This window comes from Nelumbo nucifera, chromosome 1, assembly GCF_055504915.1.
Source record: "Nelumbo nucifera cultivar China Antique chromosome 1, China Antique-T2T, whole genome shotgun sequence".
Lineage (NCBI taxonomy): Eukaryota > Viridiplantae > Streptophyta > Magnoliopsida > Proteales > Nelumbonaceae > Nelumbo > Nelumbo nucifera.
This window is the reverse complement of record NC_142649.1, coordinates 73,545,389-73,617,115: the sequence shown is the minus strand read 5'-3', so window position 1 is coordinate 73,617,115 and position 71,727 is coordinate 73,545,389. Positions and strand designations below refer to the sequence as shown.

At 40.4% G+C, this 71,727-nt stretch overlaps 4 protein-coding genes and 1 long non-coding RNA gene across 11 annotated transcripts; 2 read left to right on the top strand and 3 right to left on the bottom strand.

Annotated features, from left to right (window-relative positions):
• Positions 1-12,579: 12,579 nt before the first annotated feature.
• Positions 12,580-13,026, bottom strand: LOC104604991 (2S sulfur-rich seed storage protein 2-like). The gene has a single exon (XM_010269584.1). The coding sequence runs from the start codon at positions 13,024-13,026 to the stop codon at positions 12,580-12,582; it is 447 nt and encodes a 148-aa protein (XP_010267886.1).
• A 4,596-nt stretch (positions 13,027-17,622) lies between these two features.
• LOC104604899 (peroxidase 27-like) lies at positions 17,623-19,431 on the top strand. The gene is made up of 4 exons (XM_010269468.2): positions 17,623-17,898; positions 18,040-18,228; positions 18,428-18,593; positions 18,718-19,431. Exons 1-4 carry the CDS (start codon positions 17,671-17,673, stop codon positions 19,125-19,127), a joined length of 993 nt encoding a protein of 330 aa, XP_010267770.1. The 5' UTR covers positions 17,623-17,670; the 3' UTR covers positions 19,128-19,431.
• Positions 19,432-27,130: 7,699 nt separating this feature from the next.
• On the bottom strand, positions 27,131-27,868 carry LOC148803430 (uncharacterized). 2 transcript variants are annotated; one of them, XR_016085594.1, is made up of 3 exons: positions 27,729-27,868; positions 27,484-27,578; positions 27,131-27,412 (listed from the first exon to the last, which is right to left on the bottom strand). It is a non-coding gene; the product is annotated as an uncharacterized LOC148803430 (long non-coding RNA). The 2 variants fall into 2 exon arrangements; XR_016085593.1 differs by having other exon boundaries at positions 27,490-27,578.
• A 23,379-nt stretch (positions 27,869-51,247) lies between these two features.
• LOC104604898 (uncharacterized) lies at positions 51,248-54,358 on the top strand. 2 transcript variants are annotated; one of them, XM_088903840.1, is made up of 6 exons: positions 51,248-51,628; positions 51,819-51,974; positions 52,195-52,386; positions 52,864-52,996; positions 53,293-53,542; positions 53,823-54,358. In XM_088903840.1, the coding sequence occupies exons 2-6, from the start codon at positions 51,954-51,956 to the stop codon at positions 53,908-53,910; spliced, it is 684 nt and encodes a 227-aa protein (XP_088759966.1). In that variant the 5' UTR covers positions 51,248-51,628; positions 51,819-51,953; the 3' UTR covers positions 53,911-54,358. The 2 variants fall into 2 exon arrangements, with proteins under 2 accessions (XP_088759966.1, XP_010267768.1); XM_010269466.3 differs by having other exon boundaries at positions 52,858-52,996.
• Positions 54,359-55,036: 678 nt separating this feature from the next.
• Positions 55,037-62,396, bottom strand: RP1 (PPDK regulatory protein). Of its 5 annotated transcripts, none has more exons than XM_010269461.3 (4): positions 61,721-62,396; positions 56,672-57,311; positions 55,490-55,598; positions 55,037-55,392 (listed from the first exon to the last, which is right to left on the bottom strand). In XM_010269461.3, exons 1-3 carry the CDS (start codon positions 62,246-62,248, stop codon positions 55,495-55,497), a joined length of 1,272 nt encoding a protein of 423 aa, XP_010267763.1. In that variant the 5' UTR covers positions 62,249-62,396; the 3' UTR covers positions 55,037-55,392; positions 55,490-55,494. The 5 variants fall into 5 exon arrangements, with proteins under 5 accessions (XP_010267763.1, XP_010267765.1, XP_010267766.1 ...); XM_010269463.3 differs by having other exon boundaries at positions 55,037-55,384; XM_010269464.3 differs by having other exon boundaries at positions 55,494-55,598.
• Between the last annotated feature and the right edge of the window lie 9,331 nt (positions 62,397-71,727).

Below are 71,727 nucleotides of genomic sequence, written 5' to 3'. Positions count from 1 at the left end.
ACGCCTCTACTGTGATAGCAAAGAGGCTCTCTACAATGCAGCAAACCCAGTCTTCAACAAACACACAAAACACAGAGAAATTGATTGCCACTTTGTTCATGATCTAATCCAATAGCTGTCGCATGCCTATATATATATATACCGCATGTATTGTAAAGTTAATATATTCAAGATTCAAGAATTCTTTCTTCTCTGTGAGCTTTTCCATTGGAACGTGGTTTTGTTAGCTTTTCCATCACATCACAGTGTGCATTGCAAACAAAGGAAAAGAAGGTATAGCCTCGTCAACCTTCGGTGACAGGGGAAAGAGGAGAGATAGTGGAAGTTCTGTAGGGGCTGCCGACACCGGGGGACGATGTTGCAGCATCAGAGTCCGCTCATAGCGGAAGGAAGGAAGGATGTTGCGATGTAGTCTTTGACAAGCGTGACAATGGAGATGGTTTCAATGGAGGACCAGCTATTGGAGAAACCAGAGGTGTTGTTCTTCGCAGCCTAGCATTCAGCGGGCGTTTTAAAATTTAAGAGATTCCTGCTCTTCGCAGGAGGGCGGGTGGGAGCGAATGTTTTTTCGAGTTGGGGCGTGGGTAGATTTATATGGGTCAACCCAATTACATCCATTAACCCTATGATGGGCTGGACTTGTCTGCTTCAATGGTAAAGCCCATGACGCCTTACTCCCCGTACACAGTCGTCAACCCGGAGGAGGTCTTGGTGGGGGAGGCTGGGATGGACTCGCAAGAAAAAGAAGATTGTGTGGAGCGGGAAGCTTCTGGGGGTATCCTTTTCTGCGGAGCAAGAGCCTCAGTTGAGAGATTGACTCAGCTCATCAGAGGAGCTTGGACTGTTAAATTCATTCAGTGTCTGTTTGTTTGCTTGGGTTGTTAAATTGAGGGTCTGTTTGCTTTTTCTTCTTTTGGAGGTCTCTTTGACTTTGGATTTTAGGAGTTCAGTTTCAGATTCCTCCCTGGTGTATGTTTGGTTGTTTTGTGGCCCTTGAGCTCTGGACTCGAGTTGTATAGTAAGTGGTTCGTTTTCGTCTTCGGGGTTTCGATTTTTGTATACCTCTTGTCGGGTTGTTTCTGAGAAAACATCCAATTTTGCTGCCACATAAGCTGTTTTGCATTGATCATATTATTCAATATGCGATGATGCCATATTATTCAATATCGAATTTTGCTGCCACATAAGCTGTATTGATCATATTATTCAATATCCGGTGATGCCACATTGATGCTATTGGTAGACGGATTTGATGAAGGAAGATTTGGCCCGATATTGTAACCATTCAACACGTGGCAAAGGCAACAGCTCGGCACAACAGCACGCCCAAGGCGTGAGCTCCGAAAGGAGGAACCAGTAGTCCGAACTCCCTACAAGGAGCCCAAACTCCCCGTAAGGAGCCCGAGCTCTCCCTTAGGCCCCGAGCCTTACGAACACAAAGGGCAACAACCCGAACTGGCCTGCCCCATGGCGGCTTGGGCCACACCTCTATCCGAACTCAAGACTTCACCTCGCACACCACTCTAGCACTTCGCCTTTAGGACGCCGAACTGAACAACTGTACCTGACACCGAAGGAGTCCGTATCCAGGGGTGGCGCATCTGACTGACTTGGGATCTGACGCTTGACAGCCGCACTTCAATGGCCACCTACCACCACCACCTGCCACCGTCATCTCCGGTTACAGAGACGGCAACGACAAAGAGAGCAGTGGCAGTTCTGCCCCAGCAGAGGTGATGACACCCGAACTGGCAGGAGCGCAGGGGTAATCATACCCGACCTGACAAAAGCTTACGAGTGAGTGCGCAAAGTGGTTATAAAAGGCTCTCTACCCCCCAAGAACAAGGTATGTGAACTTTGCGCCATCTGGATTTATCTTGCCTTTGAGAGAATACTAACTTGAGCTTTGGAGCAATCTCACCGGGTTCCTCCCTGGAGATTCCTCACCTTCTCCGTTTCAGGCACCTGTTGCTCCTGTTAGAGGCAAGGTCGTTGACAGCTAGGACCGGCCGGATTGCGCACCATCAATTGGCGCCGTCTGTGGGAATACTTCTAAAAGCCTCCCTTTAAAACTCTCATAACCTCTTTTTTCTTCCAAAAAACCCCAACACTCATGGCTTCTTCCAGCAATGTCGGACGTGGCACGGATATGAACACCACCGGGGAACAACTTCAAGTCCCCGTGGTGTGCATTGGATAGTTCACCATCCCCCTTCCGGTGGATGGGATCCCCAGCCTGAACGCGCCACGAACAGTGGCGCCCATAAACCTTCCCGCCATGAACGTCCCCTTTCCACTCCCTATCGAAACAACCTTTACTGAACCAATTGCTATCCCCCTGGCGACCAGCCAGAACCAGTTTGACGACCTGATGCAATGCATGCGGGCAATGCAAGCCCAAATGCAACAATTCCAACAGCATCAGCTCCCGCAGCACCAAGTACTGCACCACATCTCTCAGTATCACTATCAGCAACAGTTCCCCCAACTGCCTCTAAACCAACCACTGCTTCCACTTTGGCACCCTACTCCAAAGCCGGTTAAGCCCTCCCCTCAGGGTGGACGCCATCACCGAAGAGAAGCCTTCCAGCTACAGAACCCCCACAAGAGCCAGGCCTCATCCCCGGGCCGAGGGGAAAGAAAAATCACCCCTGCCTCACAGCTCGCCAGTGGGTCGGGAACCTCGCCCGCCAGGTCAGTATCTCGACACTCCAAGTTTGAGCTCCCGCTGACAGAGAATCAATTCAGCGTCCTAGCGGCAGACTACCAACAGTTCGGGCCCATCGAGCTCGGCAACACAGAGGCCAATAGCGCCAGCACCAGGCCCACTTAGCAACGAAGACGCCGGCGAATTCGCCGAACTGCCACCCGTGTCCTGCCCGAGCTCAGAGGTAAGAGACAAGCTCGGACGAGGTAAAAGCTGTCCATATTCTCTCAGTTCCTTCCCCCCTCTCATCAGAACTCCTCGCCGTCCCCATGCTTAGAGACTTCAAGCTCCCCCCTTTAGACAAGTATGATGGGTCCTTTGACCCTAACGATCACGTTGATGCCTTCCAGTCCCAAATGCACCTAGCTAGAGCTAGTGAATCGTGCATGTGCATAGCCTTCACCACCACCTTCAGGGGGGTGGCCCGCATTTGGTACAGGAACTTGGCCCCCGATTCAATAAGAAGCTGGACCCAGTTCGTGCAGGTCTTCACCGCACACTTCGTTACCAGCAAGCGGTGCCCCAGAACCGAGGAAAGCGTCTTCCGAGTAGTCTAGAGGGAAGGAGAGTCCATTCGGGGCTACATCAAGCGGTTCAATGACGCGTGCTTGCAGATATCGTGACTGGACCCCGCGGTGCAGCTCGCGGCGGCCAAGAGAGGAGTAACACACAAGGAGTTCAAATGGCACATGGTAGCTAACCAGCCCGTGACCGTAGCCAAATTCCTTAAGCTCGCGGATAAGTTCATGAGAACAGAGGAAGAGATCAACCAAAGGACCGAAAGCGGGATCGAGAAAAGGAAGAGGGAAGGCGAGTCCTCCAACCTAGTTGACAGAAGAAGAAACCCGGCCCGGGAGGCGAAGCCGAGCCAGCCGTTCCGAGCTCCCTTAGCAGCTCGGACGGACTACACACCCTTAAACACGAGGCGGACTGAGATCTTGATGACGATCAAAGACGCCCCATACGTAAAATGGCCACCTCGCCTAAAAGGGAACCAAAACGAGAGAAATAAAAACTTATAATGTAGTTTCCATAGAGATCACAGTCATAGTACCGAACAGTGTAATAATCTCCGGGACGAGATAGAGGGACTCATCTGTCACGGGTACTTGAGAAATTTTGTACAGCATGATAATAATAATAAGAAGACAGGTTGGCAAGGGGAGCACGGAAGAGATGCCCCCGAATCCAGCAGTAGGCTAGCCGAACCGTCGCAAAGATAGCCTCTGGAAGAGAGGCCAGTTCGGGGGACCATCCACGTGATAGTGGGGGGTTCGGTGGTAGCAGGTTGTACTTCGGCAGCGGCCCGGATGTCAATTCGCGAAGCGGCCTGAGAAGAATAGAACCCTCCAAAGAGGTCAAAGACGGAAGAACCAATCTTCTTCACGGAAGACGATGTGCGAGGTGTCCACTACCCCCATGATGACACGCTTGTCATAAAACTAAGGACCAGGGACTTCGAAGTCAGGCGCGTACTTGTGGATTCAGGTAGCTCGGCAGACATCCTCTTCAAGTCGGCATTTGACCAGCTTCAGTTGCAGAGAAGCAAGTTGAAGCCCGCGAACACTCCTCTGGTGGGCTTCAGCGGAGAGAAAATCAGGCCCCTCGGGAAAATAACAGTACCTGTGGAAGTCGGCACATGGCCTTGTGCGGTCAGACTCAACCACGATTTCCTGGTGGTCGCGACCCCCTCCCCATATAATGCCATAATAGGGCGGCCAATTATGCATGTCCTACGAGCAGTGGTCTCCACCTACTATTTGGCAATGAAGTTCCCTATAGACTTCGGTGTGGGGGTAGCGCGGGGCGACCAGCTTGAGTCCCGCAAGTGTTATGTTGCCGCCTTGAAGGGAAAAACCAATGCGGCCGACAACCTTGAACTGGAGCGACCTACGGAGCAGGGCGAGGAACGAGCTTCGCCCACAGAGGAAACAGTCGCAATCCCAACTTCGGCTATGGACCCGGCTCGAACGCTACAGATCGATGCTTCCATCAAGGAACCTCTACAAACCAAACTAGTAAGTTTCTTACTTCAAAATTTAGATATTTTTGCATGGTCCGCGACTGATATGCCCGGTATTGACCCTAGCCTTATAACTCACAAACTTAATACTGACCCTGTAGTCAGACCCATTAGACAGAAGAAATGCAACCTAGCTCCGGAGCGTTGGAGGGCGGTCGACGAGGAGGTCGAAAAGCTCCTCGCAGCAGACTTCATAAGGGAAGTTCACTATTCGAGCTGGGTAGCCAACCCAGTGCTGGTGAAAAAGGCAAACGGCAAGTGGCGCATGTGCGTCGACTACACCGACCTAAATCGAGTTTGCCCGAAAGACTGCTTCCCCTCCCCAGAATTGACCGCCTAGTGGACGCGACCTCGGGACACGAGTTGCTAAGCTTCTTGGACGCCTACTCAGGCTACAACCAAATCAGGATGGACCAGTCCGATGAGGAAAAAACCAGCTTCATAACCGAGTTCGACCTGTACTGCTACAAGGTCATGCCCTTCGGACTGAAGAATGCTAGGGCAACCTTCCAAAGACTTGTGAACAAGCTGTTTCGGCCTTTAATTGGCACGAAAATAGAATGCTATGTAGATGACATAGTCGTCAAGACAGTTTTCACAGGAATTAATACCAGACTTAGATTCTGTCTTCCAAATTCTGCGTCAATTTAGCATGAAACTGAACCCAAACAAGTGTGTCTTCGGTGTCACCTCGGGTATGTTCCTAGGGTACATTGTCAACCAGCGCGACATTGAGGCCAACCCGGACAAGATAAAGGCCATCATAGATATAAGACCACTCCGAAAAGTAAAAGAGGTTCAGAGGCTAAACGGCCGCATAGCCGCTCTAAGCCGCTTCATGTCCAAATCGGCAGATCGTTGTCTGCCTTTCTTTAAAGCAATCAAAGGCAAAGGGTTCGAATGGACCTGAGACTGCTAGCTCGCGTTCGATGAGCTAAAAAGCTACCTCGCTAGTGTACCAATCTTAACCAGGCCCGAGGAGGGCGAGGTCTTAGAACTGTACCTCTCGGCAAGCGACGAGGTGGTCAGTTCGGTACTAATAAAAGAAGTAGATCGGGTCCAACGAACCATCTATTATGTTAGTAAAATGATGCAGGGAGCAGAGACGAGATACCCGCAGATAGAAAAGCTAGCATACACATTGGTAATTGCAGCTCGGAAACTCCGCCCATATTTCTAGTGTCACACTGTTATCGTCTTTACTGACAAACCTCTGAGGCAAGTCTTACTCAAGCTCGAGGTTTTCGGTCGGCTAATGAAGTGGGCCATCGAGCTCAGCGAGTACGACCTCCAGTATAAGCCATGAACTGCTATTAAGGCCCAAGCCTTAGCAGATTTCATCGTCGAGTGCATGTTTAACCTCGAAGTTCCTAGGCCGGTTGAGCCCGAGATCCCCAGTTCGGGTGAGCCCGGAGCTCCCAAGCCAATAGAGTCTCAACTCCGTGAAGTAGCAGCCAGTGTGACATCTCTCCGGGTTAGGCCAAACGTGAACTGGGATGAAGAGCCCTGGATCCTTCACGTAGATGCCTCCTCGAACCAATAGGGCAGCGGGGCTAGAATAGTGTTGCACGGCCCGGGTGGCACAAAATTGGAATACGCACTACGCTTTGAGTTCGCGGCATCCAACAATGAGGCGGAGTATGAGGCATTGATAGCCGGGCTGAACCTAGCGCAAAAGGTAAGAGCAAAACATATATTTATCTACAGCGATTCCTAGCTTGTGGTCAACCAGGTTACGGACGAATACGAAGCACGCAAGCTCACTATGATCGCCTACTTGGCAAAAGTAAAGGAAGCTCTGCTCAACTTCTAGTCACACTTCATCAAGCAAACCCCGAGGTCAGAGAACACTGAGGCCGACGCCTTGTCCCGGTTAGCCAGCACAAGTCACAACACCATGAGAACCGTGTACATAGAGGACTCACCTCGGCCTAGCATTCTCGATGGGGTAGAGGAGGTCGCTCCCGTCCTTGAAGTAGAGCCGGATTGACCCACTCGCGAGCTTCTTGCTAGATGGAACCCTCCCTGCGGACCGCAATGCAGCCAGGAGAGTGGAGCGCCAGGCAGCCAAATACGTCATAATAGATGAACGACAGTACCGACGGTCCTACACGCTCCCCTACCTGCGTTGCTTGCGACCTGCCGAAGTCGAGCTCGTACTCTGCGACACTCTTGAAAGTTTGTGCGGCGGACACTTGGGGGCAGAGCCCTCGCCCAAAAAGCACTTCGACAAGGGTACTACTAGCCAACGATGAAGGCAGAGGCCGTCGAGCTCGTCAGAAAATGCGACAAGTGTTAGAAGCATGCCAATATCCACCATCAGCTTGCCGCCGACCTCAAGTACCTCACTAGTCCATGGCTCTTTGGGTAATGGGGCATCGACCTCCTGGGGCCATTCCCGACAGCAACAGGTGGGAGGAAGTTCCTAGTGGTGGCAGTAGATTACTTCACAAAGTGGATAGAAGCTGAACCTCTGGCAACAATTATAGCCCGAAACGTACAAAACTTCTTTTGGAAGAACATAGTATGTTGCTTCAGGTTACCTCGGGTACTGATCTCCGACAATGGCAAGTAGTTCGAGGATATCAAGTTTCAGGAATGGTGCCAAGATATGGGAATCTGACAGAACTTCACATCGGTCGCACACCTGCAGGCAAACGGTCAGACAGAAGTAATGAACAGAGCTATCCTCCGCGGACTGAAAGCGCGACTGGACCGAGCTAAAGGGTTGTGGGCGAACGAGCTACCAAGTGTTCTATGGGCTCACCGAACCATGGAAAAAACCGCCATAGGAGAAACCCCCTTTAACCTCACCTACGACACTGAAGCGATAATCCCGGCGGAGATCGAAATACCTACACTACGAATTGAAGCATATGACAATCAGACAAACAGAGACGAGTTACGTACCAACCTTGACCTACTGGACGAGGTAAGAGACCTCGCGCACATCCGGACCGCAGCCTACCAGCAAAGAGTAGCTCGGTACTACAATGCTAGAGTAAAGAAGCGGAACTTCCGCGTCGGTGACCTAGTCCTTCGTAAGGTCATGGCACCTGAACCTGGCGTGGGCAAACTTGGACCGAATTGGGAAGGGCCCTACCGAGTAAAGAGAGCGCTCGGAGGGGCATATGAGCTCGAAACTTTAGAGGGCAAACTAGTACCCCGAGCTTGGAATGTCGTTAACTTGAGATGATACTACCTATAGATCACCAAGCGAAGTGGACTAAGTTACTACCAGGGCCAAAGGGCTAGGATGCCGAACTAACAAGGACCTCAGCATGGGCAAGCAAAGGCAAAAAATGCAAACTAAAAGCTCAGGCAAAGTGCCAACAATGAACTAATAGGGGCATCGACATATGGTCAGTTCGGCAATACAGTCAATTCGGAGGAAAGAGCGACCAACACTTAATTAAAAGAAAATCATTCCATTGCAAAATACTTTGTGTACATTTCAAAAAAAAAAAAAAAACACAAGCGAACTCATAGGCCCGGAGGTACTTCTTCACCATTAGAAGGCACTTCAACGATACCCAAAGGTCCTGCCTCGTCCTCAGAATCCGGCTCACCATCAGCAGCGTCGGCCATCTCTTGAGTAATGCGCAAAGTGGTTATGGCACTAATATCGAGCTCGGGGTACGTATTCCAGATCATCCACCGGCTTAGTTTAAAGCCCCTTCTGTACGAGCCCACCATCAGGTCATCAAAGCGTGACGAGGCGATGTATTCATCGATGGCCTTCTTCTTGGCATCCTCAATGCCTTGAGAAAAGATTTGCGTCCTCTCCCTAATATCCTCTTGAAGGTATTCAACCTGATGCTGCAAATCCAGCCTCAGGTCCGCCATGTGCTTCACCACAACCCCCATGGCCTCGGCATCTCTCTGAGACCTCACCTGCCTGGCCTGTGCAGCGCGAGAAGTCGCCTCGGTAGCGCGAGAAGCCGCCTCAGCAGCTCGAGAAGCCACCTCGGCAGCATGGAAGGCCTCTTCAGCAGCTCGCGCCTGCCTCGAGCTCCTTTCCACTTGGGCTGCCAAAGCATGGATAGAAGAATTCACCTACCAAAAGGAAAGAACGATAACAAGAAAGATAAAAGCAAAGAGCCCGACAAGAAATCGGTGACTTACCACCATGGCATGAGTGGCAGCACGACAAGCTACCTGGTTCAAAGGAAGCTCGGTCCATGCCGTGACCTCCTCAGGATAAATGGCCTCCCTACTCTTCTAAAGAGCGTGGTTTGATGACAACACGCTCCTGAACTCGCCTTGGGCTCCCGAGCCTGAGGGCCCAGCTCGCATATAAGCAGACTCGGAGTAAGTGGGAGCCTCCGTGTAGATAGCCTCGGCATAAGGGGCCCCTGCCGCTTCATGTACTGGAGGGGCCATCTCGGGTTCCCTGGGCGGATCCACTGACGGGTAGTCTGGTACCTTGGGCTCCGCATCTCGGGGCAGCTCGGCACGAGTTCATTTGGCGATTCGCTTCCTCCTCTTCATGACGTGGAACAGGTTCCCACCACGAGTCTTCTCTGAGTCCATCACACCTGCAAGAAGAGCTCGGCATCAGGAAAACGAAAGAACAGAGCAAAACAAAAGACAAACCTCTGAGTAAGGAACCTACCCGAACTCAGACCGGCCTCAATGAGCTTGGCCTCCGTCAGATAATGGTGGCATTTTAGCCCAAGCCGTGCCCATTGCCGGAGGCCCTTCGTTGTCTCCTTATCAAGCGCAACACCGGCGTCAGGGGCAGCCATCCCCCACCCGATTTGGAACGGCCACCCCAATGCACTTCGCACCCCGAAGTAGTCTCGTTTCCACGCCGGGACCTTGTTGGGAAGTTCGTGTAATAGCTTAAAACTTGGGCAAGGAGACAGGTAATACGCCCACCTACGCCCGGGAAGGGGACCTGCTTGCTTCTTAAGCATTAAAATGGAAGAGAAAATCTTCAGGTCTAAAGGCAAGACCTGTTTGCAAAATAAGGAGATTGTCCCCACCAAGTTACGAATAGAGTTCGGGTGAAGCTGGCCGACGGTAACGCCGAAGTGGTTCATAACCTCGACGATGAGGGGATGGAAAGGCAGGCGCAACCCCGCAGCGATCTGCTCCTGGAATATCACGATCTCATCAGGACCGTGTTCCCAAGGGAAACTGCCCGAGGGTATGAAGTAGGTGTACTCCCTAGGCAAGTTGAACTGGGTAATAAGGGAGTGAAGCCCCTCAGGCATCATGGTCGAGGGCCCAAACTTGTCTAACGTTCGACCCCGACGAGAGGAGGACGCCAAACTACTCGAGGCGACTTGGCCTACGGGTTCGAACTCTTCCTCGAGTTCTACCTCAGGTTCACTAGGACTGCCGGGGGATGCAACTCGGTTCGTAGAACCTGCATCTGACCCCCTTGAAGAACTGTTTGAGCTATCCAAGCTAGACATCAGAAGGAGAAGGATTCTAGGAAAGTACTCACCCGGAAAAAAGCAAGCGGACTACGAGAACGTGAACGCGAGCTAAAGGCTTGAACGCGAGCTCAAGAAGCAAAACGTAGGATAATGACAGCGACTAAGGTCCCCCACTATTTATGCCCACAATAACCGAGAATCAACGGTTCTAATCAAAGCAAATCCAACGGCCCGAAGTCGCGCTGATCGCATGTCTCCTGAGACCGAGACGTGATTGGCCGCACATCTCTTGAAACTGAAAAGAGCGCCAGCGCACGTCTCCTAGCATTAAAGGTGGCAGCGGCGCATTTTTTAAATTTGAAAACACGCCCGCTGTCACATCTCCCAACGGCGCGCTTTTTGAATTTTGAAATAAGCACGTGCTGTCACATCTGTCAGCATTTATAGACAGATTGGCGCGTTTCCCGTCTTTTTGGTGCTCGAGAAACCCGGAAAGATCCTGACGAACGCGCACTTCGCGCTATCAGTCAAAACCAGTTCGAAAGTACGAGACAAATCCACCCGCCACCTCGCGAACTCCCCGCACCAGGGAAAGTCCCTTAGCGTGAGGAGTGGGGGGCAATTGATGAAGGAAGATTTGGTCTGACCTCGTAACCACTCAACACGTGGCAAAGGCAACAGCTCGGCACAACAACACGCCCAAGGCGCGAGCTCCGAAAGGAAGAACCAGCGGTCCGAACTCCCTACAAGGAGCCCGAACTCCTCATAAGGAGCCCGAGCTCTCCCTTAGGCCCCGAGCCTTACGAACACAAAGGGCAACAACCCAAACTGGCCTGCCCCATGATGGCTCGGGCCACACCTCTATTCGAACTCAAGACTTCACCTCGCACACCACTCCAGCACTTCGCCTCTAGGACGTCGAACTGAACAACCGTACCTGACACCGAAGGAATCCGTATCTAGGGGCGGCGCATCTGACTGACTTGGGATCTGACGCTTGATAGTCGCACTTCAACGGCCACCTACCACCGCCATCTCCGATTACAGAGACGACTCCGACAAAGAGAGCAGTGGCGGTTCTGCCCCAACAGAGGTGATGACACCGGAACTGGCAAGAGCACAGAGGTAATCATTCCCGACCTGATAGAAGCTTAGGAGTAAGTGCGCGGAGTGGTTATAAAAGGCTCTTTACCCACCAAGAACAAGGTATGTGAACTTTAATACTAACTTAAGCAAGGTATGTGAACTTTGCACCATCTGGTTTTATCTTGACTTTGAGAGAATACTAAGTTGAGCTTCGGAACAATCTCACCAGATTCCTCCTCGGACAGCGCACCATCAGGATTGTTTTCTAAGAAAACATCGAATTTGATGTTACTGCAATCAAACATCGAATTTGTTTTCTAACTTAAGCAAGGTATGAATAAAAAAAATGCAAATTCTGGCTTGATTTTGTTTTGGGTAATTCTAATTCTGGCTTAATATTGTTTGGCTTAATTTTGTTTTAGGCTTTACTTGATCTCTTATTTTAGGCGTTTGTACTGCAATCAAACAAAACAACAAACAAAAATAAATCAAAATTTGTTTAAATGCAGAAGACTAGTTATCCTTTTAGATAAAATACCAACTAATAAACAGCTCCATGGATCCAAATACTGTGAACAGTAAGAGAAAAACATAGTGCACATACAATCAACTGGGTTTATCACTGCCACTCCTCCTAACGCTTGTAAAATTTCAGTGCGGCAGAGGTGACGCCGACCCCTCATGGATTCCGACTTCAGTGCCAAGTTGAAGAGAAAATCTAAAACTGAGATGTACACCACAACTGTGGAAATGGATCCAGGGAGCTACAATCCTTCCACCTAGACTAATTATATACACTTTGTGGCCAAAACATTCCACCAAACTGTAGATGTAAATATACGTCCTAATTGTTCACTTAGTGTGGATCATATTTTGCTTGAAAGTAGGCACCCGGCTTCTCTAATCTCTATCGGGGGATTTAGAAGATATGATGGGAAAAATCCAGTCACTAAGGAAACTGTAGATATTCAATGTAGATCATATTTTTAAGACGGTGGTTGATAAATTAAACACAACTCCCAGGCCGGGGATTGTTACCGTATGTTATGAGTAACCACCACACATTTAGATATTGTTTCTCCGAAGATCAAAAAATTTGAAACCGTTGGTTGTTTGCAAGAAATCAAACAGAGAGAGAGAGAGATGAAATCATAAAAACTGCACCCACGTTTTATTATAAAAACCCCAGAGGCCAGAGCAAAACACACGCTACCTCTATTTTCTCGCCTACTACTAAACAAAACAAGCAAATTAACCAAATCCACACACGATTGTGTGTGTAAGAGCCTTTCCGTCGAAGGGAGAGAGCAGCTAGTAGGGTACGTGCATTTTATTGTTATTCCCTCGTAGTCGTAGAGGCCACTGCCCCTTCTTCTCTAGTCGCTTCTCTCGCTGAAGTGACAGGTCTGTGACAAGTCACACATGGAAGGAAGCTGCTCCGCCTTCTTCATTAATCTCTCCATCTCCTCTCCCTGTAATTGACTTTGCTGCTGCTGCTGCTGAACCGTCCACTGGATCGCCTCACAGGTGCAATCGTCCTTCACATTCTGCAGCTCTTCACAGCATCCCTGTGTATCATCCTTCTGACCGCCCCTCATGAGGAGCCCCATCTGCCATGACCTCATCAATTGCCGACACTCGTTCAACTGGTGCTTCTGTATCTCTTTCCGGCACTCATCAGACTGGCTTTGCCTTTGGCTTTGGCTTTGGCTTTTGTCACCATCTTGTATGACAGTAGTGGTGATGGTGGTCCGGTAGATGGTGGCCTCAGCCATGGCCACCAACCCCACTAGGAAGATTGCCATGATAACGAGTCTCGCCATTCCCGTTTCTGATCGATGCTGTTTCGAAGGAATGGGTATTGAGACTTGGAATGAGAAGTAGCTGATAGTGGAGAGGTGGATCTCATTGCGAGTATTTGTAAGAGGGTATGGTAGCTTGCATGTTTGAAATGTGGAAGAAGGGTCATCGACACGTTGATTGGTTGAGGTTCAATGGACGTACCTGTAATGCAACGGTGTCGAGTTTTTCAATTTTCTACTTCTCCATGCCCCGCCCCAGAATTGTGTTAAGGAATCTATCGACGTGTTTGTTGCCCAGACTTCAACCACTGAATTTTTTCGACACGGATACTAGTACTACAATATAATTTTGTCTTGTTTCTTGTTTGGCTCTTTCCACTTCGATTACTAATTGGGGTCCAATTTTGGGCGGGTTTAGTTGGATTCATGTCAAGATAGGTTTAACCTAACATTGAAACCTTGGGATTGGGTTGATCAACAGTTTACCATTCCAAGTCTAATCAATATGTACAAACGATATTGACAAAAATACATATATAAACATACAATATATATCTACATAGGCATACAATATACATATCTACATATATAGGCATCTATTTTATGTACAGTGGAGTCGAGTAGGGTTGAGTAGGGTTTAGGCTACACAAGGCCTCAACCCATGTTTTGATTAGGCCCACTCCTGAGTTCGAAAGTTGCAGCCCTACCTCGTAGAAAATTGATATGCGATAGTGGTTTTACAATCCCAATCCCAACCCCAACCACCAAGTTATATCATTGGAGAATAGCTATAGCTCTTACCTAAAGGAGAGATATCCTTTATCCTCCCTGTATTACAACTCAGAGGTGTTTTAGACTATGAATGTTTTTGTTTTTATTTATTTTTGAAATCGTAATATCAACAAATAAGAAAAATACTTTTATCAATTCTATTTTTGTTTTAGAAAGGTAATATATTGGTTTTGTTTTTTATGAAAGGTGATTTGGCCCTATCTTGTAATAGGGGGACACGTGGACACTGTTTGACTAACAGATGACAGTTCAGCATGATCAGCCCGCAACATAACAGTCTTGGGCTAAAATGACCTCGAGATAGGGTCACCCCGAAATGAGATTGCTTCCGTACCAGATCGCAACAATAACACTTTAATGCCAAGGCACTTCGACACTCAGTCTAGTTCGGGACTTAAAGGCGTCAGCTCGGGGATACCGACGTGCCACTATGAGGATCCCGAAAATCCTTTTGATGGTTCTCGAACTTCACGGGATCACATCGCGTAACAGCTAGCCTTATCTCTCCCGACCGATGCGGACTCGATAAACCCTATCCGTTAGCAACATTATCTCCCATTATCGCAGAAACGGATCTCATCGTGACGAGGATTCCGGAACTACTCCGCGAAACCCGCGAGGACTCCATTATATAAAGGCTCCACCCCCCAGGAGTGCAAGGTATGCGTGATTTCCTGCTCTCAAGCTCTCTACTTTCAAACAATTTTAGCTCGCTACTAGTCTACTGACTTAAGCATCAGAGCGACCTCATTGGGTTAACATCTCGGAGTTCTTTGATATCCTTGCAGGTTCAGTCCACCGTCCGTTTAGAAGCCATATCACCTCCAGCTGGAAACAGCCAGATCGTGCTAAATCAGTTTTAAACATGGTTCAAAGTATCATACATCCCTGTGTATTGATAGAGGCGTATCAGTATTTAGATACACAATTTTATGTATTTATTTTAGTTCTTTTTCAAAATTTATTTTTGAAAAGTAATTAGGCATATTTTTTATTAAAAAGAGATGGGTCCCGAAACACCTGTAAATAGGTGTATCAGAACACAAAAGATACAACACTTATTTATCAAAATTTTAAACCTTGATTTTGAAAAAAAATATATATGCTTTTTAAACCATCATAACAGTGGTTCTTAAAACAAAAAAAACACAAATGCAGAAATTATAATGATTTATGGAAATTGATATTAAATAATCAGATAAAAACATATTTCCAAAACTAGAAACTCACATGTTTTTTGTTTCAGTTTCTAAAACAAATTTGTGAACGCCCCCCTCCCCTAAAATTTAAGCATTTTTCTTTGGCCATCAAGCATTTGTAGTAGCTGCATGAAGTAAGAAGCTTTTTCCGTATATAGTGTGATTCGTTGATAAGTGGAAAATCAAGCAAAAGTTGTGGGTAAGTCATCATGACATTTTATGAACCCATATAATTAGAATATGGAAGAGGTTACCTTTCCTTTTCTTTCAAACCAAACACAGTTTGAGGTTGGAATGTCTTTTTTTTTTCTTTTTGTAAGTTATATGACCAAGAATAAGCAATTCCAAATTAAATGTAATATGGCTTCTAATTTTATAAAACTGAATGAAATATATGGTTCTCGATCACATGAGTATATATTAACCAAGGTACAATGTTTTAGTCATTTGGTTTAAATCAACTTTCTTGATTTAGTGAGTATTCCCAACAGTTAAATTGTCTTAACTCTAAGATGATTTTAACCTAATTAATGCCATGAATTAAATGGTAAATCCTGATCTTATGACCTACTCCCCCTACAAATGTTAATTTCGTATATTATCTTATCACCATAAACAATAAAAAAGATTGTATCTAATTAAAATCGGACCAGACTTTGGTTAGAGCATTTGGTGATGTGCATTCGATTGACCTCCTTCCTATCATGGAGCCTTTGTGTTAGAGAATGCCATTAATACCCGCGCGCAGCTACCTCTAATAACTTATTTTATTCTAACCTTATGGTATCCACACGTCCTAACAAATTATATTACAGATAGAACTGAAAGCCACAAGAACACCCTACTTCCTTTATTAATTATTTGATTCTCTCTCATTTTTTTTTTTAATTTTGTTTTTGCTGCGTATCACTCAAACAATATTAAATATTATCGACTGTTCTTCAAATATGAAAAAACAGAAAATGAAAAGAATAGAAAAAGAGATGAGAAATGAAAAGGAAACAGCTAGCACTGAGACTTCCAATGGGCAACTAATTAAACAAGCCCCAAATTAAGGTATGATTTCGCTCTCCCACTCTCTTAATTAGTTTTATACAAGGTTCATTGCTTTAGAAATTAATAAAATAAAATGGAGTTATTAGTAATAAAATTTGTCTTTGGCTTCTAACCTCTCAGCATGTTTGTTTTGGCTGGCTTCATAAAACAGTATACACAATTTGAAAATATATACAATTGCATTTGGTGGTGATGGAGGGTGATTTGCCGACCAGATTGCGCATCATCAGGTGGTATAAGATTTGTAGTATGTACAATTAATTAATTAGTGGAGTATAACATTATCTTACGTGCTTTGACCTAATTACTTACATATATTTGAAAGAGTACAAATGCAAATACACACGAAATAGTTCAAAATGTAAGATTTTGCATCGTATATACTTCTATTTGTATTCCTTCCAAAACTGATCCGATGGAATTTTGACATAGTATAACAGCTGAGGATGGCCAATAAGTGGCACCACATGCACTCTTGGTATTTTAGGGTTCGACTATGATACCAAAAGGATATGATATCTGAAAATTTTCCAACCAGTCAACTGGAATCATAAATGCAATAACTTATTAAAATTCATGGGTGGGTTTTGATTGATCAAAACTCTTTTCATATCATATCTTTTCGGCATCATCTTTTGACAAAATTACTCCTTTAAAATTGCGTGTGTCACGTTCTGCTTTCAAAACAGGGCTTGTTTATTACTCCTTTTAAAACAGGGCTTGTTTATTATTGGTCAATAAACATTTCTGTTTATTATTGGTCAAAACAGGGCTTGTTTTGGTTGAAAATTGAATACAGAAGGTATCTCTAGCGAGGTCAACCTGTACGAACGTCAGCTCTTTTCTTTTGTTTTTTCCTTCTGATTATCTTCTACGGTGGTTGAGACTTGAGAGCCTCATTTTAGATTCATTTTCATTCTCTACCAAGAGAAAGAAAGGAAAAAAAAAAGTCATTCTCATAAGCCATTTCCTCTCTCATTCTAATATAATATTAGATAACCCAGAACTCCATGTATTCCCATAGTCGTAAGACCTCGATTGCACCATTTTATTGAATAGGGAATACGGGTTCCCTTGTCTGGTCTGGTTTTCTCGGAACCCAACTTGATTAATTAATCAAGGCTGGTTAGGTGGGATAGCATTAATCTGCATTAATTGGAATATTCTGGCCGGGATAGGGAGCCTATGACTAATTCATTTGGTCCAATTAATTTACTGCAAACTACTCAACTAGTTTTCATTGTGGGACTTGATGTACTGGCTAAACTGAATTCGTCCATCTTCATTCTCTTTCTGGTTGCACATTTAGCCAGCCAAGTTCTAATAATTGTAAATCATATCAACACTTGTTTCATTATCTTCATACTCGAGTCAATAGGGGTTATGTAATGTAGGTATCTAACATAGCTTACACAAAGCTCAAGGAATGCAATGACACAAATAATACCACATCCATTAAACAATTCACATGACAGCCCATCAATGACAAGTTGATCATAGGCATAGCTGGCTTGGCTGACCGGCTGAGGTATATAAGAAGACTTGTTCTAGCTCATCAAGATTCATTCATCAGTGCCTTGGAATTGAGAAGCATAGTCATTGTTGTTTTCCTGTCCACATGGCTGCTCTAAAGCTTTTCTCATCAGTTGTCTTCTTCATTCAATTGGCAATTGTGGTCTTCCACTTAGACCCCACCAGCGCGCAGGGCCTGCGAGTGGGATTCTACAAGAATACATGCCCAGCTGTGGAAGATATAGTGAGAAAGACGACTGCTCATTACGTCTTACCTGTGCCTTCCCTTGCCGCTCCTTTGTTAAGAATGCATTTTCACGATTGTTTCGTCAGGGTACGCTACACACACTACTATCTTGGATTTCATCATTTTCACATTTATTAATAATTATTATGGGTATAAATATAGCTACGTACATGATACATTTCAAGAAGATATATTGTTTGTTTACAAAGTTGTTATAAGCATTTGCAGGGTTGCGATGGTTCGGTGCTCTTGAATTCTACAGCCAACAATCAAGCTGAGAAATCGGCAATCCCAAACCAAAGCCTCAATGGATTTGGGATCATTGACGCGGTTAAATCTGCAGTGGAGAAAGCGTGTCCTGGAGTTGTCTCTTGTGCAGACATCCTCGCCTTGGTTGCTAGGGATGCTGTCTCCCTGGTAATATTATATATAATTGAAAATACATTAGTTGTTGTTTATTGTCTCTGTTTTTTTTTTTTTTTGCTGTAATGGGGATACAGAGTAGTAACTCATCATGTATCCTCCTTGGAAACAGAGGATTCATATATATATGTGAGACGAAACGACAAATCATTTATATTTCTAATAAAGCAAAAACTTAATTGTTTATTTGTAGGTCAAGGGACCCTACTGGGAAGTTCCAACGGGGAGAAGAGATGGAAGAGTGTCTTTGGCATCAGAAGCATTGACAAATCTACCACCTCCTTTCGCAACCATTAGCGACCTCCAGACAAGGTTCATGGCAAAGGGTCTAAGTGTTAAAGACCTCGTCGTCCTTTCAGGTAAACTTCTCCTTCACCATGATTGTGTTTAATTTTTCTACTACATTAATTGATCCAAGTACACCAAGTTCGAACCTCTAACCATCACTCTGTTTCTATCATCTTGATGATGATCTGTATGTAGGTGCTCACACAATTGGGCAGTCTCACTGCCCCTCCTTCACCAACCGGTTATACAACTTCACGGGCAGGGCTGACAGTGACCCATCCTTGGATTCCATCTACATTCAGAGGTTGAAGAGCAAATGTAAGGCAGGAGATGTTGTGACAAGTGTAGAGATGGATCCAGGCAGCTACAAAACATTCGACACAGGCTACTACAAGAATGTGGCTAAAAGAAGGGGACTCTTCCAATCCGATGCGGCTCTGCTGAATGATGCTGACACCAAAGCTTACGTGATTCAGCAGTCTACTAGCAGTAGTGGATCCAGTTTCTTTAAAGATTTTGGGGTATCCATGGTGAACATGGGTAACATTGGAGTCCTCACTGCCTCCGCTGGTGAAATCAGGAAGCAGTGTGCCTTCGTTAACTAAGTAACTAGGCAACTAGGCAACTAGGCAAGGGCAATGACAATGCATACAGATCGTACGTCTACTCTAAAGTAAATGTTGTTATAGGATCGGAATTCAAGTTATTCTTGTGTTTGATTTTTCCCCCAAAGGCTGGCCTGAAGGTGGAAACCATTATACAACAACAATCTATATAGTATTGCGAATATAAATGTATAGGATTCAAAACCCCTTCTACAGTTCTACCCCATCTAGTTGATCAAGATCAACAGGAGGCATTGCTAGTTGATGGCTGTGTTAAGGGAATCTTAATTAACCGATAATATTCTTATTTTAAAATTCTTGGTAGAACTTCTAGATCCTCCACATGAAACAATGCATGCACAAAAGTGAGATTGAATGGCTGATATTGGGGCGTTATTATTTGAGATGGGAAATCCACGCTATAAAAAAGAGAAATTGGGTGGTGGTTAGGGGTGTCAATTGGACTGGATCGGATTTGGTCCAATCCGATCCTGTCCAATGTGAGTTCATTATAAATGGACCAAGTCCAATCCAGTCCGATGAATATTTTTTACCATTTTGAACCGGTCCAATTTAATGTTTGGACAATCTAATCTGTTTAAATTCGTTTTGATTTAGATTGGTTTCAATTCAAACTTGGTCCATTGACACCTATATTCTTATCTTATATCAATGGACCAAATATTGGCTTAATCCAATATAAATTTATTACGGACAGATCAGATCCAATCCAATCTAATAAATATTTTGGACCGAATTGGTCCAATCCAATATATCTTGTTGATCCATCCAATCCATCCAAATTGATTTTGGATCGGACGGGATCCAATCTAAAACTGGTCCATTAACACCCTTAGTGGTGGTTGTGAGTCACATGACCGACGTGTAGCAAAATGATTTGTCCCACAGCCACTAAAACAACTATAAAATCCAGCACTAAGGCTGCATTTGACATTAAGGATTTATCCCGTTTTTGCAGTTAAAAATTCAGCTAATCTTTTATTCTTACCCTCTAGTGGAGCCAACAGGTGCAAATAATTGAACTTTGCACTTCATCTTCTCTAGCTCTTGGCAGCACTCTAGAGCAGTGGCGGAGTTAGGAATTTTCTTTTTCGGGGTCAATTTAAACAAGAAAAATGAGATAGGGAATAGAAGAAGTAGGGTTTGGAAAAAAATGGATTGAGAAGGTTTGGGTCTATTACATATTTTTTAATTTTAGGAGTTGGAGGAGAAATTAGAGAGTGATCTATTACATATTAGTTCAATTTTTTTTGGGGGGGGGGGGGGGCGGCCAAAATCCCATTTCATTATGTTTTGACTCAGCCTCCTCTTAGTAACCTCTTAGTAACCATGTATAACAAGTTTACCAAAAAAAAGTTTGAGATTTGTACCCTCATCTCTGCTGATGAAAGAGTGGATTATGATTGGTATGGGATCGGGTTGGGTTTTGATGGAAGTGGTTTTAGTTTCTGGTTTGCTTCTCTTATCTCATTTAGCTCTATAATTTCTTTAATAATACTTTTATTATTACTATAAAATCATGAAAGTTTGTACTGAAACTTAATTAATTATAATTGGGGTAATGAGGATTGAACACTAAATCATTTAGTCAAAATAGTTCTGATACCGTCTTAAAGAATCATTTAACCTAAAAGCTTAAGTCGTTAGGTGAGATCCTTGAATAAATTGATATTCTCTAACAGGTACAATTTATTACTGTTAACTTAAGAGGTCATCACACCCCTTCTTCTAGTTCCTGCTTTCACTGAAAATAAACGGCAGGTCTGTGACAAGCCGTACATGGAGATGGAGGGAAGTTGCTCCGCCTTCTTCATCATTTTCTTCATCTCCTCTCCTGGAATCTACCTTGCTGCTGTTGAACCGTCCACTGGATCGCCTCACACGTGCACTCGTCCCTCACCCGTAAAATATAAGAAAATGGGTATACAAATGGAGCCAGCTGCAATGAGTTCTCCGATGACCAGTGACTAATCATATGACGGAATTTTTTTTCTGAAACTGACCATGACGTTAGGAATTGGAAAAATGTTTCTATCAAGTCTGAGACTGATTATTTTATATACTATCAAGTTTAGATGCAAAGAATAGGAACGTTTCTAGATGAGTGGATCTTGATTAGAAAAGTAAAAGAGAGCCCAACGGAAGGTGATGAATGGCTTCCTTACGGATGGAAAGAAAGAGATCCCATTCCCATCTTCTGTGTTGTTACTATGTAGATCTCAGCTTATATCTGTATAATGAGAGTGGAAAGAAAAAGATCTCGGCTGGTTTGCAACAATGTTGTCTTCCTGGTTCCACATGTATAACTCTAAGGCAGTGTTTGGTTGCAGTGCAATTTTATTTGCACTTATAAACACTGATTCAGAAGTTAATAGAAATCACACACACTTTGTGAGCGAAGATTGTATTGCTTATATAGGTTTCAAGAGATTGAGTTTGAACTAGATATTTACATCAGATAAGGAACAGCTGTATAATAGTTATTAGTGATAAGGATTCTTAGGATAAGATATGGATGACCTAAGAGTTATCCGAGAACTCTTAGGATTTATCCTTCACATCCCCCCGCAAGGTCAACAGGGTAAAGTTGAGCTTGGAACGCAACTGAGTGAAACGGGAAGAGGACAAGCCTTTGGTGAAGATATTTGCCACTTGATCATGAGAGTTGATACATCGAACATCCAACTGTTGATTGAGGACCATATCGCAAAGAAAGTAGAAGTCCACTTCAATGTGTTTTGTGCAAGCTTTGAACATGGGATTGGCAGCAAGGTATGTGGTGCTAACATTATCGCACCAGACGGTGGGTGTCGATGAGAGAGAGACATCAAGTTCCTTCAGAAGAGAGGTAAGTCATATTAGTTTTGTAACAACATTCACAAGTGCCCGTAGCTTAGATTCGGTGCTGGAGCGAGCCACTGTCGGTTGCTTCTTGGCACTCCAAGATAACAAATTACCACCAAGAAAAACATAAAAACCTCTCGTAGATCTTCTGTCATCTGGACAACCAGCCCAATCAGCATTAGTGAAGGTAGTGAGGGAGGAGAGAGAAGAGTGGTTGATGACAAGGTTTAGTGAGATGGTATGCTTCAAGTATCGTAGGATGCATTTGATAGCCTGCCAATGCATTGAGGTGGGTTGATGGAGGAACTAGCATACCTTGTTGATTGCAAATAAAAGATTCGGTTGTCAATGTCACATACTATAGTGACTCAACAATGCTCTGATACAAGGTATGGTCATCAAGAGGTACACCATCAGATGATGACAAGGAGGCATTTTGGGGAATTGGTGTGGAGATAGGTTTGGAGCCGAGCATTTCCACCTTGTCAAGTAAGTTGAGGATATAGTGCTGCTGAGATAAAAAGAGACGATCACCATTGGCATGAACCTCCAAACCAAGAAAAAAATGAAGAGGACCCAAGTCTTTGATGACAAATGTGGAATGTAGTTGGGCCAACAAATGATCAATGGCTGATTGAGAGTTGGATGTAAGAAGTGTGTCATCCACATAAACCAAGGCAAAAATGGTGACAGAATCCTTATGCAATATAAATAGAGAGCTATCACATGTAGAGGAAGTGAACCCTTCCTGAAGCAAGAAGGAGTATAGACGAGAAAACTAGGCCCGAGGAGCCTGTTTCAGTCTATAGATAGCCTGTGAAGTCAACAAACATGGTGGGGATGATCCAGGTTCACAAAACTCGACGGCTGAGACATGTACACCTTTTCATGAAGTTCGCCATGAAGAAAGGCATTCGAACGTCAAGTTGGTGAATGGGCCAGCCACGAGAGTGAGCAATGGTGAGAACCGTTCTGATGGTTATGGGCTTCGCAACTGGGCTGAAAGTATTGGTGAAGTCAACATCGGGTTGTTGAGTAAACCCCTTAGTGACCAGAGGAGCCTTGTATCGTTCAAGGGAGCTATCAACTTTTAAGGCTACAACTTGGGCTGGGTTGGCCCGAACCCAACTCAAAAAGTTGGGTTGGGTTGGGTCGGGTTGATGTTCGGGTTAGGGTTAGGGTTGAAATTCATGAACCCAACTTTACTTCAGGTTGGGTTAGGGTTGACCCCTTAGCCAACCCAAACCAAGCCGAACCCAACTCTATAGTACATGTCATATATAAATATATGTTATATATAATTGATTTATTTAGATGCATGATATTTGTATAGCCCCCACCACATAGTATTATGTATTTCTTTTAAGATAATCACTTCACTTAATCCTAATTAGAAAAACTAAAACCTTAATAACATTATTTTATGTCCTATTTTTTTAAAATTTTATTCTTCATCTTCCTCTATGTTGTTTGCTGCCCAAGAAAGATCTATCGTAAGCCATAACTCATAATAAACTATAGTCATTTTAACACTTGTTTTTCTGAATTTTGTAACAAAAGAAAAAAAAATGTCAACAAACAAATACTAATGAAACATATGATTAATATATGTAGTGAAAGTTGAGTTAAGATCTAAAATCGAGAAACTCTATGAGGTTTTAATGGATGGTAAGAAGGTTGGGTAGGGTTGGGCCCAACCCGAGCCCAACCCGAGCCCAACCCAACCCAAAAATGACTTCAGGTTGAGTTGGATTGGGTTAGGGTTGAAGGAATTTAGTTAAGGTTAGGGTTAGGGTTGGGTTGGATGGGTTGAAGGTTGGGTTTGGGTTAGGGTTAGGGTTGGGGTTTAGAACTTAGGGTTGGGCTAGGGTTGGCCTCAACCCGACCTAACCCGACCCAACTTTCAGCCCTATCAACTTCCTTTTTAACTTTATAGACCCATTTTCACCCAACAATGTTACCATGAGAGGGTGGAGATACTAATGACCATGTACCATTGTGCAACAAAGCGTTAAATTCTGTGGACATGGCATCACGCCATTCAATAGATTTGTTAGATTCAGAGAAACAATTGGGTTCAGAGAGGGTAGTAGTGTGTTCAGCAAGTAATGCACTAGGTAGGGGATGACGAGTGGAGAGTGCATGCTGGTTGGAGCAAACAGCCATGTGAGAATGCAGTGGAGGCGGAACAGGTGCAGTACGATCTAAAAGTTCCTGAATGGAACACATGCCACGTGGCGGTGGTGGTGAATATTCTACATCAGATGACGATGGAGAGCTAGCATCCGAAGTAGTACCTAAAGGAAGAGGAGAGGTGGGAGAGACATCAGCTGTGGTATCTGTGGTATCCTGTGACAGAGCAGCAAACTCCTACAAACACTCATGAGAGCCATTAGTATCTGAACCAAAATCAGATGTAAGAGGAGGTAGAGGTTTGAGCAGAATAGCAACATAAGTATCAGTGGATCGTGCAGGAGGTGAAGAGGAAGGAAGGAGAGCATAGGGAAACACTGTTTCATCAAAGATGACATGGCGAGAAATAAACAAGTGGTAAAAGGGTGTATGATAGCACTTATACCCTTTATGATGTGGGTTGTAGCCAAGGAAAATGCATGGTTGGGAATGATAATTCAATTTATGCTTATTGTAAGGACAGAGGAGAGGATAGTGACGACAACCAAAGACTTTCATAAGGGAATAGTCTGGAGCCGAGCCAAGGAGCCTCTCAAAGGGAGAAATATGATGGGTTACTGGTGAGGGAAGACGATTGATGAGAAAGGTGGTGATTTAGATAGCTGCATCATCCCAAAATTGGAGGGGAAGAGATGCATGGCCTAGTAATGCAAGAGCTGTCTCGACTAGGTGCCTGTGCTTCCGTTCAACACACCCATTTTGTTGATGGGTGTGAGGACATGAAAGACAATGTTGGATGCCAAACTCACTTAAGTGTTTAGTGAAAATGCAAAATCCCCCACCCTAATCACTTTGGAAGGCCTTAATGGTGGAAGAGAACTGATTCTCAACAAGTTTCTTGAACTATAAAAAGGCATCAATAGCTTGAGATTTATGAGTAAGTAAATACACCCAAGAGAAACGGCTATAGTCATCAATGAATACAACATAGTAGTGAAAGTCATTGCGAGAAATCATAGAGGTGGGACCCCAAACATCAAAAAAAATGAGATCAAGTGGTGCATTAGAGCAATGTACATGGGGAATGAAGAAATGGTAATTGCTTACTTTTTGCCATTGACAAGACTCACAAATTGTAAAATATTCATTAGTGGAAGGCAAACCATAACGACTAAGGAATCTTTTAACAATAGACAAAGCTAGATGCCCAAGACGAGCATGCCACTGAGACACAGACACTCTTTCACCAACAAACGTCTGAGGTAATTTATTGGAAGAAAATGATTGAGATCTTGAACGGAAAAAACAGTAGGCAACTGGTAGAAACCATGCATACTAGGTCCTCGAAGGAGTTCCATCCCCGTAGGATCCTTCACAACAAAATGAGAAGGGTAAAATTCAAAAACCACTTTGTTGTCACAAGTAAATTGAGAAATGGATAGTAAATTTTTAGAGAGAGCGGGAATATGCAAAATACTATGTAAATGAAACTATTATTATGAGAGAAGCACGAAGAACCGATATGTTGAATACTCAAACCTATACCATCTTATACACAGACTTGGTCAATACTAGAGTACTCCAAGCACTGTTGAAGATTGTTGATGTTGGGAGTCATGTGATTTGTCACACTGGAGTCAGGGTACCATGCAAGATCATTCAATGAAGAAGCAGTGGAGGCTTGGTAGGCTTGCATGGGAGTAGATGCATCAGTTTCATCGGTATAAGAGATATCAAAATGGCAGCAACAGGTCTGAGTTGCATGTCCTGGCTTCGAGCACAACCGACAGATAACTTTTGGTGTATTATTATTGGAAGAACCAAAAGAATTGGAACCAGAATATCCACCCCTTCCACCATGGCCATGACCTCCTCAATGATTGTATCCACCACACAACTGGAACGACTGATCTGATGTGTGGTCGAAGGGCGACCATGTTAGCTGAGACCAATGAATCAGAGGATTGATTCTACTTCAACCAGATTTCATGATTTATCAGGAGGCCATGGAGATCATCAATAGAAAGATCATCAGTATTCATGCGAGTTGTAATAGATGCCACGAATGATTCATATTCCGGCCCGAGGCTAGCAAGAAGATAAAGTAAGAGATCTTGTTTTGCAATAAGTTCAGAAACAGTAGCAAGGCATTTAGCCAAGGATTTGGCATTCTAGACATACTCATTTATTGATTAAGCACCCTTTTTTATGGTCTGTAGTTAACGCCGAAGTTGTAAAATACGGGCCCGAGAAGGAGAGCCATATGATCAGGGCCAGGGATTTCCATATTGCTGCAGTTGTAGGTAAGCCAACTACTTGTGCAATAACACTTTCATTCAAAGAAGAAATAAGCCAACTGAGAACTAATTGATCTCTCTTGGTGGAAGAGTGATAGATCCATCTACCAAGCCCATCAATTCAACAGAGTTGAGGAGAGGATAAAACTGAGTATGTCAGATGTTGTAATTGTCCCCATTGAGTTTGGTGGGGAGTATCTAAGTTACATTGGGTATTGAAGTGAGATTTGGCAAAAAACCAAAGGTTGACACTGATGCTGCCGAGGGGCTATTGCTGGACATGTTGGTGTTGTTGCTGGAGGCCATGAGAACTGAGCTTGGATCAACTGGGAGCTCTGATACCATATCAACACTGATTCAGAAGTTAATAGAAATCACACACTTTGTGAGCAAAGATTGTATTGCTTATATAGGTTTACAAGAGATTGAGTTTGAACTGGATATTTACATCAGATAAGGAACAACTCTACAGTAGTTATCAGTGATAGGGATTCTTAGGATAAGATATTGATGACCTAAGAGTTATCCGAGAACTCTTAGGATTTATCCTTCACAATACTAGAACAAATGCATGGGAGTGAAAATGAAAAAAAATGCAAATTCTGGTTTAACTTTGTTTTGGGTTTTACTTTATTCTAGTTTGCAAATTCATGTCTTTATTTGTTTCATTTGCATTGCAATCAAACAAAATAAGCTAAAATTTAAAACAAAAATAGGTCAGAATTTACAATCAAATCATTTGCAAAGTATTAGTTCAAATTTGTTTACATTGCAACCAAACACAGCGTAAGCAACATATAACTCTCAATGCCTAGCTATTGGGTATCACTTTTCAAGAATTACTTTCTACTCTCTACTAATTGAATTATATATAGCATATCCAACATGAAATATAGCCAGGCAACCAAGTGCTCAGTTGTGGGTAAGTGGTGCTGAAGCCTCCTTTGATGCAAATCTTTTCTAGCATATTGTACCAAATCTTGAAAGCTCCTGCTCCATTGATAAAATTAATTGGATAATTTATAGATAAAAAAACTTAAGGTGAGTATTGGAAGAAATACCTAAACCTTGCTTCTCCTCTTCGATCTCCTAAGAGTCATAGCTCTCCAACCAAAAAAAAAAACATTTCAATAATCAATGCCCAAGATGTTCAACTCTGCAAGAAAAGTTGATACCCAAGAGATAAAACAACAAACTTGAACGACTTTAATTAACGAATCAAATCTATAAAATGAACTAATACGTATGCCTTTCGACTGAAAGGAAAGAGTACTGACTTCTATTTGCAAAGGTAGATAGAACGTACCTCTTCTTCAACCTCATATTCAAAGGTGCCTATTTACAACCAATTTAGCATCCATTATCAGATACGCTAATTGGTTTGGGGAGTACAAATCGTGGGTAAGTGGGCATCTTCGGTTTGTTTATTTTCAAATTTTTATTCAAAAAAAAGAGAAAAAGAAAAGAAAAATACCTTGTAATTAAGACGTGGACATCAATTAAAATAGCACACACACCTAACGTGACCGAAAGCTAAGGAATACCATAGAATCTTTTTCGTTCATTTGGTAAGTTACCTTTGCATTAGGATTTTGACTATAAAGGATGACATGGCGATTGGCGAATCTAACGATTTCCACCTATATTACATGACCATGGCTAATCTTTCTCTGCCTCGCCACGTGGCTTAATAAGAAGGCTGGTTAGGAAAATCAGTTGTGGAAACTACCTTATCTATCACTAATGTGAAACGTGAATAGGTGGACAAGTCAATAGGAATGGTGAATGAGGATGCTGATTTGGCATAATGGGAGTGGTGGGAAGGGGAGAGGAGAGAGAGCGTCAAGGAGAATGTAGGGTGGGGGTAATAGAGCAAAGAGGGGCATGATGATGTGAACCATCTTGCTATATAAATATATAAGTGGGGACGACCTGTGTGATACACGGGTTTTTTTAAGGAAAAGTTAAGCAATAGAAATACATAAAAGTATATAATTGTTTTATATTTTAAATTTTTAATAACCAATCCGGTCGAACTCAACCTGAGTAGGTTGGTTTTCTAGTATTTCTGATCGGCTTTGGTTTAGAAACTTTCCAACTCGACCAACTTAGGTTAGTTTCGATTTGTCCATTTGTAAATTGACTAAAACTGAACCGATCTTATCATAAATATATACATTAATATTTTATATTTTAAATTTTATTTTTTAATACAAGAAAGTGAGAAAATTCTCATATTTCTTAGTCTAAAATATTATGTATAATAAATTTAAGTTTTTAATTTATTTTTTAATAATATCATTGTAATTTTATTAAATTTAAATTTAATTTTTAAGTTTAAATCTTTTGAACAAACAAGCCAAACCAAACCAACAATTAATAGACCCAAACCAATACAACCTGAGTTGACAGGTTTTCACTAATCCTTAAATAGGTCAATTTGGTCAAATCGACCAAAGTTCGAGTGACAAACTCCCGACTTGACTAGGTCGATTCGGTTAGCAAAATAGTCTGCAAATGAACTGAACTAGTCCTCGAACACTCCTAATTCTAACTAAGTTAATAGTCTAATCTCTAATAAATAACAATAGTTTAATCTGTAATTATTATTGAAAATTTATAGCAAAAGTACACAATCATTTATAATGAAAATATAATAGATATCTAATAAAAATATAATAATTACAAAAATACAATAAATACTGAAAATATAATAAATTAGTCAATAAATAATGTAATCTCAAATAATAGTTTAATCTTTAATAAATATTAATCTATAAATTATAAAAAATATATAACTACGAAATATAAATGTATAACAAAAATACAATAAATATGATAAATTAAATTTGAAGAGTTAAATAATAGTTGTTTAATCTCCAAAAATTATTTACAATGTTCTATTAAATAACAAAACAAAAGTATATTTAGAAATAATTATTGAAAAAATATATATCAAAAATATAATAAATAATTACTGAAAATAAAATAAATAGTAATTTTAGTATATATAAATATATAATGAATATACACTATTATTGTAAAATTATTACCAATAAGTATTATTTTTTTTTGAAAGTTATCTTCTATAATTATTAATTGATATAAGTTAAATTATTTATCTAGAATATTATTTAATTATTTAAATAATATTATTATTTAATATTTTAAAATATTAATTACTTATTGAAATCAATAATTAGTACTATTATTACATAATTTGTTAATAATGTTGTAAAATTGTAAATTATTATTAATTAGAATATTATGAGATCTATTATAATTATTTTTCTACTTTGAAGAAATTTCTTAAATTTATTACATAATTTCGTTATTTTTTAACTATTTAAAATTTAGTCATGTTAAATATTTTGTTATTTAAATGTTTAAATAATATGTAAAACATTTAAAATTTTTCATTATTTGATTTTTATTTATTTTAATGTTATTATGTAATGTTTAATATTTTATATAATTATTTAGCTATTTTTAATGTTTTATCATTTAAGATAATTAGTTATTAAAAATAATGTTTTATTTTTTAATGTTAAATTTTTATTATTTGAATAACATTTAAATTGAATGATTCATTATATTGTTACTATATAATTTCATGATGAAATTTGTAAAATTATAGAATTATCAATAATATGAATATTATTAAATATATTATAATTAATTTTTGTGTTTTGAATAAATATTTTAAATTTAGAATATAAGTTTTTTATAATATTTAAATAATTCTGAAATTTTTTAATTGAAACTTTTTTAAAATAAATATAGATAAAAAAGTGGGGGGGGGGAGATAGTTTAGGAGAGAATCTCTCTACTAAATTAGAGATAATTTAAGAGATAAATACAAGTTAGAGATAAATTAGGAGAAAAATAGGAATTAGAGTCAATTTAGGAGTAAGAGGGGGAAAGTTGTGCCACTTGTCTGAACATTAAGAAAGAAAATCTCTCTTTCTTTATGGTTGTTAAAAATAGTTAAGCCTATGTGATTTTCTTATTATTGGCTTAATGGGTAATTATGTGGAATTAAAAAAATAAAAAATTCAAAAAAATTGAAAGTTAGGTTAGGAAGGGGGATTTGGAGCAAGGAGAGGCATGGTGATGTGGACTGTATTATTATTATTATTATTATTATTATTATTATTATTATTATTATTATTATTATATATATATATAGAGAGAGAGAGAGAGACAGAATTTCCACTAGGGCTGGCCAGGGTTGAATAGATTGGACTTAACCTTAGGCTCAGGCATTAAGTCTAGGTATTAGGGTTGGATTTAGCTTGGCCTTAAACCCATCCCAAACCAAGGAAGTGAAATATCATCCCTGGCCACCAAGTAATGATATTAATTATAAATAATAGTAAATTGCTGAAACTTTTCCTGAAGTTTTTGACTGTTGCTAAAACATCCCCTGAAGTTTAGTAATTACAATCACCTCCCATGAACTTTCTAATACAGTTGCAAATAGACCCCCTTTGGTAGAATTTTCTAATAAAAATCATGAAAATGTCTAAAATACTCATAAAATTACTATTGAGAAAAAAATAAAAAAAATACAAATTTTATGAACAACAAAAGCAAAGAGAATTTATTGCTACTTTACCTTTGAGTGACTGATATGAAGGAAAAATTTAGAAAATAAAAGAAAAGAGATTGGAAGGATTTCGGGTAATGATTCAAAAAATTTGAAAAATAAACATTTCTGTCAAAAGTAACTACATGAATACTAAACATTTGGACATTGATGTTCAGTTCGTATGAGACAGAGTCACCTCCAAGCAACTCCTTGTGCGCCATATTTCCTCTCAAAGTCTAGTCGTAGATCTACTTACCAAGGTGTTACCTGCACTGCAGCTTTCCTCGTTGAGAATCAAGCTCAATGTCACCTCGTGTCCATCGAGCTTGAGGGGGCGTATTATGGTAGAAGACTCCAAGGCAGAGTCCAACTCGAACTCCACAAGTATTACGGTGGAAGACTCTAAGGTAGAATCCCACTCGAACTCTGCAAGTGATAAGAACCCAACATGTGATAAGAACATATAACAGCTGTATTTGTATCAGTCTCCTAGATAAACTTGGTCTTAGAATCCTACTACACGTGTACTTTATTTCTCTCTATAAATTCAATAATCGGCTGTGTATGTGCTTTCTTCTTCCAATTATCGTTTTAGTCTTTAAATAAATAATTGGACAAGCTGGCTATCGAGAATCAATGACAGTCTATCGGGGTTGTCAAGACCAAGCAAAAGAAACTCATGCTAAGAGCACTCCTCTAAGAGCACTCACTAGAGAATGCTTTGTTCTATTTCTTCTTATTCTTCTTTGGTTGGTCTCTTTGTGTCTCTATTTGTATTTCTTGTTCTGATGAGTTTTTAATGGATTTGAGCATGTGGGTATGCATTTTTAGGTGAACTTGACTGTCAAACTGGGGATGATGATCTAGGTCCAACATGGTTAAAGGCCAACTACTTTAGTCACTATAAAATCCGTTGTGACTCCAAGTGCAACCTCTATTTCTTAGACTGCATGGTTGATGCTCTCTACTCTTACCGCTTGATTGCTCAAGTCTCTATTTCATCTCCAAAGTTAGTCATTCTTGGAATGAACAACTCTGCCATTCTTGGACAACCTCTATTGCTTCTTTGGGGTTTATTGATACAAATAAAGAGATCATTGTTCCACAGTGTGATAAGAGTAAATACATCGACCTCTCGACCATTCAAATAAGGCCAGATTTCCTACTCACTTTCTCTGCTCACGCCCTACCCATAGTACATTGCAGCCGACACATCTCATAATACAAGGTGGTGATGTGTGGCTGCAATACATGGCGGGTAGAGTAATGGACAACAAATCTAGTCTGCATTCAAACTTACATTATCAATAGTGTGAAGATCATTTTTCTTAATGAGTGGCCATAATCGAGGCCGGGGAAGGGCGTGACCAACACCTTTGAGATCTGCTGCCGAAGTATTTTCGATTCTTTCATTATACATGTGGCACTCTTAAAATGAGGGTTAAAGTTGTCTTTCTAATTGAACAAGCTTATTGAAGAAATAGACCACCAAATGCCTATTATGAAATAAGTACTTATTTTTTAAAATAAACACTTGAAAAAGTTGGGTGTCAAATACAAATAAGTACTTATTTGAATAAGCACTTGTTTTAAAACACTTATTTTTAAAATAAACACTCCCAAACTTGGCCTAAATTTGATTATTTAAATTGTTAGTTGGACATGCATTCTTGTAAAAATAGGGCTAATTGGGCAGGCCCAACCTAAGGCCTAGTCTATCCAACTTGAGTTGAGACCAAGACTTCGGGCTTCCTATTGTGCTTCAGTCAGAAAACTTGGGCATGACCCGGCTTGGGTTAACATTTTGGATAGCTCAATCTCTTTAGGTATGATTAAGCCTAAGCCTGGCCCAAGATGTATTGGATTAAGCTCAATTTGGGCTTGAATTGTTTGACCTCAGCTTGGTCCATGTCCAATTCTGAGACTTACATCTTAATTAGGTTGAGCGGTCAATGCTCTCATAGGGCATATGAGGAAAAGAAAACTATGAACTGAAAAAAGCTTCAAAGTAGTCATTAGAACAAGAGAAAGATGGTATTCTTACTGTTTCAAAACCCAATACCGAGGTCATTTGAAACATAAGGCATTTCTGAGTTTAATAAGAAATCATTTATCAAAAAAAAAAGTATTTAACTCCTAATAATATTTTTTTTCATTCAATTCATTTTTACTCACTTTTATTCATTTTAAAATTTCATCTTATAAATAAGAATAAAAAGAAATGAGAGCTGAACTACTACACATGGCCTCAAATAATTGGAATCAAAATGACCCGATTCCAAATCCTATCCCCATCCCCATGAACAAAAGGGACCCTTAATTACGTGGAACCAAACGACGAGTACCGATGTGGGACCAAACTCTAAGCACCCATCCAAAGTTTTGAGTCTGATCTATAAACGCGTTAATATATTCCTTATAAGTTGCGGCATGCAGAGGTACAATCTGAAAAACTCGACACCGTTGCATATGACAATGTACCCTCCTGCATCCAAATCCAACCAATCAACGTGTCCATAACCTTTCTTCCACATTCCAAGCATGCAAGCTATCAAAGCCACCTACAAATACCCCCACTTACTTATACACACTATCTCAACTGTCTCAATACCTATTAATTCCTTCTCCTTGTGTAAAGAAGAAAGTAACAGCGCAGCTTCCATCAGAAACGAGAATGGCGAGACTCCTTGTCATGGCAATCTTCCTAGTGGGGTTGGTGGCCATGGCTGAGGCCACCATCTACCGGACCACCATTACCACTGTCGTACAAGATGATGACAAAAGCCAAAGCCAAAGCCAGTCTGGTGAGTGCCGGAAAGAGATCCAGAAGCACCAGTTGAACGAGTGTCGGCAATTGATGAGGTCTTGGCAGACGGGGAATCTCATGAGGGGCAGTCAGAGGGATGATACACAGGGATGCTGTGAAGAGCTACAGAACATGAGGGACGAGTGCACGTGTGAGGCGATCCAGTGGACGGTTCAACAGCAGCAGCAGCAAAGTAGATTACAGGGAGAAGAGATGGAGAGACTGATGAAGAAGGCGGAGAAGCTTCCCTCCATCTGTGACATGTCACATACCTGTCAGTTCGGCGAGAGCAGCAGCAACTAGAGAAGGGGTAGTGGCCTCTACGACTACGAGGGAATAACAATAATAAATGCACGTACCCTACTAGCTGCCCTCTCCCTTCGACAGAAAGGCTCTTACACACACAATCGTGTGTGGATTTGGTTAATTTGCTTGCTTGTTTAATAGCTACTAGCTAGACAGGGAAAGGGGTTATCCTGTGTTTTTGCTCTGAGTTTTTATAATAAAAACGAGGGTGCAATTTATTTTATAATTTCCTTCTCCTCCTCCTTCATCTTCTTCTTTTTCTGTCTGCTCACTTGTGATAAGCTTGACAAGCAACGTTCGGCATATCACAGACATGGGAGTCTCAAAAAGAAAAAGAAAACAATATATGTTTGTTGAAAACAAACAGGGAGCATAAAACCGTGATTGCCTAGTATTCATATGAGATAGAAGAACTAAGGGCTTTTAGCCCATAAGGGCAACTTTTTTGCCCTTAATATCAATAAATTAACAATTTTCGTATAATAATTAAAATAGGATAACTTTTTGAAAAAATATCAAATAAGGGCACCGTTCACTGTTGTTCGTCTTCTTCACCTTCAAAAAATATGGGTAGTTCTTTAATTTTTTTTAGGGCTTCTAGTCTATAAGGACAATTATTTTCCCTTAATATCAATAAAAATAACAATTTTCGTATAATAACTAGAATAGGATAACCGTTTTGAAAAAATATCAAATGAAGGCACTGTTCACCGTTGTTCATCTTCCTCACCTTCCAACAAGTATGGGTAATTCTTTGATTTTTTTAGGGCTTCTAGCTGCAACTTTTTGCCCTTAATATCAATATAAATAACATTTTTCGTTTAATAACTAGAATTAGATAACCTTTCTGAAAAGATATCAAATAAAGGCATCGTTCACTATTGTTCATCTTCCTCACCTTCAAAGAATTATGGACAGTTCTTTGATTTTTTCTTATTCCATGCCAAAGAAGAGTTCTATTGTTCTAATTCCCCGTGCTATTCTGGGGTATCTTTCTTTTTCTAATAAAAATCTAAAAGTTTCGGTAAAATAATTCATCAATTCTCTAAAATTTCATATGGTTCTATGTTTTTTGTCTCTGCATAGGGACATCGAAGCTTAATAGCAGTGATGAACTTCGTAAACCTGAAAGTGATAAACCATGTGATGTTTGTTACAGAGCAAAACAAATTAGGGAAGTTTTTCCTGAAGGTAAACATAAAGTTGATGATTGTTTTTCTCTAATTCACTGTGATACATGGGGTGCTTATAAAGTACCTGCTTCTTGTGGTGCCATTTACTTTCTAACTATTGTTGATGATTATTCTCGTGCTGTGTGGGTTTACCTGTTACTTAAAAAAAGTGAAGTAGCACATATTGTTGAGAATTTTTGTGCCATGTCAGAACGCCAATTTGGCAAGCAAGTCAGAACTGTTCGAAGTGATAATGGAATAGAGTTTAAAAGCATGAAGTCGTACTTTGAGACTCATGGCATTCTGCATCAAACTTCCTGTGTTGGAACACCCCAACAGAATGGTCGAGTGGAGAGAAAGCATAGGCATATTTTGAATGTTGCAAGAGCATTGAGGTTTCAAGTAGGTTTGCCTATTCGTTTCTGGGGAGAGTGTGTCTTGACTGTTGGATACTTGATAAATAGAACACCTTCTTCCGTACTTGGCGGGAAGACTCTATATGAGGTACTGTTCGGGACGACACCTCGATACGAGCAAATGAGAGTGTTTGGCTGTCTCTACTATGCCCATTGGAGCCCTCGAGATAAGGATAAGTTTGGAGCGAGGAGTAGGAAATGCGTTTTTGTAGGCTATCCCTATGGGAAAAAAGGTTGGCGTGTATATGATGTTGAGAGTGGTGAATATTTCATCTCCCGCGATGTAGTCTTCCATGAAAATATATTTCCATATGCCGGTGATTTAGAAGTACCTCTTGAAGACAACCCTGGCCCGACTATTGCGGCTATAGTTGATGATGATGTTAATCACAGCCACAGAGGAAATAAAGACAGGGGGAGTGACGAAGAGGATATTTGTGCGAATGATAGGGAGAGCTTTCAAAATACTAATAGAAGAGAGGATGAGCAAGGCAATGGAGGGGATGTGTAGGAAGTGGAAGCTAATGGCGGTGAGGACGAAATTAGTGTGGATCCAGCACCACAAACAACACCAGAAGAGCAACTTGGCAGGGGACATCGACATCGCACACCATCTATTTTATTAAAGCCCTATATAACCTACACTGCTCGATGTCTGAAAGACCCCATTCGCACTCAAGCCAACTCTAAATCAAAGTCCTCAGGTACGACTCCCTATCCCATAGCAAATTATGTGACATGTACTAACTTCTCTGCTAAACATCAAGCTTTCTTAGCTGCAGTCACTGTAGGAGCCAAGCCTACCAGTTTTTCTAAGGCAGTAAAAAGTGAGAAATGGAGAGAAGCTATGAGGAAGGAAATCCAAGCTCTAGAGGATAATGGTACATGGACATTGGAATCTCTACCTCCCGGGAAAAAGGCCATAGGGAGTAAATGGGTCTATAAGATCAAATATAATTCAGATGGGACGATTGAATGGTATAAGGCATGCCTAGTTATCCTCGGGAATAGACAGGTTGAAGGATTAGATTACAATGAGACTTTTGCTTCTGTGGCCAAACTGACAACAGTCCGAACTTTCTTAGCCGTGTGGCAGCCGCTAGGAATTGGGAGTTGCATCAGATGGATGTACATAATGCTTTCTTACATGGGGATTTGAATGAGGAAGTATACATGCAGTTTCTACCAAGATTTAAATCTAAGGATTGAACAAAAGTGTGCAAACTGAAGAAATCTCTCTATGGATTGCGTCAAGCCCCCAGATGTTGGCTCTCAAAGTTAACAACGGCCTTGATACAGTTTGAGTTTGTTCAAACGTATCCTGACTACTCTTTGTTCACCTATTGCAAACACAATGTTCATTTTCACGTGCTGATATATGTTGATGACCTGATTATTGGGGGAAATGATACTGCTGCCGTTGTGAAATTCAAAAAGTATCTCCATCGGTGCTTTCATATGAAAGACCTGGGCCCACTCAAATATATCCTAGGGATTGAAGTAGCTCGTGGCCCTGAGGGAATATTTTTTTCGCAACGGAAGTATGCCCTAGACATCATCTCCGAATGTGGACTCTTGGGAGTCAAACCAACATCTGTGCCCATTGAACAGAATCATCATCTTACGCTAGCAAAGGGCGCTCTTATGGAGAATCCAAATCGGTATCGACGGTTAGTGGGATGGTTGATCTACTTGACCATTACACAACCTGAGTTGTGTTATTGTGTTCATATCCTAACTCAGTTCATGCAAAGTCCACGACAAGAACATTGGGATGCAGCTCTGCGCGTAGTGCGTTATATGAAAGGATATCTAGGACAAGGTTTATTGTACCGTTCTGATAGCGATCTGTGTCTATATGCCTATTGCGACTCTGATTGGGCAAGCTGCCCATTGACGCGACAATCATTGACTGGCTATTTTGTTCTGTTGGGGCAGTCATCGGTTTCTTGGAAAACGAAAAAACAACATACCGTGTCGCGCTCCTCTGTAGAAGCCGAATATCGTTCGATGGCTACGATAAGTTGTGAGCTGAAGTGGATGAAGAAACTTCTTTTGTACTTTGGGGTGGCGCATGATGAACCCGCACGATTGTATTGTGACAATCAGGCAGCTTTGCACATAGCCGCAAATCCAGTGTTCCACAAGCGGACAAAGCATATTGAGGTCGACTGTCATTTTGTTCACGATGAGCTATGGCGTGGGAACATTGTTACTTGCCATGTTCGAACCACAGAGCAGTTGGCTGATATCCTGACGAAGGCTCTAGGAAAAGAGAAATTCGCATATTTCCTTGGAAAATTGGGCATCCGGAATCTACATGCGCCAATTTGAGGGGGAGTATTGGGAAACCAGATCGCCACGTAACCTTCCTATCGAAATGCAACCTTCGGTGGGAACCTTCTTGCATGTTGTATTCCTAGATGTATTTGGAAAATCAACTCCTATTCAAACTAAGTCTCCTACTTGTACATATAGGATGTACCTTTCAAAATAAAGAGACAAGAAGAAGAATTTCCACAAAGTTTTTCAATAAGCAAAAATTTACGGAACCATTTTGGCCACCAGTTTTCAGGTCGGCCGTTCGATCGTCCAATTCAAATGGAAAGTCCATTCTGACAACAAAAATTACAAGCAAAAAATTGAGTATGTGAGGTCCATTGAGCAATATCATACATGTTATGTCATTTGAACGTGTGACTCATACAACCCAAAAATGGAACCTCCGATTTGAACAGACGACCCGTTCTAACAACAAAAAAAAAAAAAAAAACAACCAAAAACCATTGAACAGGTCAATGGGTTGATGGTTTGACCACTCAGGTCAATGGGTCGTTGACTGATTCAATGGTTTTTGGCAAAGGACCGGGATTGGGGTAAATTGGAGCTGGTTGCCTGGACAGTTTCCAATTAAAAATATAAAAAAAAAACAGGCAACCCATTCTGACAACAAAAATTATATGCAAAAAATTTAGTGTGTGAGGTCCATTAAGCGTTACCATACATGTTATGTCATTCGAGCGTGTGACTTATACAATCTGAAAACGGAACTATTCTGGCCACCGATTTTCAAGTCAACGGTTTGACTATTCAATTCGAACGGATGGTCCATTCTGATAATAAAAAATAAAAAAAATAAAAAAAATGTTTAAAAACCATTGAATGGGTCAACGGTTTGATCGCCCGGGTCATGGATCGTTGACCTATTCAATAATTTTTGCTAGATCGAGATTAAGATAAAACGAAACCGATTGCCTGCATGACCGATTAAAAAAATAAAAAAAAACAACTAAAAACCATTAAACAAGTCAACGGTAAATGATTCTACTGCTTAGATGAATGGATGATTGACGGATTCAATATTCTCCACAACAATGGGTGAAGTTTCACTCAGAACTCGCAGTGATAAGGGATGAGCACGTTGATCATCTGGATACTGCCATCTGTGCTCGATTTGGTAATTTGTAGCCACCATTAGAGAAACATCAACTTATTGTTTTGGTTGGCATTTACTTTGTGGGTTTTCATTTCTATCTTGTCAACTTTATCCCGTTGATCCCTTAAAGCTTTCCTTATATTTCAGGTTGCACAAGTCAATGGACCCATCCCCGTAAAACCTTGTAGTTGGAAGAGAAGCAACGACATCTTATCACTACTCATGCTCTTCTCTTTTCTTCTTCCATTTTCTTTCTTTCTTTCTGTATCTTTCTTAAGATTTCTCTTTTCTTCTTTTTTACGTTAATAAAATTTGTGCCTGGGACCTATTCAAAGTGCGCTATAAAAATAATGGTAATTTAATAGTCATCCTCCGTTACGTTTCTTTCTTACCGGAACGGATCACCGGGGCCAGGGCCCAGGGCTACTCCAGTTGATCAGAAGCTTTGCAAGGCTCATGCTTGAGTAGTAGGATGTTGGCTTCCCTTTAAAGCAAAAGCTGGGGGGGTTCAAAATAATGAATTACAAAGAGGAGTCCCTAAACCTTACTATATCTGCTTCTCTCTCGATGGGTGGAGGGCTTGAATGGAGCGGTAATGATACAATATTGATAGATACCCACTTCACCTAGCACCCTTGCTCTATTTCTTTAGCCTGACTTACAGTGAAGTGAATCGTAGAAAAGAGGTAACCCCATTTGTGAATTGTGATGAAGCAACCATGGACTTTTTGTGGCGGGAATTGCCCTGCCGGCCACGTTGAAAATTCAGACCAGTTAAAACAACCAAAGTATGTCATAGATGAGTGTAAAGTGAGTGACTTCATTAAAAGTGGAGCACATATATATATATATATATATATATATATATATATATATATATATATAATTGTATATAAAAATAGGCCGGGCCGGGCCGACTCCCAAATTATCTCAGAAGAGGGAGGCTTGGTCTAGGACGGCCCGCACTTTATGCAGACCAACCGTATGTGGCCCATGCCATGCTGGCCCAGCACGACCCAATTTATACATCTAAATAGATGTTATTTTGGCCACTTTTTTTTTTGTAGACTATCATTTTGGGCACTAAAAATCTTTTCCTCCTTATTAAAAACAGTTTTTAATTAATCTGTGGTTAAACCAGTCTATTAAACCAATTTATTAGATTACCAAAAAATGAAACCAATCTATTCATCACCGGCCAGCCATATTTCTTGGTCCATTTCACCTGGAACCATTTACTTAAAAAAATATATAGAATAAAAACCGTTCATTCAATCAACAACCTGGTGACCCGGATGGTTGAACTATGACCCATCAACGGGTCATGGCTTAGGTTTTTTTTTTATTTTTAGTTATTTTTATCATTAATAACAGTGAACCTCATCTACCATACTAATTTTTTATTTGATACATTTTTCTGATTTTCTTTGCAATTTTTATATTTTTGTATTATATTTATTTTTATGATTTTATTATTTAATTATGACAAGAATTAATCTATTTAATCCAGATGGTGTACCACTAACTCACTACCTGAATGGAAAATCAATTCCATTTTCAGGTCAGTTATTTTAGGGCCGTTTGACAGGGCTGAATTGAATATTCAGTTAAGCTGGTTCAACTACTTTGAGGTACTCTTAATAAACTATCTAAAGAGGTTGACAGTCCAAAAATAAATTCAGGAGGGCTTATGATGATAGAGTTGTGTTAATTGGGCTGCTTCAAATAAGCTACTTAAAATAATTTCACCTGAAAGTTTATTTTTTTTGCTCATGTAAGTTTATTTTTGGAAACATGACTTCACGGATTTCTAGGTTTTGATTTCTGGTTTAGTTTTAGAAGCCATTGTGTAAAAATTCTGCCAAACGACCAATAAATGCTGACTGACCGTTGATTGGGCTCTCCTATTTTTTTGTCCATATAAGGCCCACCTGAGAAATCTTGAAGCCACGATGCTTCAATACTCCCAAACGGGCAGTACTTAGGCTCAGTTTGGGAAGAGTATAAATACAAGGATATGTAATGTATACGTAGGATTAAAGTATTGGTATCAGATATTGTACCAGGCTATTTAGATGTAGATACGGATATCAATACACTTTGGAAACGCGTGGATATGAACAAAAAATATGGAAATGCTTGGATATATTAGAAAATGCATATAAATTTCACATATATTTTAATAACATTATATTTAAGGTCAAAATATCCATAATCAATGTATAAATACATAGGAAATATATATTTTAATGGCATTTGTGAATAAATATTTACAAATAATATAGCAGGATGTATATAACCATACAATTTTATTGATAATGTATCAAACAAGGGCCCTAGAACATATTATATATTTTTACAAATTAATATGTGCACAAAACTATTATTATGCTATTTTCTATTGAATTTCAAGGTACAAAACATATGCAATTAAAATATAAAATATAATTAAAAAGTCAGCTAAAAATTAATTCTGAAATTTTTGGCAAACAATATTTTTATTTTTGTAAACAATAAACGTGTTATTATAAAATGTAATTAAAACTTAAGTTAATAATTTATCAAAATATATAATCTTAATTGAAAATATATCAAATATTTTAAAATTTCTATGATATATATCTGATGTAGCGCAATCCGGTCACTCCTACCTGGCACTTACGTGGCTCCTAGAAGATACCTGAGATGGAGAAGAAGAAGAATCCCCAGGGGCTTGCCCGACGGGAACACTCCGATGCTTAAGTTAGTACTCTATAGGAGAAGCAAGGAGAAGATGAAGGCTAAGAGTGCAGATAGCGCGAGTGTAGAAGATGATAATGATCATACCTGTCCTCCTTGATACTAAGCTCCTTATAATAGAAATCCGTCGCCTCTGGCCCCTTGGCTTCTGACTGGGCGGGTATAACTGCCACTGTCATCCTGCCGCAGTCGTTACTAGCAGGGTTGAGGTGGCACGCGCGGGGCCGTCACCGCAGGGTACGTGCCTGTCGCGTGTAAGGCACCCTCTAAAGGTGACAGGCACGATGTTGTCTAACGAGGGACATGGCTGCTGTCCCCAGATTTTTCGGGTATGATGGTTGGGCAGGAGATCCTCCTGCAACATGCCGAGCTACCCTGTGTCGGGCTATCTTGTAAGCGACAAGCTGCCTGTGGCAGTCTAACCCGAGTTGTCTAGTCCGAGCTATCTAGCCCGAGGTGTCTTTACCTCGGGGTACCTATCAGCAAATCGGTGTGTTCCTATCTGAGAGTGACCCAGGATCCATTGGGAGGATCTCGGGTATTAGGAAAGGTTTGGGGACCTTGAGCTTGGAGATAGCTCGGGGTGCCTTAACCCTAGGGAGGAGGTGAAGGCTAGGCGGCTCATTCATGAGCTAAAGTTGCCTCGGGGCATCCCTTAAAAAGTAGCTCGGGGAACTCGGAGTTCGCATTGTGGCGAGCTTCTCCTGTTTCGGGCTATGATGTAGCGAGCTACTTTATGGGCCCGTCACGAGGCTATAATGTTGAATTGTTGCTTGCGCTGAGTCAGTGTCCACGTGTTGTCGTTCCATAGGTCGGGTCAAACCGTCCTCCATCAATTGCCCCCCACTCCTTGTGCTGAGAGCACTGCCTTAGCGCGACGAGTTCATGAAGCGTGATGGACTGATTTGACCGAAATTCAAACTTGATTGACTACTCGCATTAAACGCGTCTGCGAGAATCAATAGATTTTCTGACTTTTTTGACTTCAGATTCCCCAAAATGTGTAGGAGCGGCTTTTAATCTTGAGCGTTGTGCAGCTGCCATTGCCCTAATCGTGGAAGACGTGCCGCCAATCGCCCTTGGGCTGGAGGAGCGGCTTATGATCCGTTCTCCTGGAGTTTGCCCATGCCATAGAGGTGACTGGGTCTTATTGCGTCGAGGTCATGTTAGCTCGGCATTTTGGCTCTTAGGCTCAGGGAGTGGCTCATGGACTACTCAGTTGTTACAGATAGTATTGTCTTAAGTTGACAATATTCCATGCCCGAAGTACTTGTTTTCCTTCGAGGGTCTCAAGCTCGTACGTTCCTTCCCCGAGTACTCGTTTCACTCGGTAAGGTCCTTCCCAGTTAGACCCAAGCTTGCTAGCACCGGGCTCGGGTACCATAATTTTACGACGAACTAGGTCCCCAACGCGGAGGTTCCGCTTCTTGACCCTGGCGTTATAGTACCGAGCTACTCTCTGCTGGTAAGCTGCAGTCCTGATGTACACGAGATCCCTTACTTCGTCGAGTAGATCGAGGTTGGTACGGAGCTCATCTTCATTCGTCTGGTCACTATATGCTTCTAGTCGCAGCGTAAGGACTTTGATCTCTGTGGGGATAACTGCTTCGGTGCCATAGGTGAGGTTGAAGGGTGTTTTTCCCATAACGATCTTCTCTGTGGTCCGGTAGGCCCATAGAACACTGGGTAGGTCATCTGCCCCCAACCCTTTAGCTCGGTCCAACCGTGCTTTCAGTCCGCGGAGGATGGCTCTGTTTGTGACTTCTGCCTTACCGTTTGTTTGAGGGTATGCGACTAAAGTAAAATTCTATCGGATTCCCATGTCTTGGCACCAGCCTTGGAATTTGATATCCTCAAACTGCTTGCCATTGTCAGAAATCAATACCCGAGGTAACCCGAAGTGGCACACGATGTTCTTCCAAAAGAAGTTTTGGACGTTCCGGGCTGTGATCGTTACAAGGGGTTCAGCTTCTACCCACTTGGTGAAGTAGTCCACTACTACTACTAAGAACTTCCCCCCACCTATTGCTGGCGGGAATGGTTCGAGTAGATCGATACCCACTGTGCAAAGGGCCACGGGCTGGTGAGATACTTGAGGTCGACAGCGGGTCGGTGGTGAATATTGGAGTGCTTCTGGCATTTGTCACATTTTCTAACGATCTCAATAGCATCTGCCTTCATTGTTGGCCAATAATACCCTTGTCGAAGTGCCTTCTAGGCGAGGGTCCTGCCCCCCAAGTGTCTGCCGCACAATCCCTCATGAGTGTCGCAGAGTACGAGCTCGGCTTCGGTAGGTCGCAAGCAACGCAGGTAGGGGAGCGTGTAGGATCTCCGGTATAGCCGTTCGTCTATCATGACGTATTTGGCTACCTAACGCTGCACCCTTCTGGCCGCATTGCGATCTACAGGGAGGGTCCCGTGTAGCAAGAAGCTCGCGAACGGGTCAATCCAGCTCGGCTTTGCTTGAATGATGGGAGCGACCTCCTCTGCCCCCCCCCCTGAGAATGCTAGGCCGAGGCAGGTCCTCTATGTACACGGTTCTCATGGTGATGTCGTTGGCGCTGGCTAATCTGGACAGGGCATCGGCTTCAGCGTTCTCCGACTTAGGGATTTGCTTGATAAAGTGTGACTGGAAGTTGAGCAGGGCTTCTCTGACTTTGGCTAAGTAGGCGACCATGGTTGGCTCGCGAGCTTCGTACTCGCCAGTGGCCTGGTTGACCACGAGCTGGGAGTCGCTACAAATAACGATGTGCTTGGCTTTTACTTCTCTGGCTAGAGCTAGTCCAGCTATCAACGCTTCGTACTCCGCTTCATTGTTAGATGCCGCGAACTCGAAGCGTAGCGCATACTCTAGTTTCGTGCCACTTGGGCCGTGCAGAAATATTCCAGCTCCGCTGCCCTGTTGGTTTAAGGAGCCATCTACGTGAAGGATCCAGGGCTCCTCATCCCAGCTCGCGCTTGGCCGAACTAGGAGAGATGCCACACTAGCTGCTACCTCACGGGGCTCAAACTCGACCGAACTGGGAGCTTCGGGCTCACCCGAGCTGGGAGCCTCGTGCTCAACTGGCCCGGGAACTTCGAAGCTGAATGTACACTTGGCGATGAAATCTGCTAAGGCTTGGGCCTTAATGGCGGTTCGCGGCTTGTACTGGAGGTCGTACTCGCTGAGCTCAACGTTCAACTTCGTCAACCGACCAGAGACCTCGGGCTTAAGTAAGACTTGCCTCAGAGGTTTGTCGGTGAGGACGATAACAGTGTGAGCCTGGAAGTACGGGTGGAGCTTCTGAGCTGCAATTACTAGTGCGTATGCTAGCTTTTCTATCTCTGGATATCTCGTCTCTGCTCCCTGCAATACTTTACTAACATAATAGATGGGTCGTTGAACCCGATCTACTTCATTTATTAGCACCGAACTGACCACTTCGTCGCTTGCCGAGAGGTACAGTTCTAGAACATCGCCCTCCTCAGGCCGGGTTAAGATCGGCACACTAGCGAGGTATTTTTTGAGCTCGTCAAACGCGAGCTGGCAGTCTTGGGTCCACTCGAACCCTTTGCTCTTAACTGCCTTAAAGAACGGCAGACAACGGTTCGCCGATTTGGATATGAAGTGGCTCAGGGCGGCTATGCGGCCATTCAACCTCTGAACCTCCTTCAACTTCCAAGGTGGTCTCATATCTAAGATGGCCTTAATCTTATCCGGGTTGGCCTCATTGCCGCGCCGATTAACGATGTATCCTAGGAACTTGCCCGAGGTTACACCGAATACACACTTGTTTGGGTTCAATCTCATATTAAACTTACGCAAAATTTCAAAAATAGAATGCAAGTCTTGTATTAATTCATGTGAAAATTGGGTTTTGACGACCATCTCGTCTACATAGCATTCTACTTTTCTGCCAATTAATGGTGCAAACAACTTATTTACAAGCCTTTCAAAGGTTGCCCCTGTGTTTTTCAACCCAAAGGGCATAACCTTGTAACAGCATAGACCGAACTCCGTGATAAAGGCAGTCTTTTCTTCGTCTTCCGAGTCCATCTTTATTTGGTTATAGCCCGAATAGGCGTCTAAGAAACTCAACAACTCGTGCCCTGAGGTCGCTTCCACCAAACGGTCAATTCTGGAGAGCGGGAAGCAGTCTTTCGGGCAGGCCCGATTTAGGTCGGAGTAGTCGACGCACATGCGTCACTTGTCGTTAGCCTTCTTTACCAAAACAGGGTTGGCTACCCAGCTCGGGTAATGGACTTCTCTTATGAAGTCAGCTGCGAAGAGCTTCTCGACCTCCTTGTTGACCGCTTTCCACCGCTCCGGGGCTAGGTTGCGTTTCTTCTGTCTAATGGGCCTAACTACAGGATCAGTATTCAGCTTGTGAGTTATAAGGTCGAGGTCTATACCGGGCATCTCTGCCGTGGACCATGCAAAAATATCTAAATTTTGAAGTAAGAAACTTACCAATTCGGATCGTAGAGGTTCCTGGACGGAAACACCGATCTGAAGCGTCCGAGTTGGATCTGAGGTTGAGGTCGGAACAGCGACTGTTTCTTCCGTGGGCGCAGCTCGTTCTTCGCCTTGCTCTGTAGGCCGCTCCAATTCGAGGTCGTCGGCCACCTTGGTTTTTCCCTTTAGGGCGGCGACATAGGACTTGCGGGACTCGAGTTGGTCGCCCTACGCTACCCCCACACCGAAGTTTGTAGGGAACTTCATTGCCAAATGATAAGTGGAGACCACCACCCGTAGGACATGGGTGATCAGCCGGCCTATTATGGCATCGTATGGGGAGGGGGTCGCAACCACCAGGAAGTCGTGGTTGAGTCTGACTATGCAGGGCCATGTGCCAACTTCCATAGGTACTGTTATTTTCTTAAGGGGCCGGACTTCTTCTCCGCTAAAGCCCACCAAAGGAGTGTCCACGGGCTTCAAGTCACTTTTCTGCAACTGAAGCCGGTTGAACGCGGCTTTGAAGAGGATATATGCTGAGCTGCCCGAGTCAACGAGTACGCGCCTGACCTCGAAGTCGTTGATCCTCAGCTTTATCTCAAGTGCGTCATCGTGGGGGTAGTGGACCCCTCGCGCATCATCCTCCGTGAAGAAAATCGGCTCTTCTGTCATCAGCCGCTTCGGAGGATTCTATTCTTCTCGGGCAGCTTCACGAACCGACATCCGAGTTGCTGCTGAAGTACAACCCACGATGATCAAACCTCCTACTATCACGTGGATGGTGCCCCGAACCGGCCTCTCTTCTAGAGGCTGCCTCTGTGACTATTCGGCCGGCCTGCAGTTGGACTCGGGAGCATCCTTACCGTGCTCCCCTTGCCAACCTGTTTTATTATTATTATTTTGTACAAAGTTCCTTAAATATCCGCGATGGATGAGCTCCTCAATCTCGTCGTGGAGGTTTTTACAATTTTCGGTACTATGACCGTGATCTCTGTGAAAACTGCAGTACAGATTCTTATTTCTCTCATTGGGATTTCCCCTCAAACGGGGTGGTCACTTCACATACGGAGCGTCCTTGATTGCCATCAGGATTTCGGCCCGCTTCGCATTCAGTGGGGTGTAATCAGTTCGGTCCACTGCTGGAGCTCGGAACGACTGACCCTGCTTTGCCCCCCGAGCTACATCTTTTTTCTTTCAGTTGTCCTCTTGACTGGAAGGCTCTCCTTCCCTTTTCCTCTTTTTGGGCGCGCCCTCGCCCTTCTGGTTGATCTCTTCCTCGGTGGCTATAAACCTATCCGCGAATTTAAGGAATTCGGTTATGGTCATTGGTTGGTTGACGACCATGTGCCACTTGAACTCTTTATGCGTCATGCCCTTCTTGGCTGCTATGAGGCGCACGACAAGGTCTAGGCACGGTATCTGCATGCAAGCATCGCTGAACCACTTGATGTAGCTCCGGATGGACTCTCCTTCTCTCTGTGCTATGTTGAGGAGACTTTCTTCAGTCCGCGGACACCGCTTGTTGGTAACAAAGTAGGACGTGAAGGCTTGCGCGAACTGCGCCCAACTTCTTATTGATCCGAGCGCCAGGTTCCGGTACCATGTGCGGGCTACTCCTCTGAAAGTGGTAGAGAAGGCCACGCACATGCACGACCTACTAGCTCTCGCCAGGTGCATCTACGACTGAAAGGCGTCCACGTGATCATTTGGGTCGAACGACCCATCGTACTTGTCAAGAGGGGGGAGCTTGAAATCTTTAGGCATTGGAACTGCCAGGATCTCAGGAGATAGGGGAGATTGAACTGAAAGGAGGGGAGCCTTGACTTCGCCCGAGCTTACCTCTTCTTTGCCTCCGAGCTCGGGCAGGTCGTGGGTGGCAGATCGGCAAGCTTGGCGGCGGCGTCTCTGCTTCTTGGCGGGCTCGGCATTAGTGCTGCTCACCTTTGTGCTGCCAGGAATGTTGTGTGCAGGAAGTAGCTCAGGCCGCTGGTGATGGCTGCGGACAGAAGGATCCTACTTGGAGACTGTGGCCAGGATCTCGAACCGGTTCTCTAGGAACGGGGTATCAGGCTTTGAGGGCTGAGGCGATGTGGACCTGGCGAGCTGAGGTCCTCCCGACCTGACTGCCCGCGATGAGGCCGGAGTGGCTGGTCTTTCTTGTCTGCAACGGGAGCTGCGGCTGCTGAAGCTGAGATTGAGGCAGCTGAGGGAATTGCTGCTGATACCGGTACTGGGAGACCTGGTGTAGCACCTGCTGCTGATAGAGCTGGAACTATTGAAACTGTTGCATTTGATCTTGCATGGCCCGCACGCACTGCACCAAGTCCTCCAGTTGGTTCGGGTTGGCCGCTGGGGGCACAACTGAGGGTTCGGTGAAGGTTGCTCCGACTGTGGTAGGGAGTGGAGCAACGACGGGTGCCCCTGTAAGAGGCATGTCCAAACTAGGGATCCCGTCTGCTGAGAGGGGGACGGTGAACTATCCGATGAAGACAGTAGGAAGCTGGGGCTGTTCCCTGGAGTTATCCATCTCCATGCTTCGTCCGATGTTGCTTGAGGAAGCCATGAGTGTTGAGTTTTCAAGGAAGAAAGAGCTGTGAAGGTTTAGAGAAAGGCTTTCGAAGCGTTTCTCACAGACGGCGCCAAATGATGTAGCGCAATCTAGTCACTCCTAACTGGCACTTACGTGGCTCCTGTTTTGGGCTACGATGTAGCGAGCTACTTTATGGACCCGTCACTAGGCTATAATGCTGAGTTGTTGCTTGCGCTAACTCAGTGTCCACGTGTCGTCATTCCATAGGTCGGGTCAAACCATCCTCCATCAATATCATATGCAAATTCTTAATTTTTTTAATTATTAAAATAATTATTTCATAATTAATATTTTTATTTTTATAAATTTTATAAAATAAACAACATTATTTTCTATAAAGTATATTAGTGGATTTGACAAATTCAATTTATATTATATTCTCTAGTATTTTATAAATAATATTTTCATGTTTGTAAATAATAAATATGTTGTTCTTTAATATAAATTAAAATATTAATTAATAATTTATAAAAAATTTAAGATACATACCATGTTCGAATTTACAAATTGTAAGTACTAAAATAATTACTCTATTGTGTGTAGAAATTATTTATTCCATTAGTTTACAAAATAGAATTAATAAAAATTTATTTTAAGCGTTCGATTATTTGGGTTCATATCACACCTACTGTATTTTTTAAATATAGATGCGTGAAAACTCAAATCATGTTCGATTATTTCAGTTTATTGTACTTTATTTAAAAAAAAAAGATAAAAAAGCAAATTAATTACTATTCATAAAGGGCTGGAATTGAATCATTGATAATCAAAGTTGTCATTGTGTGTGGTTTTTTTATGGTCAAATAATGGGGAAGAGAAGGATAATTAATATAACTAGCATGCATACCTTATCTAGCAGAAAATTTCCCCATTTTCTCTTTGCTTTGATTCTAATTCCTATGAGGGAGGTTTTAGGATCAGTGTAACTTGCAGTCAAAATTGAAATGATCTATTTGTATAATTTATTTGGTTCAGACAAGAATTAGAATGGGAATTAAAATTAAGAAATCAGTTAGAATGAAATTTCATTATCGAGGAAAAGAGATCTATCAGAAATAAGACTAGAATTTCAATTCCACCCAACCAAACTAGCCTAGTTTTTTAGTAGTGTAAAGGTGCATGCCAGATAGAGCTGAAAATAATATTGTAAAATTCGAATTTAGTCAGATTAAGTCAGTCTTATTTTAATACGTTTATAAAATTGACTCTTACAGAAGTTATTCAAGCAATTTTATTCGTGAAATACAATATCAAAGACTGAAACATGCTTTTAGTTAGTTTATTTTGTATAATGCGACTGTATTTCATTATTTTAATACTCTAATTTAATGCCAGAACACTTAATGCGACTGCATTTCATTATTCTTATGATGAATAAGAAGCAAGATGGTGAGCAGAAATAAACAAAATTAAACACTTTCTCTTATGGAGATAGCGTACGAGATGGGACTTATAAGCCAAACAGTCCATGAGAGGAAACTGTTAAACGCACATGGCGATGGCGTCGTTCGTTTCCTCTTCTGAAGACTGAAGGAGACCCAGGAGCGGAATTCGGAAAAAAAACTCGGGACTCGGGAGTCACTAGCTAGTTACAATTGAGGGAATGCTCCTTTTAACGGTTGATAATAAGGCCACGTCTCTCAAGATATTCGGAAAACGACCTCGTAACTGAAGATGGAGATGGGTCCCAACCCAACAAACAAATTGGGCCATGTAAGATGGGCTTGGTGTCCAGTAGGTACTTCGTAGTTTGATCTATCTGCTGTCTCCAGATCCATCAAATGCAAATCAGAAAAGGATGATAAACTAACCCAAACACCACCGAGGCGGCCATATCACATAATACATATCATCCTTTCCCGTTTATCCGCTAACTCTTTTTTCTTTTCTAATTTCTTCATCGACGCATAACGGTCCAGTCGATAGAACCGTGTCCGTATCAACTATCTACTATTACTATCAGGCCGCCCAATCATTCCCATCCAAATATCCAATGGTTCAAATTGAACTGCATCCTACACTGTCATTCTTAATTCCTGAACCACACCGATCGCCTGGATAATTCTATACACGTGGCAATAGAAGACTCTCCTACTCTGGTTCCCCGGAATAACTTAAATTAATTAAGATTAGAAACTGAAATTTAAAATATTAGTGGATAAGAGCATGAGTTACCACGTGGACTGATCCACTAGACACGTGGCATAGGTTATTCGAATCCCTTTTGACCCGCTAAAAATCAATCCTACACCGTGACTGACAATTAGTTGTCGAGCGAGACGACCTGCCCAGAGAAACCTTTTGATAAGTTATATAAATACTCCGCCATTTTTTAGTCTCCTGAAGTAACTGATTTCTTAACCTCCTCCCGACGCGCTACCTTGGTTGCCAACCCTTCTCTTTGCCAAGGCCAATCCGTCTCTCATACTTTCTGAAAAACAACACTTGTTTTTCTATTATATGTTCTTTCGTTTACAGCACAAATCCCCTCCAATCCTTCTCGATGGAGAAATCTTCCTCCATCATCCACTGTTTCCAACCCTTTCAAGTTTTATCGGAGCAGTTATAAGTCAGTTCAGTTCCACTCAAGACCTCACCCATCTTCGTCTACCCTTTTCTTTTATCTTCAAGCAGTTGATCTTATGCTTCTCGCTGGTTCGTCTCTTCTTTCTTGAACGGAGAAGGAGAAGAATACCTTATACCTGTTGTTGAAAAGTAAGATTTCTTCTCCTATTTTTCTTTCGTTTTTACAGGTTTGAATTTGATCATGACACAAGGAGTGAGGAGCCAAAGAAAGAAAATGAAAAGTCTCACCTTTCGATTCCTAATCTTTGACGATTTGTAATATTTTTCGTATTTTTTGATTAATTTAATTTATTCTTAATTCTTGACTGTGACTCTTTAGGCATATCCCCTTGTTAGTGGAAACCCTCTGAAAATTCTTTTTGCCCGGTCTTCATTCACTGGCTCAGCCTTTCTTAACTTCCTTCCGCTCTTAAATCTTCACTCTTATCTTCTGGTGCAAGTCAGAACTCGACTAATGGCCGAAAATTCAAAGTTGGTAAGAATTCTCTTTTCCTCTTTCTTTCTTTTTTCCTTAATTCAATTTCATCATGTTATTTCTGAAAACTGCGCTTTTGAGACATTTTGTTACGGTGGTGATCTGTTTGGAGACATGTGGATTGGATATATTAGAATTCAGGGTCAGAGGGGTTCGTTCAACTGACGAAATGACTTCTTTTCATTTCTCTTTATCTGGATTTTTCCTTTCTTTGTTTCAGCATTCCGGCACCGCTTCGCAGAGTCATTCTTTCGATTTTGTTGGATTCAACAAAGTGGATACCCTGAAGATGGCTACTCCTGATTCCGAAACGTCCCCTGAGAGAAACGAGAGGTCTGATAGCTTTGTTGTGGACATGGAAAGCTTGTGTCGTGGCATCGATAAAGACGTCACTGCGAATTCTAGGATCACAGTAAGGAAAAATATGACTGATTCATTGGGTTCTTGTCGATTTCACGTTTCTTCCTAAATCCCCTGTTCTGTGTCCTGCTTTCTTGAATCTTGTGTGCCCATGTTGTTTCAGCGAATATTTTGCACATTTCTTGATCAAAAATTGAATAAATTTCATCGATTTCTTGGTGTGTTCTATGAAACTGATTCGTTTCTTCCGATTTTATACTTCAATTGATCTTCTTGAAAAGGGCACAAAAGAATTTTTAGAAATATGCACTAATAATTTTGAGATAAGGAAGAAGCTACCACCTTTTTGTCTTTCCTTGAACCTGAAAATCATATTTTCTAAAATGTTTGTTTTACTCGCTGGAAGATATGATAGTGAACGATCATTTCAATTTGGCGTAGGCATTAAGGAAAGTAGGGAAAATTAAAGGTTGCAGAGTAATTATTATATTATGTTTCTTCTGATTTTATTTTATAATTGAAGTTGCAGAGAAACTTGTCCCGAAAAGGGTCTCAGAGAGGAGAAAGGAGGATTACTGCTACACTTTCTCCTATTAACATTAGTGAAAAAGCAGGTTCTATTAATACTACCTCTGCAACTGGTGATGTTTCACCTTCTAAAGGTAAACTACCCTGCAAGCTTATTACAGTTTGATGGTTTTGTTGCTTTCCTTTTCACGATTTTGATTTAGATTAGAATGTGAGAATTGGGACGGGATTAGAGTTGGGGTTTATCTAGTTGTCTGCATCTATCATTTTCATCTATAATTTTGGGCTTGCGTTTGCGTCTATAATTTGTAATCCAATCTCAATATTTCTCATGTGGGACATGATCTGGTGCTTATTCATCCCAAGTGAAATGGGATTAATATATTGATATATTTTAATTATTTATGACATAATCTTTATGGGGTAGCAGCTGCAGGAGGAGGATCCATGAGAGGCAGCATTCCACCCGAGAAGTCGGTTATAGTAGCGGTGGAGAGCACAGAGCCTGCCACCTACGCGCAGATGATGAACACGTCGACGGCGACGAGTACGGAAAATAATTACAGCAGAAGCAATAGCATTAACATTAGCGTCAGCCGGAGACAAGGTAGCAGGCGATCTTCCACTAACTCCGGGTTCGTCGTCGATCCTCGGAGCGTTGTTATACTTTTCGCCACCCTGTAAGTAGGACCTACTTTTGGTTTTGGCCACCTAAATTGTGAATCAGATAGGAAACCCACTGAAAAAATAAACCATGGGAGTAAAAAGCAGAGAATTGCAGTAGCAATGCCTTCTGCTGTTTAGCTAGTTCATTTGAATCTGAAATAGGGTTGAAAATCGGAGAAACCTTTGCAGAGAAGGAAAGGAAGCATTTGACATTGATTATTAAACAAATATGAAAATTGTAGAGGAAGTTTGGTCAGTAGCCTAGATTTAATTATTTGTTGTTGGGGGGAACAGGTCAAGCATGGGAACAATATTGCTCATATTCTTCACGCTCTCCATCAACAACAATCTCAGCGGGGATGACTTTACTCACTCCCAGTGACACTGACGACTCACCAGTCACCAGCACCACCCCCCCCCAAAACCCGAAAAGGAAAACGATCAGAGGAGGAAGTGTTACCTTTTTTTCTCTATCTTTTATCTTTTTATCTTCTCTCCTTTCCCAAAGTTGTACATAAAATGAAAGATAAGAGGATTGATGAAAAGAGAATATTCTGCTGTCTATATATGGTGAGTGCCTTTGTTTCAGATAAGTTTTCCCCTTGTCAAATGCCAATACCAGGAGACAAGCAAACCCAGAAAGACAACAAAGGATAGATGAGTACAAGAAAATGATGGGAAAGGTTGCAGACCAAAATCTATAATTCTCTCTCTCTTAAGTTGCAGTCTCTTTTTAATTTTTGCCTTAAATTTGTAGCACTTTCCAAGTAGACACGGCAGTGTAACGAACGAGGGTAGAGGAAAGAATGGGAATTTAGTATTTGATTCCATAGGAAGGAGCGCCGTATGGATGTATGTTGGCTCATTTTGGCTATTTCTTTTCTTCATTTCTTGTGTTGTCTCTACCTCTGTTTTTGGTTGAATCAGCTCTCTCTCTCTCTCTCTCTCTCTCATCTGATTACCAACTGAGGGAACTGAGGGGAAGGGAGCTCGCTCCCTGCTACTCGCTACTCGCTAGTGAGGCACCGAGGTGATGATCAATCGATCAGTTCATGGTTAATAACTCCTAAGTTAAGCCATGAGTGAGTGCAGCAGCCAAATAAATAAATGAAAAGAACACGTGTCATGGGGAATGTATGCGTGTTCCTGACTTTTAAAGAGCGTGAGAGCCATGTGCATCTATGACTCTTGTGAGAGTTGCGGTACGTACAAGGAAAACGTTATGACTTATCCATCAAACACCACATCACATTCTCGCTGCTTTTTCATGTATTTGGCAATTGGCACGTCGCATGAATCATCCTCTACATGTACAATACAATCTCTCTCATACACAAACACATTTCCATTCTAGACTTCCTTGGCTTTATAGCTAGAAACTAGTGATTAGATATAAGAAAATCTGCCCATGTGTTATTTCTCATACTTAAAGAACTAAAAATCCATATGCTAATCTTGGTGAGAATAACTCAAAGAATTAGGTGGTTTTTTTCTCATGACAAATCAAATTTGAAATTCCGGTTCTCGGAAAATAGCATTTTCACATATAATTGTGCAGATGGCTGTATGGTAAACATGATAAATCAATCCCCTTGTAGGTGGTCAACTAGAGCAATTATTAGTAGAAATAATTATTATAACCATATGAACTGAACGGTTGTTTTCTGAGATTTAAGATCTTGCAGGTGGCATCTCCCAAATAATCAACCTTGTCCAGTGCTTATCTGATACGTCTACAATATTAATTCTTTCGATTTTTAGTTATTCCAAGTAATTGACTTTCATCGGAAGTCCAGAGGTGCAACCCCACTATGCCCCACAAACTCCAGCAGCAATATCTGATCTTACAAATGTACCTGCAAAACTAAATAAGCAGTCATCCTGAAATGAGAGATGGTATTCGTACCACTCCAAGTTCAGCCTTAGCACCTCATCCTACAGACACGGGAATAGAAACTTACATACTCTAGTAACGTCTTGATATCCGTGGCATTGCACACTTCTGCTTCCGGTCATGGTAGAGCCTCAACACAACTGCCGCTGTTTCTTCAATAGCTTTTCCTGTTACTTCTGCAATCAGAGAACAGAGATGAGAAACAATATGATCAGAATAGAAGGATTTCATAAACTAGGCATACTTTTGCTTCATTCAAATAAAAAAAAATACAGCCGTTCACAATAACAAAAAATGCAGCACTATGTTGTCCTACTTTTGAGATTAATAAGAAATAGAAAAAAGTAGAAAATCTTATAGAAAGATTCTACAGCATGACTCAATTCAGATACTGTAAATCTCATTGCATCAATCACCCCTTTTATGCTGGTTGGTAACACTATGGCTGAGGCACAGGCAAGGACTCTACCCAAGTACCTAGTCAGTGGATGTCAACTCTGATCTTGAAGGTTAGTTAAATCTTCATTTATATATTAATTCATTCTTATTTTGTTTTCGTTCCTTTTGGGGGGGGGTAATTGGATCCTGGCAGAGGATCATGTCTAGAAGTATGATTTCTAGCTGATTGGATACAGCACAGTTGATAAACAACTTAATAGCCTAACAATCAAAATTGACATATAGATGTATAATAACATTTACACTACCAGTGTGAACTTGTCTTACATAGCCGGTCCAAGTATAGATAAAGGTTGAGGGTCGCATTGGGTTGGCAGCTGGCACTAAAACTTGCACCAAACTCTCATGGTAATGAATCCTAATTTGTCTTTTAATTATGCAACTGAACAAAACAGGATTCATGTAACCGATCCCATATAATTGGGACAAGGCTTACATGATGACGATGATGATGATGTACCATTTCTTAACACACGGTTACCAATCATCATGGGTACCACCACAAAGCATTTTATTACTGTTTGTATTTGTTTTCAATTTTAGGGGCCACTGCTTGGTCTAATGATAAAATCTTATTGACAAGCTTGAAGACATGAGTTTGAGTCTGAGAGTGGCCACTTAATGCACAAAAAGAATGCAAAAGGTTAGGTCTATATTCTATAACCAGTGCACCATCCCAAGACCGACCCCAGAAAGCTGGGACCAGCATTAGGTAATGGGCATATATTTGTTTTCAGTTTTGGGTATGAATTAAGATACCAAACTATCTAAAGAAAATAAGTATACTTACCAATTACTGGCCACAGTGGATTTTGTGCAAAAATCTTATTAGCAAACTCCAACTCCTCTCTCACATGATCCATCTCTGAGTAGTTACTCCGTGCTTGGCTTTTGAAACCCAGGGTCTTTGCTCTTGCCCTTCTAATCATTTGCAATACCGCAGGATTTATAGTCAACCCAAATACTTTATCTGGTTCTACCTCAAAGAGTGTTCCAGGCAATTCTACACCCAACACAATTGGAACATTAGCTACTTTGTATCCCTTTTGTGCAAGATATATAGACAATGGTGTTTTTCCAGTTCGAGAAACTCCAGCAAGGACAATGTCAGCTTTGTGCAGGTTTTGGGGTAGAGCACCATCATCTTGCTTAATGGTGAATTCAACAGCTTCAATTCGTTGGAAATACTCCTCTGTTAGAGGGAGTTTGCGACTTGGAGCCCCTCGAGGAACTCCAGATGGAGATACACCAAGATGGGTGGTGATGGCCTCTGTGACGGGTCTCAGTATATCAGTGGATGGAACACCCCATAGCTCGCAGGCCTGTTCTGCTGACTCAACCATGTTTGGATCCGCTAAGGTGTACAGAAGCAATGCACCTTCCTTAGCTGCTTGTTTTATGATCTCCATGAGACGCTCCACATCATCAATCTGAACAGTTTCCATGGATATCACTATCTTTTCATGATTATAGTAGTGGAAAATTTTAAAAAACAAAAAGAAAATCCTGTTCGTGGCAATGAATCAGAAGACAGAATTTCTTCACCGGCATCTATGCATGATTCACTTGAGATGCAGATCAACATTGGAACTGATATGATCAGATGAAAACTGACAAACAACCAATAGACTGTTTCCTACTGTTTTCTGGGTCAAATAGCCAAAAGCATAACTCAGATGGTTCACTTATCAATCACATTGATTATCAATCTAGGATTTATCAAGGTGGGAAATGCATTGAGGATTCGTCATCAGTCTGAGAAGCTGACAACACTGGTTTGAACATAAAAGGCAGATTATTCTGGAAGTACCTTTTTCTAGTAGAGAGGTCAACTCTAGACAAGCATTCTTACAGAAGTAGACACCCATTTATGTAACTTATAATGTTACCTGAAGTTATTTCCAAAGCTTTATAAAATCTATGGGCATTTTCCTAATAAGTGAGGTTTAATGAGGTCTGGGGGTCTCAAAAGTACTCTGTTTAAATCAGAATTTTATTTAACTTGTTACCCTATTTAAAGGTGTTCAATGCTTATACAAATATAGGGAAATTTACTAAAAACTTCCCCCAGCTATCTGACAATTACTAAAAAGTTCCCCAGCTATTGAGCATTTACTGAATCCTCCCATATTGGCTAATGTGGAATTTCTTTGATCAGTTTTGAGACAGGAATAATAAAAATGAGTGTAATACCCCTCCCAAAACTCCAGATAGTTAGGACCATCATTAGGTAATGACCATGTTTCTCCCTCTGTCAGTCCTAAATGAATTATTTTTAAAGGACTAAAATGTCCCAATTGCATTCGCCCCCCAGGAACAAGGCAGTTTCTTTCATGAAATTATATTTTTAATTTCTTGATTTAAAACAAGACATTTTAAAACAAATCTATTGTTGTCTTCCTGTTGTTCTTCCTTAGTTCCAATAAAAACTCACTCCTTAGAGCTCAAGACGACATGACCAAAATCTAAACATCAGTTATATTTAAAGGAATAGTAGAAGATAGGAGCAAAGTCAATGGTGCAATGGAAGACAACAATATAGATCATCTAATATAAGGCGAAATTTATCTAAGACATTGTCTAATGTGATTTGAGTATTAAAAAGGCTAGGAATGACTAAACACTCTACCAACTATAAATTAGCCTTGGAAATTCTCATCGAAGACCTCTATTTCTAAATTAGTCAAAACTTAAAGTCATGTTAAAACCACATTATAGGTAACCAGATAACCTTTCTACCAACTATTTAATCAAAACACAAATAAGAACAGAAAGATAATTGACTAAAGATATTCTTTTATCTTCAGATTGAGATCCAAGTAACTGTCCTATGATCATATGACTAAATGGTTGTTATGTCACCATTATTTTGCAAGTTAACTGATGTTCAAGTCTTCTTCATGTATGCTGCTACAATTGGCAAGAAAACAAAATATTAACCATTACAAAATATCAACCATGCATCAGTACCATTAATTAATTGCATTAAGTCCAACTTACGTTTCTTCTTTCTCAAGTAAATCAGAAGCAAAAACCTTCATCTTCTAATTAAGATATGTACTAACTGTGCTGCTATGAGAGTAATGAGGTGGTCTTTAGAGGGCAGGAGGCTGGGTTGTAGTTGAGACTGCTAGAGCCAACTTGTCAAGAAGGGTGAAGATGATTTATCGAACTTCTGTGAAAATTTGTTTTGGTTAATTTTGGAACACACCGAGGAATTGTTGCTTCAAACAGAATATAGACATCAGTATTGCTTGAAACCTCCAGTTTAATGAGAAGTTTAGTTTTTTGAATATAGTTTTGCACTGAGCATATTTGTATTGCACTCTTCCCAAACTGAGCCTAAGGCTGTGTACAGGAAGAGTGTAAATGCCGGTTCAGTTTTGCAGGTATTTGGTAAGAATTTATGTGTGTTGATAATGACAGTAAATACAGATTCCAAGACATGTTTTCATTCAAATGAGAGCAAAAGTGTGCATCCATTTTTTAGACAAACTTTTGCACTCAAGTTATTCAATGTAAAAAAGGTGGATTCTAGTCTCAGGAGTCATGTTTGTACCTATCACAACTAAAAATCATTGTCAAGAATACAAAATTGTCATTACAAAATTAAACCAACTTTGCCTTTTTCTGAACCAGACATATTTGTATTTGTACTGATAATTTTTGCATTTGAACTCTTCCCAAATGCAGCCTAAGTCTCAACTTTTGTACTTAAATTTATGGGTAAAAGAATTAAGCATACCCTGAGTTTTTAAAAAATACTTAAATATACCTTGTGACTGTTTTATCTTTCATTTTCTTTCAAATTTTTCGAGCATACCCTTGCCAATGGACTGATCCTTTTACCTTGTGAGTTTTTTATTGCATATTCACCTTAATGAATTGAAACACATGTTTGTTTGTAGAGGGGATAAAGGAATTAGAGGACATTTTACTTTTGATTTGGATATGGGGTGGAGAAGGTGAAGGCAAGACTCTATCACTATCAATCTATCCCAGGGCAGTAACAGCGGGTTTCCAACTGATTTGGGTCTAAGTGCAACATCCCACTCTGTCTAAGCAGGATGCCATATTGTCATCCATCAAAAATCTCTTGGGCTCACTAATTGTGGCCCAAACCAGACCTGAGCTTCTCCCATTGGTAGTTGGGTTCAAGCTTGCCGAGTCAAGTTTAAAATCACATTCATAAATTTAGGGTAAAATCATTGATGGAGGGAATGCTCAAATCTAGTGAGGTCAGCCCATAAGGTATATTTAGTATTTTTTAAAGGCTCAGGGTACCTATATAAGTCAATTTATGAAGTCAAGTTAGGTATATTTAAGTCTTTTACCCTAAATTTATATATTAATCATGGTCAGCTTGTTATGGCAGAGGGTATATATGTGCAGGAACGGGGAAGGAGAGAGACTAGAGCTCAAAGCAATGTATGCAGGTCTTCTAAAAGCTAAAGAAAAATAGAAATAAAGTGTATTTTGCTAAATTCAGATGCAAAGAAACTAATATGTGAGCGTATGAAGAAACAAGTTTATGGAACGTGGCAGGAAACCATGCTTTATGATAAAATATATAGTATTGTGGTCTATTACTCTATTTTGATAATATATAGCACCCCAATGTGTAAATAGAACTGATGATCAAGTAGCCCAAAATTTAGCATATCAATTATGTAAGAATCTATATAATTAGGCTCCTTGTAAATCTGACCTTTTGTTTAATTAAAGTACTTATTTATCAGAAAAAATAAACTTTTGCACTCAAATTATTGCTTTGAAATTTGAGAAAGTGAAATGTTTTGGCACAGAATATAATGTATAACAACTTATATAGACATTAATATGACATATAATTCATATTATATATATATTTTAGGCCCGGTTTTTGAGCTGCGAGGCCCAGACTATATCCTTTTATCAAATGTGTGAAGCCCAGTCCAGTCCGGGCTGGACCATGATCTCCCCCGCCACGCCAACGTCCGACGTGGAATCAGTCAATCAGGATATGGGAAAGTGCTACTATTTTCCTAAAAAATAGTCCAAAAAAGAAAAATAAAGGAGTAATAATTGGGTCAGTCATGATCTGACGTGATTAAATTAATTAAAAGGTGGTAGATCAGAACCGTCTATAAGCCTCCACGGCTCCACCTTGGGAAAAAAACACCGAAGTTAGAACCCTATGCAGTTCCTAGATCAAATCAGCCCCACAAGATTGTCTTCTACAACATCCCACAGTACATCCTATCATGCATTGGAAACATCTCCTGATCATAATATCAGAAATAATGATGTCATCATCAGGAGATGTTATAAATACATAGCGGGGATGTGTGAGATATTATAGCGGGACAATCTGTACGAGATGGGATCTGCTCCTTACACTTGGGCACCTCATATACACATTTACCATGCATTGGAAACATCTCTCATGAATAATAACTTAAAATATGGAAAATGTTCCCAATACATGGTAAGATGTGCGTGTGAGACGCGAGAGAAGCGCCCTTTATGAGGAACAGATCCGGTCTCAATCTGTGAGGGCTGATTTGAACTCTGCAGTTCCAGTCATTGAAACTCGTTCTAAAACTAGGCCACCTGTAAAATATGGTCAAAAGTGCATTTTCTTTTGCAAAATTTCGATAGACAGAACAGAAATTGTTGCTACGTGGCCACAGATTTTGCCACGTTGGAATACAGGTGGGCCATACCCTGAGATGGAATCGTTTCCTAGTTATTAGAAAATGAAAAATAGATTGCGTGCAATAAAAATATAGCCAAGCCAAAGGGATCATCATCAGTAATCCAGAACGTCTAACGAACAAAAAGAAAAAGACGCACTTACCCCGGAGAATAGATGCGTGTTTACTGGACAGCCCCTATCGACCAGGCAGTGCTCGAACTGCCCCAGCGCTGCGTTAACGGTGTGTTCCGCCGTCCAGCCAGTGCCGTCAGAAATCATGTAAATGGTCTTAACCGCCGTCCTATCGCCGTTGTCTTCGCTACCGCTGCTTCCTACAGATAAAGGCGAGGTGGGGCTAAGGAGGCCGCCCTCCCCACCCAGAACAGGGGAGATCATATTGGTGGCCCCTTGACTTAGGGAGCGGTCTAATCTCCGTCCAGCTCGTATAGAACGAGCCCTAGACCATCGGTTCAGCTGGGAGCTACCCCTGAATTTTCGAACCTGACTGTGTGTCTCGGAATCAGATTGGGAGGTATTGTTCGGATTATTAGTCGGTATAGAAGAAGGAGAAGAAGGAGAAGGAGAAGGAGGTATTTTAGGGCTGGAAATGTTAGGATCGGGGATTGCAGGAGAGGTGGAAGTGAGGGGAAGAGGAGGAGGAGATAAACAGTTGAAGGCGGAAGGGGCCATCTCTTTCCCTACTTTCCGAGGATCGTCTGTGGATACCTGAGTTATGGGGATTAGATAAATGTTGTAACAGAGTAAACAACTCGCTTGTTAAGTGTCATCGTTCAATCGTTCTATTGAGCAAGAGAGACGGGACGGGAGGCCATGGCTACCGGCTAGCCAAATGAATAAATACTTATAAATAAGTGATGAATTATTTTTACGTGGATAATTATGATTGTTTTTTATTTATTTTATTATTATTTGAGGATGATAATGTGATATAATATCATCGAAAAGGCCAAAAGGGAAAAAGATATGAAATTTGAAAAATATGATGGAAAGCACCATGCTGGTCACAAGACCCTGCAGCTGCACATCGAGAACATCTTTCGTACTCTATGTTCTAACTCATGTAGATATTTCCGATGTGCGGCTGCAGTTTTTGTGGCCAGCGTTTGCTGGTTAGCATATTCAAACTTTTATCTGACTCGAACTACCACCATACCAATGTCTTAGTAAGCAGTGTCCACTAATAGTATATGCTATATACTACCAACAAGAAAGAAAGAATCTCCATTGCAATTTAGAAAATTTCAACTCTTTACCGGACGGAAATTGATTAATAAGTTTCGTCCAATAGGTTTTAGCTTTGATTTGTGGTATAATGCCGCCCACAGATAAGAAATAAGACAAATCAGAACATGAGAGATGCTATCGTCACTAGCAGCAGATTTCACAGTCAGCATTCTTAGCTTGCCACGTTGTAACAAAGCGCTTTCTAATTAAAAATCAATGTCGTGTTCATTTATACAAGATTCTACATATTTAATATATATTTTTTTACAATATCAAAAACTTTAAAATTGATCATAATGTTGGGTATTGTGGACCTTGTGGTGCTTTAAGTGAACGTTTGCGGACTTACAAATCGAGATCAAGTGTTATAATAATTGAAAAATATCAAAAACTTTATTATAGTGGTACAATGTGGCTCGGGACGGTTGAAAATTTGTCAAATTTTCAATGACCCACAGTCCAAACTCAAGCCCAATGTAATTGAGGGCTTGTTTGGTTTGTGGAAACAGGGGTCTGGAATTGAAATCGGATTAGAATCTCATTTCCATTCTTTGGCATCCCCTATTTGAGAGAATAAAATTTCAATTCAGTTGATTTCAATTTTGATTCTAATTTTTGTTTGAACCAAACAGGTAAAGAATTTTGATTTTGATTTTGGAATCAAACCAAACAGACACTAAATTCTTCAAATTAGACAGTTTGATTTACAATCATATTTTATTGTAGTTTAAAACATTTAAGTCCTAATAATACTGTTAATAATCTAGTTGGGTTAGATTTAAGGTGTCAGGTAGCCTACTTGTCAAGTCTAACTAGTTGTAGCGGAGCGTATGATCATCTCTCACCTTTATCCAAATTTTAGGTGGGGGTAGAGGTATAAATCAAGTCGTACCTGCCATGTGGCACAACCACTAGGGTCAGGCTCAGCCAAGGGATTATGACCCGTGAGTATATGTATTATTTCTAATTTTATTGTAATTCTTTTCATCTTCATTTTATTATTTTATATAAATAATTATATACATCAAAGTTCATACGGAATAAAATTTCAAATTTCTTTTCAGTATTTCTTAAAAAAAAACCATGTTAGCCCACAGTCCGGCTCAGGCCTTGGACCGTGCTAGGTTTCCCTCTTGGGGGATTCGTGCCAGGCAAACATGGCTCTCTAGGCCTGCGTATATACCAGCCTGGCACAACCCACATTATACCTCTAGGAGGGTTTTAGGCTTCTAGGGGTTTGGGAGGGTTACACTTGTTGTATGTAGCCCGCATTATACCAGTTATGAACCAAACCCTTTAAGGCTGATATGTGGAGGGTATGGGAGTCCGAATTAACATATAAGTCTACAATTAATTTGGGTTGCAACCATGAAATCATGGCTCTCAATGTTTTGGTGTGCCACCATCTTGAATTAGATGAGCTGACCTTAAATTAGTGCCACACCAATACATCGATGGCCATGATTCACAATTGTAGCCTAAGACTAAGGTCTCATTCGCTTTGTGAGAATATAGGGGTTTGGAATTGAAATCGGAATCAGAATGGACTATTCCAATTTTAACTGTTTGGTTGGATGGAATCGGAATCCTATTTTTATTCTTGCTGGAATGGCATTCCCCCATTTGAGGAAATGGTCATTCTTTGCCCTTCTTTGGGAATGAAATTCCATTCCTACTAATTTCAATTTCCATTCTCATTCCTATCTGAAACAAACAGACTATGGGAATGGGTCATTCCGATTCCGACTGTGAATCAAATGGACCCTAAAACTGCATTATAGAAAAAGTAAACTTACGGGTGAAGCATGGTGTTGTCCGAAAGCGTGTCATTAACCACTTCGGAACACCAGTTTAGATATTTATAAATTTTTCCGATCCTCAAAATAACTACAAGGCGTAGCTAGTGGTGAGAACAGGTCGTATCCATAGGGAAGCATGGGAAAAATTATTACTTCTCTTTGTTCCAAACAAATAAAAAGAAAATGGAATTGGGAATTGCAGAAAATAAGAAAATAAAATTTATTAATGCTAAAATTAAAGGTTCAGAATTAAACAAGACAATAGTTAAAATTTAGAAACTAAAAGAGTATTGAAATCAACAAAAAAACAAATAAATATGATCCAAAATCCGGATCTAGTGGTGGTAGTTGCAGATTGGCCGGATAGCTTGCAGGAACCCATCCTAACAAGAACTGGGAGTCCTTCCTTTCTACAACCCTTGAACCCCTCGAGACACCTTAGCCTTGAACGGACAAATTCAGATATGCAAAACAGAGAAACGAACAGAAATTAAATCTAAAAGAGTGCTGAAATAAAAATAACGGAAAAGAAAATAAAGAAAATAAAAGAACGGTTGATCAGATCCAGTGGCGGTAATTGCAAATTGGTTGAACAACTTGCAGGAACCCCTCCTGACAAGAACTGGGTGTCCTTCCCTTCTACAACCCTTGAACTCCTCAAGAAACCTTAGCCTTGTGAACTGGGTGAATTGACCAACCCTTTCTCTTGGGCCCTTGGGGTCATTTTTATAGAAAATGGTGGACACAACTAGGAATAGAGAGAAAGAGGGGGGTGGCAGCCGGTTTTAGCAAAGTTATGGGCGCCCTAGGGTTTCTAATGGAGGGTTAAGATGATTCTAGGGTGATCCTAGGGCTAAGAAGAAAAGAAGAGGGCACCCAATATTATGTAGAGATTTGGGTGCCTAGAAGTGAATGGATGAGATGGAGGCTCCAAAGGTTGAAAGGTGGAGATTGGAAGAGGTGGGGGCGCCATAGAGTGGATGGCTGAGATAGAAGATGGAATGGAGGGCTGAGATCTAGTGGTTAGGGGCTGAATGGTGAGGATTAGCAATTAGGTGGCACCCTAGGGTTTAAAAGCTACAAAAAGAGTGCCCTAGAATGAGTGGTTGACATTAAAGGAGGTGGAGGGTGGATATTAAACACCTAGGGGCAGCTAGGGTTTGCTAAGAGTGAAAAGAATGGGTTAAAAGGCGCCCTAGGGTTTAAAAGCTACAAAAAGAGTGCCCTAGAATGAGTGGTTGACATTAAAGGAGGTAGAGGATGGAGATTAAACACCTAGGGGCGGATAGGGTTTGCTAAGAGTGAAAAGAATGGGTTAAAAAGCGTCCTAGGGTTTGCTAAGGAGAGGGGAGCATGCTAATATAGTAGGAGGGGCACCAAACTGGGTTTAGCAGATAGGAGGCGCCCTCCTGTTCTTAGTTTTTCACAAAAACACCCCTTCTCTCGGTTGGACTTCACACCAGCTTCCCAAAAACTGCATTTTAGCCATGAAATCTTCCTAGTTTTGCATAGAATTTGCACAAAGACCCTCAGATGTCACAACATTGATTTTAACTGGAAAAATGACACACTTTGATTATTCTAAGGTCGAAAATACCCCTGAAATGATGCCCTTAAGGCATCAAAATACAGAGTTATCAAAGCGAGTTGTAAATAATTTGGACTAACTAAAGTAATGGTTGTGTAGTGAGCTACGGAACCAATAATAATGCCCCACAACCTGTTTGAAGATTATTATGTCAAGTGTGGGACTCAAGTATTTTATAACTGATGGTAAAATTAGGCTAAAATTATAGGATGATTGTATTTTTATGTAACCATAAGCAAAATGAGGCTAAATGTTTGAATCTATTCAAGAGACACATAGCTTGATTAACTTTGCACCAACATGTTTTCATACTTTCAAAAATAGAGAAATTTTGGTTTCGTTTGGATAAATTTTAGGATTTGTGTTTTTGAAGCCCTAATATATATATATATATATATATATATATATATATATATATATATATATATATATATATATATATATATATTGGTCCGTCCATGTCAGCACATCTCTCCTTTGAGAGAAGCTATTTATCTATTTTCTCCATTTTTTGTATTTTTTTTATTTTCTTTTGTTTTAAAAATATAAAATAGTTATCATTACTTATCTTGATTAGATTAAACAACCAATGAGATGCACTTTTCCAAAACCAAAATAATCTCTTCTCCTAAAATTTCTCCTAAACTACCTCCCCCACTTTCTCCAAAATTATCACTAATTCCTATTTATCTTCATTCCTATTTATCTCCAAAATTATCTCTAATTTAGTAGAGAGTTTCTCTCCTAAATTATCTCTAATTCCTATTTATCCTCTTCCCTACTTTTATCTATATCTATCTAAATAAAGTTTGGATTAAAATATATAAGAATTATATTTTTCCGGATTACCAATTTAAATGTTTTTCAAATATTTAATAATATGTAATAGATTTAAATAAAGAAAATTCAAATAACACAAAATTTTAAATATTTTATAGACTATTTAAATATTTATCATAACTATATATTAAATAGTTAAAATAACAGAATTATGTAATAAATTTAAAAAAATTCTTCAAAGTAGAAAAAATAATTATAACATAATATTGAAATTAATAATAATTTAATATATTACAAAATTAATATGAAATTATGTAATAATAGTATAAATTTTGATTTTATGGATAATTAAATTCAATAAATAATTAATATTTTAAAATTTAAATATTTTACATATCATTTAAATATTTAAATAACTAAATATTTGACATAACTAGATTTTAAATAGTTAAAATAAAGAAATTATGTAATAAATTGAAAAAAAAATCTGAAAAAAATAATTATAACATAATATTGAAATTAATAATTATTTACACAATATTGTAAATAACTAATTTCACTTATATCAAGTAATAATTCGAGAAAATAACTTTCAAAAACATTAATATTTATTAATACTAATTTTAAACTCTTAATTTGTGATGCGGCACGATCCGGGCACTCCTAGCTAGTTGCTGACTGGCTCCTTGTTGGCAATGGACGGCACCTGTGAAAATGGAAAGAAGGATTCCCAGGGATTTACTCGGTGGGAATACTCCGAAGCTTAAGTCAGAACGTTGGGGAAGGAGAAAAAAGAGTGTGAAGCTAAGAGTGTAGGTCACACTTTATCGATGTGCTTGAGAGGTTAGCTCGCGAGCAAGTAAAAAACTCTGGTTGAGGATATGAGAGTGCGTAAGTATTCAAAAATCTCGAAGAGAAGAGAGAGCCTTTCTCCTTTGCCCCAGGGGCTTTTATAGGGGAGTTACTGTCAAATCGGGTGTAACCACCACTAGGCTTCTGTCGCAGTCGTAACCTGGCAGGGCTGTGCAGGTGATCGTTGCAACGCTCCTCTTGCTCGGATGAGTGACACGTCTTAAAAGGGAAGGCACGCCCTCGCCTGCTGAAAGACGTGGGTGCAGACTGTTGAAAGGACAGGGACTGCGCCGTCAGTCCAGGGATGTGGCGCAGTCCAAATGGTACGGCCTGTCAGATAGAAGCTTCCTGAGAAACGTTTGCGCTGCTCCCTCGCGAGCTACTTTGTAGCGAGCTTAGGGATACTTCGGGGTTACCCTTATTAGAGTTGGTCCCTTGGGATGACATCTGCTTAGGGGCTAGAGCGAGCTAGTTTCCTTAGCTCACAAGCTGAAGTAGCCTCGGGATATCCCCTTCGGGGTAGCTCGAGGAACCCGGAGCTCGCATTGCAGCGAGCTCCCCCTTCTTTGAGCTATGACATAGCGAGCTGTCCTATAGGCTCGTTACTTGGTCGTTGCTAGACTATGATGTTAAGCTGTTGCCCGTGCTGAGTCAGGTCCACATGTCATCATTTCATAGGTCGGGTCAAATCATCCTCCATCAATTTGTATTTATTATATAATTATATATACTAAAATTAATATTATTGTACTTAAGTAATTATTTATTTATTTTTTTGATAAATTTATTTTCAATGATTATGTATAAATTTATTTTGTTTTGTTATTTAATATAAAACTTTCAATAATTATTGGAGATTAAACTACTATTATTGAATTTTTTTAAATTTAATTTATTGTACTTATTGTATTTTTGTTATAACTTATTGATTAATTAATATTTATTAGAGATTAATCTATTTATTGACTAAGTTAATATATTTTTAATAATTATTGTAATTATTATATTTTTCATTATCAATATATTTTCAATAATTGTGTGTTTTCGGTATAATTTTTTAACAATTATTGGAGATTAAACTATTGTTATTTATCAGAGATAAAACTATTAATTTAGGTAAAATTATGAGTGTTCATGAGTTGGTTCGAACCGGTCGTAGGCTATTTGGCCAACAAATTGATATGGTCAGGTTGGGGAGTTGGTCAGTTGAAGTCGACTGACCTTTTGTGAAAATCGACCCACTCAAGTTGTATCAGTTTGGGGTCAGTTTTCACAAAAGGTCAATCGGTTCAAAAGATTTAAACTTAAAAATTAAATTAAATTTTAAAAGTTATAGTGCAATTGTAGGTACATGGTGGTCACTTAAACCATCAAAACAGAGGAGGTGTCAAACTAATACTATGTGAATGAACTCATCGTACATAACTCGTCACACATCTGTGATGAATTCATATCTGAAATAGGATGCAATGAACTTTGGACCCGTGCAGACTTGCGATGAGTTTAAAGTCATCATATAATCACGATGAGCGCAAACTCACTATAGATCAAAAACAAATAATAAAAACTTGTGCGTCGTTAAATAACGTGTGACAGGACACCCAGTGAGCCTAATGAGGGTGCGCAAGCTAAATGGTGACATCACACATGCCACGTCTTTTTAAAAGGTCACAAAAGGAAGTAGCACATTTGTATTTATGAGAATCTTGAGACGAAAGGAAAGTTCGTCCTTAAGATATTTCATAAGACATGTGGCGAAACCCTAATAGTGTTCCCTAACAACTGACACCAAATTCAAGATTTCCTTTTCTAATGGGAACCAAACACTTTTGGCTCCTTCCTTTCGAGACCTTGGGATCCCTCCCTATAAATAGGGGTCCAATTCATAACGAGATCATCATTCTATCACCTCATTTGCCCTAGCCTTTAACCTACTTCTTGCACTCGGCTTTCTTTTGTCCTTCAAGGAGACTCCTGTACGTAGCCTAACCACCTCACTCACAACAATTATAAAAAAATAAATTTAAAAATTAGATTTATGAAATGAAACATTTTAGACTAAGAAATATGGGAAACTTCTCACTTTTTCATATTAAAAAATACATTTCAAATAAAAAAAAATTAATATATATTCATAGTTTGGTCATTTGATTTTGGTCGATTTGCAAATGGCCAAAGTGAAACTGGTCCAACTTGATCAAATTGAGAATTTTTTGAACCAAAGCAGACATAAAATACTAGAAAACCGACCAGCTCAGGTCGAGTTGGTCAGGTTGGTCAATTTCATATGTTTGATGAATAAACCTAACTGAAATTAGTTATTGTTATTTTTGTATTATAAAAAATTTATTAAAAGTAGTATATAAAATATGAATAATTATTAATTATTTTAAAAAGTTGAAAATATAAAACAATTGTATACTCTTATGTGTTTATATTAGGGTCATTTACTAGAACACACCTTATAGTTTTATATTTTTACTTAAACCTACCTTATAGTTTTCATTTTACTAAAATATCCCATATATTTTACAATTTATTTACTTAATTAACATTTCATTAAGAAATGTTTGTTTTGCCATTAGGCCCATGACTTTTTATTCTGAAAAAATACCCTTAACATTTTTATACAAAAAACAAAATTGGCCAAATATAGCCAATAGAGTGGTTGATCGTGTCTTATTAAGGGCAAAATGGTATTTTTATTTCTATATTCTTTTGATTAAATTTATTTAAATGAACATTAGGGTCAACACTATCATTTTCCACCATCATCTAATGGAAGATTGATTAAATCCGTTGCAAATTATAAGTGGTGTTTTAGTAAAATGCTAACTATAGGGTAGATTTTTAGTAAATCCATGAAACTATAAGGGTATTTTAGTAAATGACCCTTTCTATTATTTATCTTTGGCTTAATAAATCCCATGCATCGCACAGGTCCCCGCTAAGATAATTATTAATAAAACTAAATTTATTAAAAAATATTTGTTCATATTCAATTAACAATATTTCCTTTTATAAATCAACATTAAATGAAAAATAAAATTATTAAATCTTTCATATTTTCCCATGCATCGCACGGGTCCCTGCTAATATATATATATATATATATATATATATATATATATATATATATATATTAAAATTGGTCTATCCACGTCACCATACCTCTCCTTGTTGTATACCCCCCTTCCTAATTTTATGTTTTTTTTTATTTTTATTTTTTTTAATTCCACATAATTACCCATTAAACCAATAAGGAAATCACATATGTTTAATTATTTCTAACAACCATAAAGAAAGAAGGATTTGCTATTCTAATGTTTAGCCAAGTGGCACAACTTTCCCCCACTTCCTCCTAAATTGTCTCTAATTCCTATTTATCTCCTAAAGTATCTCTAATTTAGTAGAGAGATTCTCTCCTAAACTATCTCTAATTCCTATTTATCCTCTCCCCTACTTTTTATCTAGGTCTATCTACAGAAAGTTTCAATTAAAAAAAACACAGAACTATTTAAATGTTATAACAAAATTATATACTAAATTTGAAATATTTATTCAAAACACAAAAAATTAATAGATTTAATAATATTCATATTATTAATAATTCAATATTTTTACAAAATTCATCATGAAATTATGTAGTAGCAATATAAATTATAATTTTATGAATTATTCAATTTAAATTTTATTCAAATAATAAAAAATTAACATTCAAAAATAAAACATTATTTAAATATTTCAATAAAATATTTAATATTACATAAGAATATTAAAATAAATAAAATTCAAAATTAAATAAATATTCATATTAATTAATAAATAGTTAAATATGGTTAATAATATTTAATATTACGTAATAACATTAAAATAAATAAAATTCAAAAGTTAATAAATACATA

Excerpts from the sequence above, each read along its gene's own strand:
- RP1 (XM_010269461.3), bottom strand. The coding sequence starts at position 62,248 with ATGGCCCCTTCCGCCTTCAACTGTTTATCTCCTCCTCCTCTTCCCCTC. Across the intron at positions 57,312-61,720 it reads ACACGCATCTATTCTCCGGG|ATTGATGATGTGGAGCGTCT; the intron begins GTAAGTGCGTCT and ends GAAACTGTTCAG. Across the intron at positions 55,599-56,671 it reads TCCACTGTGGCCAGTAATTG|AAGTAACAGGAAAAGCTATT; the intron begins GTAAGTATACTT and ends CTCTGATTGCAG.
- LOC104604991 (XM_010269584.1), bottom strand. The coding sequence starts at position 13,026 with ATGGCGAGACTCGTTATCATGGCAATCTTCCTAGTGGGGTTGGTGGCC.
- LOC104604899 (XM_010269468.2), top strand. The coding sequence starts at position 17,671 with ATGGCTGCTCTAAAGCTTTTCTCATCAGTTGTCTTCTTCATTCAATTG. Across the intron at positions 17,899-18,039 it reads TTCACGATTGTTTCGTCAGG|GGTTGCGATGGTTCGGTGCT; the intron begins GTACGCTACACA and ends AAGCATTTGCAG. Across the intron at positions 18,594-18,717 it reads AGACCTCGTCGTCCTTTCAG|GTGCTCACACAATTGGGCAG; the intron begins GTAAACTTCTCC and ends ATCTGTATGTAG.
- LOC104604898 (XM_010269466.3), top strand. The coding sequence starts at position 51,954 with ATGGCCGAAAATTCAAAGTTG. Across the intron at positions 51,975-52,194 it reads TGGCCGAAAATTCAAAGTTG|CATTCCGGCACCGCTTCGCA; the intron begins GTAAGAATTCTC and ends TCTTTGTTTCAG. Across the intron at positions 52,387-52,857 it reads CTGCGAATTCTAGGATCACA|TTGCAGAGAAACTTGTCCCG; the intron begins GTAAGGAAAAAT and ends TTATAATTGAAG.